Genomic DNA, 69951 nt, shown 5'->3' on the forward strand with positions numbered 1-69951 from the left:
GGAAGCAGTATGGAGTGAGATGGATTCTGTTATGTCTAATGGAACTTGGGAAATAGTTGATCGTCCCTATGGGTGCAAGCCTATAGGTTGCAAATGGGTGTTCAAGAAAAAGTTTAGGCCTGATGATACTATTGAGAGATACAAGGCAAGGCTTGTGACCAATGGTTATACTCAAAAGGAAGGTGAGGATTTTTTTGATACTTATTCACCGGTTGCCCGATTGACCACAATTCGAGTTTTGTTTTCCCTGGTAGCCTCTTATGGTCTTATCGTTCATTAAATGGATGTTAAGATAGCTTTCCTAAATGAAGAGTTGGAGGAGAAGATCTATATGGATCAGCCTGATGGGTTTGTAGCAAATGGTCAAGAAGACAAGGTGTGTAAATTATTAAAATCATTATATAGCCTAAAACAAGCTCCTAAGCAATGGCATGAGAAGGTCGACAGAACTTTAACATCTGCTGGCTTTGTTGTGAATGAAGCTGACAAATGTGTATACTATCGGTATGGTAGGGGTGAAGGAGTCATTTTGTGCTTATATGTTGATGATATACTGATCTTTGGATCCAGTCTCAAAGTGATCGAGAAGGTGAAGAAATTTCTATCTAAAAATTTTGAGATGAAAGATTTAGGAGAGACTGATGTTATTCTTAATATCAAGCTTCTAAGAGAAGGTGATGGTAGGGTAACTCTGTTATAAACCCACTATGTGAAAAATGTGCTGAGTCGCTTTGGGTTCAGTGACTGTGCATCTGCTCCTACACTTTATGACCCTAGCGTGCTATTGAGGAAAAATTAGAGAATAGCAAGGGATCAGTTGAGATATTCCCAGATCATTGGTTTGCTCATGTATCTTGCTAGTGCAACAAGGCCTGATATCTCATTTGCTGTGTGCAAGCTGAGTTGGTTTATGTCAAACCTAGGAGATGATCATTGGCGAGCTCTTGAGAGAGTGATGCGCTATCTAAAAGGGACCATGAGCTATGGTATTTGTTATACCGGACATCCAAAGTGCTGGAAGGCTATTGTGATGCTAACTAGATTTCTGATGCTGATGAGCTTTATGCCACAAGTAGATATGTGTTTCCACTTAGAGGTGGTGCTATTTCTTGGAAGTCTTGCAAGCAGACTATCTTAACGAAATCTACAATGGAAACAGAACTCACAGCATTAGACACTGCTGAATCTGAGGCTGAGTGGCTTCGTGATCTCCTTATGGATTTACCAGTTGTTGAGAAACCCGTACCGACTATTTCTATAAACTACGATAACCAGACTGTAATTACAAAGGTTAACAGTTCTAAGGATAACATGAAGTCCATAAGGCATGTTAAGAGACGACTAACATCTGTCAGAAAATTGAGAAACTCCAGAGTAATAACGTTGGACTATGTCCACACGTCTAACAATCTGGCAGATCAGTTCACTAAGGGTCTATCATGTAATGTGATAGAAAGTGCATCGAGAGAGATGGGTTTAAGATCCACTTAAAATTTACTATAGTGGTAAACTGTTCTATATGATCGGAGATCCCATAAAGTAGGACGATGAAACAAGCTAGTAGTAAATTATGAGGAAAGATCCTTAGTAAGACTCATTTCTGATGCATATCTTTTCTTTCTGTAAGACAGGCTGGTTTTTGCCTTAATGCGTTCCAAGTGGCTTGTCAAAGTAAAGATGTTGTCCTATAGAATATCTTTTGAGGAGCACATCTATATGAGTCAGGCTGCTGATCACAGTCTATGAGATTTGGGTGATCTCTAAATACTCATGAAAGGCACTGAAATATAACTTATGTGCTTCAAATAGAGGGAATGTCTTTTGCTGCCCAGTATCAGCTAAGGACTTTAGTGACATTCACCTCACACAAAACTATCAATTCAAGGCTTAGTCCATTGTTCAGTTGTGACTGAGTGAAACTATTATTCTAGATGGATATTCAACTTAACAGTCTCCATCGAAACAATATATAAAAGAAATGTGGTTCTGAGACTACTTTGTCACAAACCCTAGAGTTTGGTGGGGATTGTTGGATATAATATGGGCTTGGCCCATATAATATTTAATAAATCAAATAAAACTCTATGGTACGTAACATTAAGTGTTGTATAACTTAATACCATACAGGATTTTGACTGAACGCTGACTCAGCTTATATGGTTGGAAATTATTCATCTAAATTGAGAAGCTGAGAAAAGGATAAAGGCGTACCACACGCGCGCGCGCGACACCACCGTCGCCCGGGCCGGGCCGAGCCGTGGGCGTGGCAGGCGGCGAGCGGGCGGGCGTGGCCAGTCTTTTGCTACTTAAATCCACATTATCACGGGAGTTTCTCCCCTTGATGGTGGAGGCGAACTGATGGCGACAATTACCGTCCTTTCTGCTTCTGTTTCTCCGTCTCCGTCTTCTGGGATTCTCCGCTGCCTCTCTCCTACCCGTCGCATCCATATATCCAAGTCCTCTGTCAGTCCAGATCAAGTCCTTCTGGCAACCACCACTCCCGAGAAAACCACAGATCAGCAGTTCCTGGCTTCCCCGTCCCGTAACTCTGCGCGCACGAAATAGTAGGAGAGCAGGTGCCTCTGGAACCCTTGTCTGCCTGTTCGGTTGGCTGGTTCGTATCGTTGCTGGTTCGTGAAGAAGTACTGCTGACTGGTTTGTGTGAGAGAAAAATACTGTTCCGGCTAGAAATTTACGATCGTTTACGACAAGCCACAGCCAAACGAACAGGCTATAGGTTTTTGGGGAGCGATCCGCGACTGCTCGTCCACGTACATATTCTTCCTGGTGATTGCCTGCGGAACGTCAAGGTGTCTTCTTCCTGGTGATCTGTTCTTGGGACTGCACTGTGAATATCTTCCTGCATCGACTGTGGTCCACGACTTCGACCAACGCACTATGTCGACTAATGCGAATGGAGTCTCCGATGCCCTCGGCATGAGACCCTCCGCTGGATACAGTCTAATCTCTATGATTTCTGTACTTTATATTTATACTGTATTTACTAGTATGTCATCTCTGCATGCTATAATGTTCATAAGAAATATATACATGCACATATATGTTGTCACAAATCTGCTGATGTTATTTTTCTGAATTAAACTAATAATAAAATTGCCTAAATTTCTAACGAGAACTCTGAAAACAACCGATGAAATTCTCACGAACGAAGAAGCCAAACGCGATCTCTATCGTGGACGGATTCCCGGGTAAAGACGTACGAGCGAGGAAGAGATTCTGCTCAAATCAATAGAGATGATATGTTGTTGAGCAGTGCAGAAATCGTGGAAGAAAGTCCGCAAAGGAACGAAGCACGTTGCATTCAGACGACGAGGTAGGCAGGAAGCGGCCATGGGAGCGACAGAGACAGCACCGGAGCAGGAGCCCAAGCATCCAAGCGCCGATACGGGCCGCTAGGTCGTGATCCAACGGCCGAGGTTCAGGAAGCATGTGCTTGTCCGCTGGCTTGCGGATTCTTGGTGGTGCCGCAACACGAGTGGGGGTGTAAGGCAAAGAGTGCGATTCCTGGGAAAAATCGTGTTCACGACGTCGCACGTATGCCATGGCTACCAGCAGTCCAGCCTACCATCCAGATTCCAGAACGCCCGATCGGAGCGGATCGGCTGCGCTACGGCAGGTCGGCAGCGGCGCTCACTGTTCGGCACCGCCGTCCGAAGAGAGTCTCACGGAAAATCGCGCGCGTTCTAAAGATCGCATCGTCGTCGCCGGAGAAGACGGCGGTGCTCGAGTTTAATTCCTAGCTTATTCGAAACCGTGAACCACCAGTTCGTTTGATATATCCGATGCATAAACGCCTTTTGATTTCTCAATTGATCAAACTAAGCCATCATATCAAAGGCTTGATTGGTGGTCCGATCCTTACATATATGTACATACTGGATCAAAAATAAAACTTACATAGAGAAGCTGCGAAGACCCACGGCGGTCTAGCTAGTAGTCAAGACTCAAGAACGCCGGTACCAGTGTCCTAGGGCGCATAGCAAGTTGTCGATCGAGGAGACGAAAGGAACGCGAAGCCTGGGTGCACACCTCAGTCAAAGAGACCCAAGCGCATGCAGCGCCGTCGCCTCGGCCCCGGCCCGCAGCACGATCGTGCATATCAGAGGCCGACGGACACCGGCGAGGCGGAGGCGCGGTGGTGTCCGGGGCCCCTGGGCGACGCGGCGGACGACGACGACGCGGCCTTCTTCCAGGACGCGGTGCGCAGCATCTGGCGCATGCCCTCGGCGACGCGGCCCGCGGGCCCGCCGCGGCTCTTGAGCGTCCGGCAGATGGCCATGTGCGCGCGCACGGCCTCCTCCACGTCGGGCGGCGCGGCGCCGGCTCCCAGGGCACACTTGCCGGCCTCGTACTTGACGGCCTCCGAGCACAGCCCGCACAGCCACCTGCCCCCGAAGTAGCCCCGCACGCCGCCGATGTACTCGCCCGTGCACTCCTCCTCCAGGCCGCAGCACTCGCAGCTGACCGCCTCCACCTCCATGGCCACAGCCCACGTATGACGACGTATCGATGTTCTTGCTTGCGAGGTGCGAGGATCAAAGATATCCGAGAACTGAAGATCGAATCGGCAGCAAATTAATTAGAGTCGCTCGATCGAGATGTTCTTGCTTGCGAAGCGGAGCTATGCGCTAGCTGTGGTGCTTCTCCGCTTGGGCTGGCTACCTTGACGTGTTTATATGGTGTTGGCCGGCCTCCCGGGGAAGGAGAAGAGGGAGGGGCGGCTCTGCTACAGCGCCTGACGCCGACGCTTGCATGGCACCCGTCGTTGTCCGGCGACCGGCGCAATTAACCGTATTGTTTTCGCCGGAAAAAGACGGCATTTTTTTTTGGCACATGGAAGGGCGCCATCAGGATCAGGTGATGAAATGCATGGCTGGCCATTTTCTCACTCTCGCAACTATTCTCACGTAGCGTAAGTACTACTGCACGTAGCAGATGAGAGTCATACGCACAGGACAGGCTGCCGGATCGTGCCCTCGACAACAGGGAACAGAGAAACACACCCAGGCCTTGTTCCAAGTTTTTTCACTCTCTCTCCATCACATCAATTTTTAGCCGTTTGCGTGGAGCATTAAATATAGGTAAAAAAAATAACTAATTGCACAGTTTAGTTCGAAATCACGAGATGAATCTTTTGAGCTTAGTTGGTCCACGATTGGACAATATTTATCAAATAAAACGAAAGTGCTACTATTTATCGGGTTGAATTTTTTTTCAATCTAAACATGCCCCAGACTGTTTCGTATAGGAGTAAGAGTACCTGCTGCTAGTAGTATTTAGTCTTCCTATTTTCACTAGCCTTTCACACTGACGGTAGGTTCAGACGCAAGTCGAAATGACTCCGAAACCGCCAGTGCTGAGCTCCGCTGTATGATCATAATCGTGTCATTATGATTCATTGGCCACGCATGCATGGCTATTGTACATGATAGCACTTTGTCAAAGTCGACCTCTAGATAATCACCTTTGGTCAAAGTATGACGGAATTATGTGGTCGCTGCCCTTGTTCGCAGGAAAAGGGCCGGGCCAGCTTCTGGGTGCTGAAATGTTCTCCCATGCATGCCCTTGCTTGCTTGCTTGTCCAAAAGGGTGTGGAATCTAGCTCGTCAAACGTACTACAAACTTTTGAAAAAGTTTGGCCGACATATCTTCAATTGGAATTGATCAAGCATGCATGCATGCAAATTAAATGTCTGCTGCAGCAGCAATGAAGCATCATCGCCGCGCCGGCCGGCTATACACATTCTGAGCTATCAGTATGTACTTCAGTATGGCCAACAAATGCTATACCGAAAAAAAAATGCTATACCGTGTAGCTGGCAATGGCACCTAGCGCTGCAGGGAGGACAGGACAGCACAGACAGCCATGGATATCAGATCAGGTCGTCAGACTCGCGACTCGTAGATGCGACCAAGGTCCGATGCCCTGAACCGGCCGGGCACGACGATGATGAGCAGCGGACCGGCCGGCCGGCGATGGCGAGATGCGGCCACGGGCACCATTTGTCGGCTGACACTTGGCAGCAGATGCTATAGTATAGACAGTACATGTTGGTTGCAACAGTTCACCAAACCCTTTATCCTTGTACTGTTTTTTTTTCGAATTACACTTACCTATCTTTACGAGCCTCTCCGAAATCAGTCTATGTTGAGATTGACGAAGTCATCGTAGACGCCTCACTGACGATGGGTACATTGCCTACCACTGAAAACATAATGCTGTTAAATCCTGTAATAAATTCAGGAAAATACGAGCACCGATGGCAAGTCGATAACTTAAATCCAGATGAGCATCAATCATAAGAAACATAACCAATTGAGCTAGGCTCGGTTCACATCCTCGTACTATTGTTGTTGTTGTACACGACCTTCGCCGTGCCCCATCTTGCGTCCGTAGGGCTAGTTGCTCGATTCATTGTATCGGTCTAGAGACAGAAGAGAGTTATCGAGTTAGGCTGTGTTTAGTTTCTAAAAAGTGCTACAGTAGTCATCACATCGAATCTTGCGATACGTGTATGGAGTATTAAATGTAGATGAAAAAAACTAATTGTACAGTTTGGTTGGAAATCGCGAGACGACCGTTTTGAGCCTAATTAGTCTATAATTAAACACAAATTGCCAAATAAAACGAAAGTGCTACAGTAGCCGAATTTTTCCAGATTTCACAAACTAAACACACCCTTACATCGATGGACTCATCACGTACTCGTCTCACCGAACCCGCGACATGATACTGCAGTGGGCGATGATGTCCACTCTAGTGATGCTGTGTGCAGCAATTAATCGATTTGCTAGGAGAGGAAGAGGAGGATACATCGTATCGTATCTCTCTCTAGTCGGCCTCGCCTCGCCTCGCATGTATCGATCAGGTGACATGGCGCTGCAATGCTGCATCCATATCCATGGACGCGGTGCTCATACGCTTAGCCCATCCTTGAAGCTAGCTAGCGATCGGCATCATCGCCCCTGGCGTCGGGTCGGGACGTCGGGTCTCGTCGCCGATCGGGGACACGGCCAAGTCCAGGTGCCGGGGAGTCACTCACTCACTGTGACAGATGCTTGGCCGAGCGGAGGTAGCCCCCGCACCACCGGAACGGTCGTGCCTGTGTCATGCATTCTCTCATCTCACGTACGCCCGGTAATTGGCAGCATCTGCAGGCCTGCAGCTGTTGATGATCTCCGCCTGTCTCTGGCACGTCACCGGCGCCGGGCGTTCAGTCAGGATGCCTTGGCTGGTCCCGTTTCACTGAAAAAATAAATCGAAATATTATTCCGACTGATTTATTACGAGAGAAAAATAATGTTTCACTGAGCCTAAATGAATAGGGTGCACAGTGGCTGGACGTGACTAGCCGACAGAACTCTGCGATGAGCCGAGGCTGCCTACACGCAGCGCGCCAACAAGTTGTCCGCGTCCGCGTCCGGTCCCTCACTCCCTCGTCGTGAAAGCGCCTGACACCTGACCGGCAGACATGATGTATGGCCGTGGGAAACGCCTTCCCCAGTGGATATCTCGTGTCCTGTTGTCACGTACCCGCGTCCTATCTGTCAGCTTGCACAGTGCAGGAACTTGTGTGCTGTGTCTACATGTATATCGGTTCGGATAGGTTCTGGGATGCAGATTGCGGTTGTGGTTCCCGCAGAAGAGTGACTAACCAAATAACACCGAATTTATCTGCAAAAGTTACATTCAGGTCATCCTGACCCTCTTCTCTGAAGTTCTGCAATTGAAAACATTGCAACAAATTCTTATTCAAAATAAATTCTCTTAAGTGTGGATTTCATACTCAAAATACGCAGGACACGGTCTTGCCACCCAGGCGAGGTTATCTTCTTCGGCCCTGTTCGTTTGTCTTATAATCCGTACTTTCCAGCTTGTTTTTTTAGTCGGAACAATGTTTTTCTCTCACAATAAAGTAGCCGAAACAGTGTTTCGGCTTGTTTCAGCGAAGCGAACGGGGCCTTCATATAGACTCAGCTTCTCATGCTCTCACCCTTCGCATGGCAATCACTGTCCAGTTAGATCTTCCATGCTAGCTGCAGCCTGGGAGCATTTTGAACTCCTTCATGTAAACTGTTCTTGATTTTATTAATACATTGCTAGTTATTTTTTAAAAAAGAAACTCATGGTAACACATGAGATAATTAACCATGTCGAAACGCAAATGCAATTTTCCATATATTGAAATTTAAACTAAAGGTTCAACGTAGACTAAAATTCAAGTCTTCCATTACATGCTAGTCAGTCACATAACCCAACAGAAAGGCCACTGTCTGTTAGCTGCTCTAATCTTCTTCCTGGTCCTGGGGAGGCTAAGCTAGACGGGCCACCAGCTTTTCTTTTTGTTCTCCAAAACCGGCAACTCTGCAGCAACAGATAATAACGAAATCAACCACTCAACAAACATGATTAAAAAAATACTAAATGGTGCTGGATATCTGGAGTTGTAGAGCACCTCAGCCCAAAAACTCAATCATGTAACTGTAACAACAAGACTTTAGATAGCCAAAGCACGCTCACTTCTGCCCATCAACAAAAACAACGATGCAGAAATATGTCCAAGAAAAAAAAACTTTACTAAGGCATACAATACTCAATTTTGATGTGAGGGCAGCCAGCTAAGTTTCACTATTGATAGAATTGTGATTCCTTAGCCTCTTGGGCTAACCCTAGAAGGGTAGCTATATGGGAGTCATACATGGGCCATATGGGCCTTAATACACACATACTCCAACACCCCCCGCAGTCTGAACTACCGGCGCAGCGGAGTTGCAGACTGGACATGAAAAGAAGAACACACACGAGCCCCCCCACAGACGCAACTAGCCACCGGTGATGTTGAGGCTGGAGCGAAACTCGGAGAAGGTGGAGGACGGGAGGCCCTTGGTGAAGATGTTGGCAAACTGGGAGGTGGTCGGGACGTGGAGGACCCGAACATCGCCGATGGCGACCCGATCGCGGACAAAGTGAAGGTCGATCTCCACATGCTTGGTCCGCTGGTGCTGAACAGGGTTGGTGGAGAGGTACACCTCACTGACGTTGTCGCAGTAAACAAGCGTGCTCCGGGAGAGGGGACTGTGGAGCTCGGCAAGAAGCTGGCGGAGCCAGGAGGCCTCCGCCACGCCGTTAGCGACAGCGCGGTACTCCGCCTCGGCACTGGAACGGGAGACCACTGTCTGGCGCTTGGACAACCAGGACACTAGGTTGCCGCCCAGAAAGATAGCGTAGCCGGAAGTGGAGCGCCGAGTGTCTGAACACTCGACCCAGTCGGCGTCAGTGTAGACGACGAGCTCGGTGGAGGGAGACCGGTGGAGTAGCAGGCCGTAGTCGACAGTGCCTCGGAGGTAGCGGAGGAGGCGCTTGAGAGCAGTGAGGTGGGGCTCTCGGGGATCATGCATGTGGAGGCATATCTGCTGAACTGCATAGGTGATGTCTGGCCTGGTGAAGGTGAGGTACTGAAGTGCTCCTGCAAGGCTCCGGTACGCAGTGGGGTCTGGCACTGGGTTGCCCGCTGCCTCTGACAGCTTGGCCTAAGTGTCAACTGGAGTGGAGCAGGGCTTGCAGTCAATCATCCCAGCTCGCTCCAGGATATCAAGAGTGTACTATCGCTGGTGAAGAAGGAGACCGGTGGGACGAGGCTGAACTGTGACCCCGAGGAAGTGATGGAGCACACCAAGATCCTTCATAGCGAACTCCTGTTGAAGAGAGGTGATGATACGCCGGAGGAGTGACAGACTGGAGGTTGTGAGCACAATGTCATTAACATAGAGCAGCAGATAGGCAGTCTCAGCTCCGTGGTGATAGATAAACAGAGAAGTATCTGACTTTGCCTCCACGAATCCCAATGTCAGCAGGTAAGCAGCAAACCGAGAGTACCAAGCCCGAGGGGCCTGCTTGAGGCCGTAGAGGGACTTGTTGAGCCGGCAGACCATATCAGGACAAGAAGAGTCAACGAAGCCCGCAGGCTGGCTGCAGTAGACTGTCTCAGTCAAAGTACCGTGTAGAAAGGCATTCTTGACGTCCAGCTGGTGCACGGGCCAGGAGCGAGAGAGAGCCAGTGAGAGAACCGTGCGGACGGTAGCCGGCTTCACCACTGGACTGAACGTCTCATCGTAGTCGACGCCAGGGCGCTGAGTGAAACCTCGGAGAACCCAGCGAGCCTTGTACCGATCAAGGGAACCATCAGCCCGCCGCTTGTGTGTCCAGATCCACTTGCCGGTAACAACGTTGAAGCTAGGCGGACGGGGCACTAGATCCCATGTCTGGTTGGTGAGGAGCGCCGCGTACTCCTCCTCCATCGTGCGACGCCAGTGAGGATCCGACAAGGCGGCGCGAACGGAAGAGGGTACATGAGAGACCTGCGGCTCACCTGGCATCACTGCGAGAGCCAGGGGCCACAGGGTACCAGCCGCGTGCCGCGTCACCATAGGGTGAACATGACGCGGGTGTCGGTGCAGGAGAGGCGGGTGGTACACCGACTGCGCGACACGAGCAGCCGGGGGCGGAGGTGGCGGCGTAGGTGTCGACGGCGGAGAAGAGGCCACCGGTGGTGACCGAGGCGGTGACGGTGGTGGCGGGGCCGGCTCCGGATGCAGCGGAGCCGGCCGCACTCGGCGGTGGTAGACACGCACCGGCTGTGCGAAACGCGCAGCAGGTGCTGAAGCCGAGGTCTCCGAACCCGCGTAGGGCGTAGGGCCAGGAGCAGCACCGGAGTCCGGCGCCGCCGGACCCGCGCTGGGCGCAGGGTCAGGGGCCACACCGGAGGGCGTCGAGCCGGAGCACGGAGCCGGCGAAGGGCACGGTGGAGCAGTTTCTGTAGGACACAACGTCAATGGTGGCTGGTCCACCGTGTCAGTGGGAAATAGGGAGAAGAGGTCAAGGTTGGGGGTGGAAGGGGGTGGGGAGGTGGTGGAGAAAGGGAAGACAGACTCGTCAAACACCACGTGGCAAGAGATGAGGATCCGACGAGAGGTGAGGTCAAAGCAACGGTACCCCTTGTGATCCGAGGAGTACCCGAGGAAGACACACTGAGTTGAACGGGGAGCCAGCTTGTGGGGAGCAGTGGCAGTGGTGTTAGGGTAACACGCAGACCCGAAGACACGAAGGTGATCGTAACGAGGGGGGGTACCGAAGAGAGCGTGGTGTGGAGTGGGAGCTGGGCAGGCAACGGAAGGTAGGCGGTTAAGGAGGTAGGTGGAGGTGTGCAGACTCTCAGCCCAGAAGTGAGCAGGAAGTGAAGCCTGGAACAGAAGGGTGCGCATGGTGTCGGTCGTGGTGCGAATCATGCGCTCAGCCTTACCGTTCTGGGAGGAGGTATAGGGACACGACATGCGTAACTGCACACCGTGAGAGAGGAAGAAAGCATGAGAGGTGGAGTTATTGAACTCACGCCCATTGTCACACTGAACGGCCTTGATGGTGAGACCGAACTGAGTAGACACCCAGGCGAAAAAGTGGAGAAGCGTGGGGAATGCATCAGACTTAGCACGCAAGGGAAAAGTTCAAGAATAATGAGAGAAATCATCAAGCACGACAAGATAGTATTTATAGCCAGAAATGCTCATAACAGGAGACGTCCATAGGTCGCAATGTACAAGATCAAAAATATGGGTCGCATGGGAAGAGGAGGTAGGGAAAGGAAGACGAACATGACGGCCCAGTTGGCATGCCTGACACAAGTGCTCATCGTGAACCCGAGTATATGGTATGTCGGAACTACGACTAAGCTGGGTCAAAGCATTACGGCCAGGATGCCCAAGACGCCGGTGCCATGTAGTGGATGAAGTGGTGGCGGCAAAAGCAGCTGACGAAGCGGAGGGCGAAGCGGAAGAAGCAGACGCAGGAAACCGAAGGGTGTAAAGGGGCCCCATGTTGTCACATCGGAGAAGAGGACGCCGGGAAGCCAAATCCTTCACAGTAAGACCAGAGGAGTCAAATTCAACAGAACAGGAATTGTCAGCTATAAAACGACGAATAGAAAGGAGGTTGTGAACCATAGAGGGAGCAACAAGGACATCAGAAAGACGAAAAGAGCCATGAGTGTGAGCGGCACCCACGGAAGTGACAAGAAGACACGAACCATTGGCGACCATGATGGACGAAGGGTGGGAGGAAGAAGGAGGATGAACAGAAGAGAGTATACCAGGGTTGGGGGTGGTGTGGAAGGTAGCACCCGAGTCGGCGATCCAGTCTGGGCCGATTGGAGGAGTCAGGGTCATGGTGCCGAAAGAGCGGGCCAAAGCCGTCGGGTCCCAACCGACAGGCCCTAGCGAGGTCCCGATAGGTGGAGCCCACGGCACGAGAACGGGGCGACTGGGATGGCGCCGGTGAGCATGGCCGCCGGTGGACCAGGCTCGCCCCCGGGAGCCTAGAAGGGCCACATGGAGATGTGCCCTGACCAAGGGTTGTTGAAGGAGGGCCAGGGTGTACCCCGTGGAGGCGTCGGAGTGCTCCCACGGCTAGGGCCCGCACCACGCCCCCCCCCACGTCGACGACGGCCGCCACGGCCCCCCACCCCCGCTCGGCCCGGGAGGAGGAGGACCAAGAAGGGACGACGCTGGCGGAGCGGAAGGACGTGGCGGAGGAGTGGCGGCAAGAGCAGTCGAGGAAGACGAGGACCCCGGCGCGGGTAGTGACCCAGGCGGGATGCCCTGAGTGAGCTCCTCCATGACAAGGTCGTCACGGACCTGGAGGAAGGTGGGAAAGGGCCACTGCCGGGTGATCCAGGTGCGGAGGTGGCTGTATCGCTCGTTGAGGCCGCGAAGGACGTTGAGGACCAAGATCCGGTCCTCCACGGCCCAGCCAAGGTCACCGAGGGAGTCTGCCATGGTCTTCATCTTCCGGCAGTACTCGCCAACGGAGAGGTCGCCCTGGACGAAGGTGCGGAAGCTTGCGTCGAGATGCAGGGCCCGGGCTTCGGCGTTGCCCAGGAACTGGCCCTCGAGCGCTAGCTAGGCCCGGCGGGCGGTGCTCTCAGGGGTGCTGCGGACGAGGTCGTGAAGGTCGAGGGAGATAGTCCCCAGGATCCACGAGAGGACGATGCTGTCAAGACACAGCCACGAAGGGGTCCGAGCCGCAGGCAGGGCGTCGGTGAGGACGTGGTCATCTAGGGCGTAGCGGCGGAGGATGAGAAGGACCAGGTCCCGCTAGCGGGCGTAGGAGGGCGACTCAGGGTCGAGGATGACAGGAACCAGGCTCCGGATGTTCTGGACACCACCGGCTTGGTAGTGCAGCTGTGCGACGAGTGGATCAGCCGAGTTGGGCCAGAGAACCACTGTAGGGGACGGACGTGGAGCGGACGAGGTGGCAGTGGTGTCATGGTACACCGGATGGACGAGGAGCTGCTCCGCCTCAGTGATCTGACGGGCCAGAACATCGGCCGCATCGCGCTCCCACTCCCAGGCTTGGGCCGCCGCGCGCAGGCGTGCCTGGCCCTCCGTGGCAGCGGCCCGGGCGGTGACGAGAGCCGCTGCGAGGGCGGAGTCCGGTGGAGGCGCTGCGTGAAACAGCAGAGGAGGCGGGGCGGGAAATGGAGAGCCACCCGCGCCTGGCCCCTGGAATTCCGCGCGCGCGCGTGCGGCGTCGTCGTGGAGGCCCGCAGCCACGCGAGCATCCGCGCCGCCCGCATCCGCGCCACCCGCATCCGCGCCGCCCGCGTCCGCGCCTGGAAGGCCCACGGCGGCGAGAAGAGAAGCGGCGGCGGCGGCTGGGTCTCCGGGGCGCGCGTTGCTCGCGATTTGCGCCCAGGTGGAAGGGAGAGGGGGGAAGCAGTGGAAGTAGGAGGGAGGGGGAGGAGGTGGTGGGCCACCGGCCATGGCGGCAGCGGCTGCCTGCCTGGCGGCTGGGAGAGGGAGGAAAGGGGGAAACCTAATCTGATACCATGATAGAATTGTGATTCCTTAGCCTCTTGGGCTAACCCTAGAAGGGTAGCTATATGGGAGTCATACATGGGCCATATGGGCCTTAATACACACATACTCCAACAACTATGAAGTCCGTAAAATATTTGTTGAATCTAGTATACAAACTCGATAACATTCAATTTGGAAAATAAACACTAACTCTTCTGGATTTCTCAAAAATAGGAAGAATCTCAATGTAACATGTATCTCTGAATGATGTCAGAATGAAAATCTTTACACAGTACTGCAAAAGCCAGTTCAGGCACTTGAGTTTCATATGATATATATACAATCAAAAGGGACCAGTAGGCAGTAGCACACTACGATCCCAGTCCCAGAAAAATAAACAAGACAGACAGACTCCTTTGAAAAGTTTGTTCTCCGATGAAAGAAATTCTAATATACTCCTAGTTCTCATACTAGGCACCAGCCGTGCAATTCTGACAACGTACGACCAATCAGCTTGCAAAAACATAACAGAGACAGCATGCTAGCAGAAGAAACCAAATTGTAAAAGATACTTGAAACAACAGGAACATTGGACAGAAGGATCAACCAATTACATGAGCAGCAACTGTGATGCCATGGTACAGTATTTTTCTTTCGCAACAAATCAGCTTCAGCCGGCTTATTAGCCGCAGCGAACAACACCATGGCTGAAACAAACCTAGTCTTTTCGAAAATATTAACCTGCTTCAGCACTTGTTGCCAAACAAATCTGTGATGTTCAGAAGTGTGGTAAAATTGATCTGACAGCGCTTGAAACTGTTTAAGATACCACACAAAACAAATAGATACTGTGAGATGGCATCATGCAAAAGCCCCACAGGCCCGGCCCTGGGGCAGGGCGTGCGCCAAGTGGTGCAGGCGCCCTGGGCCCTAAACGCTAAGGCGCCCACCGGTATGCGCTATGTATATACATGTATGTATTACTATATATGTATAGCAGCTTAGGCTCTGACAAAAAGTAAACGGGTGGCAGAAGCAGACCACTCGTCTGCTAGCGTTCATGATGCCGATGCTGTCTCACCATTCGCTGGCATTTAGGCCAAGGCGCCGCCCGCCCGCACAAGGACGATCACAATTCTCTTTGTACGCAATGATGACTTTACTCTTCTTCGTTTTTCTCATGCAACTAGCCAAGATGCCGCGACAGATACCTTCTCTGACGGGCCACAACAAACCATATGCCGATAGACGCACGCGGCACATCCCATCGCCAGATCACCCACCGTGCCGGCCATCACTGCTAGAGATTGTACTGTACTGTAATTTATTGTTAGTTTTAGTTACTAATTGTTCAATTCCTATAAATTTCAGCACTATCACGTAATCAAGAAAGTTGTCTCAAGTGAGATTAAATGGTTTGACCTACAAAATTAATTGCAACACAATAAGAGAATAAGTCCAAATTTATGCTCCATTGATGCAGCTGCCAATCAGTGCAAAGAACAGAAGACATACTCGTATTTTGAAGTCCCTGTCAACAGTAGCAATGAACCGCCCATCTGGTGAAAACTTCTGCGATCCCAAGCAAATGATAAAGTATGGTTATACATGACATGAAAGGAGCGACAAATAAAACTGAAGGGTAGCGGACTTTGTGGGTTTGCCAATAGACATATTCACTACTAAAATAAATGTAGGACGTACAAAGCCATAGCACAGGTAATATAGAATTTAGAATTTGTTCAGACCATGCTAGTGATGATACTGCAATAGTGACCAAGAATTGACACAGGTTTGTCATCAACTGAAACCTGCTCTGCACGATCTTCCCGCAAAGTGACAAACCAAACAACACCAAATTTATCTGCAAAAGTTACTTACAGGTCATCGTTGCTAATAGCAACTGCACTGACCCACTTCTCGAAGTTCTGTAATTGAAAACATTGCAACAAATTCTTATTCAAAGTACATTCTCAAAAGTGCGAAATTCATGGACAGAACTATTTAATGAATATGGCTTTTTAGTCAAATAATGTTTGCAATGGAACAGAGTCCAAGAATACAGATACTGCAAACTTAAAGCCCATTGTTTTGGTGCCAATTTTGTTATTCGCAATGAGAAGAGAAGAGCAGAGAGTGGCTTACATAGTCCAGATGCAACGCCACGAATCAGTCTTCCAAACCTTCACGAACAAAGCTCCACTCACACAGAAGCAAATAGCTCTTATAGCTCTTATAGTATCTGAATGAGAACGGTCACCACAATCATCTGACAATGAAACTGAATGACCAGCCCTGGGGGAACAGAGTAAAATTTCCATCAACTGAAATGCAAAGAATAGGTGCTCCACTTCAAAATGGAACATGTGAATTCAGGATTCAACGATATAAAACTAAGCACACAGGACCTGATAATTTCATCAGTAACAATTTACACAACCTGACTCTTCAGCCGCCGTGTCCTCCATTGCAGCGGCAGCGGCAGCCGCAAGATAGGATTCGAATCGAGCGCGACGGAGGAGGCGGGGAGGGACCTGAGCCAAAGAGTTGTTTTTTTAGCTTTTTTGGGGTTCACGGCCAGTTCGCTCGTGGGGCCCAGAGATCAGTGTCATGACTCATGAAAGAGTTGTAGGCTTGCAGCCCAAGGGCAAAGGCCTACTTGGTTTGTTGGTCTTGGGCCTCCACGAACACCATCTCTGTCCGACTGCCCAATCCCACGGAAGGCCGAGATGAACGCAGCACCTTGATGAACGCCTCAGATTCGCCACCCAACACGGCCACACCTATATAAAGTATCCCACACTCCGCTCTCGTCTTCCTCCCCGCCGCCACCACGCGCTCGCCTTCGCTCTCTCTGTCTCCCTTCCTCCATAACAGGCGCAGGCCAGGAACGCCCAAGGCGACCGCATCTCCAAGATGGTACGCTCCCTGTTCCGATCCGCATATTCATTTCGGTTTTGCTGGTTGCTCTTCGATCTAATGATATTACGCATGCTTTCTTGGAAATCGGAGCAGGTGCTGCAGAACGACATCGACTTGCTCAACCCGCCGGCAGACCTTGAGAAGCTAAAGCACAAGAAGAAGCGCCTCGTCCAGTCCCCCAACTCCTTCTTCATGGTATACCTGTTCATGCCCTTTTCTAATTCTGCGTGATGGGGGTGTTGCAAATCATGCCCTAAAGAGACCCAACGAATGTATCATTGGAATTTAGTTTTGGCAAAATAAAAACCTGAACCTAATAGGGTGATTTGGTTTGGAAGAGAGTCCAGAAATTGGATTTAGTATCGATAACTACATCAAAAATTACTTCCAACAAAGCAACAAGACAGCTTAACTGCTCTTGTTTGCCATGTAACATACATGTAGTCAAGCTGGATGCTATAGGTTATGCATAATTCATCATCAAATAAGTTGTGTTTATAAGAGAGCTATAATGTGAAAACAGAAATGAAAATGAATCTTAAAGTTACATGTATCGACTTATATCAATATTAATATTAGTCGTGTCTGCTCTTGTGCCTGATTGGAGACTGACTCTAAACATGTTTTTGTGTGTGCAGGATGTCAAGTGCCAGGGCTGTTTCAGCATGTAGGTGTTCATGATCCTTGCTCCTTTTTTGTTTTTGGTTACTACAAATGCAATTTATATAGACGCTGTGTCATTCCATTTATCCATTGCTGATTGCTGCTGTGATCTCCGAATCTTGTGTTAATGGTTTTCCATTGACAGTTTAGCATGCTCAGTTTACTAGTTGGGTTGTGATTACTACTAGCTAGTTAAAATATGAAAATTCTTGGTTCAGTTATAAGGTTGTATCTTGATTTCTTAAAATTTCATACCCCCTCTGTCCCCAAAAGAATGCAATTCTCACTTCCTGAATACATAGGACAACAAAGTTGTTTATAGATGGAGATGGAAACAGTTAATGTTTGACTCCTGTTTTTGTTTGTTTCTCACCTGACCAGTACGAGTACAATTGTTCTGTTTAAATGTTGGATAATTTAGATTGCACAACGTTACACCTCGCTGCTTTATTTGCTGCAGTTTTGCAAGTGTAGCTGGTTTGATCATGTTGTGTACGAGTTCTAATTTACGTGTGACCACTAAGCTTTACTGCAATTATCTGTGATCTTTAAACCTTATCCTTTGTTGAAAGGTTATTATGGTTGTATAGCTTTTGTGATATCAGCATGCTGAACAAATCAAATGTTTGATGTATCTTACAAAGTTTTTGTGATTGCAGAACCACTGTGTTCAGCCACTCCCAGACTGTGGTTGTGTGCCCAGGCTGCCAAACTGTTCTCTGCCAACCTACTGGTGGGAAGGCCAGGCTCACTGAGGGGTGCTCCTTCCGTCGCAAGGGCGATTAGATCCAGCTGTCTTTTAATGGGAGAGGAGTGAAATTTGCTGTTTTACTACCTTCCCATGATATGTACCTGTTGAGGATTTTGTTGATTATTATGGCTGTTTAGCATGCCCTGGCAATGCTTTTGTAAACGTGCACTTTGCTTGAGCTTAGTGACATCTACTAAGGTGCTGTTTGGTTTTTGCTAACGGAGCGGCAATGGTAGTGAAATCAGTTGTTGGCGTTATTTGTTGGGGTTTAACTGAGTGTCATTTGTTATTTGTTGGGTTTAACTGAGTGTCATTTGTTTAGTTGCCTTGTGCAATGGATCCAATTTAACAACTGCGGTCTCTAGGCGAATGCAGCGTTGACTCTCGTCATATTGGTCTGTAGCAGTTAACGGTCATTTGGATAGGCTAGAGAAAAGACGTAGCATTGTTATCCGGAGTTCCCTGTAGGTTTTTTAAATCAAAACAGCAGCTAAAGAGAAATTTCCTACACTATTCTTATAGTTCATTTAGTGAAGGACGGGCCTGGTACAAGCGGTAGAGTCTTACCGTATGTGACCGGAAGGTTCCAGGTTTGAGTCGCGGTCTCCTCGTATTGTATAGGCGAAGGTAAGGCTTCCACTGACACCTATCCCCAGACTCTACACAGAGCGGGAGCTCTCTGCACTGGGTACGTCCTTTCTATTCTTATAGTTCATTCAGTCCTATGACCCCAATGCCTTAAGATGTGGTAATTTCATTCAGTATTGTCGGTGTTTCGAATCACCGACTAGTAAATTTCTAGTTTGCGCGTCTAACCCGCATGGCTGTGTCATGTCGTCCTGAAGACACGCTGACTGAAATCGAGCTCGCGTCGTCGAGACAACGAGCTTTCCGTCTGTTGCACCGCTGCACGCTCGAGTAGCGTGCGGATCTCGTGGTGAGCCTGACGGTCTTCGGGTGTCGTGGGCTCTGGGAACCTTCGGAGTAGGGCCGCCGCGGCAGCTATGTTCTGACTTGCCCGGGCGAAGTGTGAGAGGCCTCCGTCGTCCTCGACGATCCTCCGATTTACGTCGCGGGCGATGGCGCGTGCACGGCCACCATCCCCGCGACGCTCGATCTCGCGTTCGAGCTCCACGCGCTCCTGCTCTAGCTAGAGTCGTGCATCCTTGAGCTCCTGATGCCACGTCCTTAGCTGTTCCACCGGCATACGGGGAAGGGCCCCCGCATCTTCTTCGACTTCGTCGTCGAAGTCGTTTATTGGGGTAGCTCCTCCCTCATAGACGCTTTTGACGCGTCCCTTAGGGATTTCTACCATAAAACTTTCTCGCGATGGGTGATGGCTGCCCCTACTGGAGTCAGAGTCAGAGATTGACTCTAAATCTCCCGTGAGAAGGTCGTGTAAAGACTCCGCGACGTAATCGACCATTCCCACGAATTCATCATCTGTGAAAGGCGGGTACATGCGTTGTACTGCGAGGTGACCAACGGTCCTTGCGGCATTGCGCAGACCGAACGGGAATGCTATCGGGGCGTCCCAGGTGAGATATTCCGGGGTGAGCGGCTCCCCTCCAGCAAGTTGCTTCATGACATTGGCGAAGGAGAAGGTGAGGTAGCGCACATCCTCCCGGGACGGTCGGGATCCTAGAAAGGCGTCGAGCTGGTGCTCCAACCTCCCATAGTTGAAGCCGAGGAGCTGGTCGCTCCCGGGGACACGGGCCTCCGGTGCGCTCAACTGCAGTTTCTCAAGGGCTTTGATGGTTGCGTCAAGGCTGGTGGAGCGAAGAAGTTGGATGGGGCAGGAGCCCGCGCTAGCTCTCCCTCCACGGTGACGATGAAGTCCAGGCTCCTGAAGCGCATGTGTGCGCCCGGGGCCTAGCTAACGCCGTGGCTAGCCATCTGTGGCCTATTGTGGATGAGGAGACGCGCAAAAGCCCCCTACCTAGCGCGCCAACTATTGGTGTTTTGAATCACCGGCTAGTAAATTTCTAGTTTGCGCATCTGACCCGGATGGCTATGCTCGGAGGACACAAGGATTTATACTAGTTCAGGCGGAACATCCCTATGTCCAGTCTGCTGCTGCTCGTGTTACCGACACTTGGTTTATAGTAGGGGTTACAAACAGACGAGAGAGGGAGAAGGTCCCAAGTCTCTGGTGGAAACAGTGAGTCTGGTTGAGCTCTCTCTCTACAGTCGAGCTCCTAAGCCTTCAGCCGTTTAGACATGTTAGATGTGTGGGAATGCCCCTCCCTCTCATGGGGTGTCCTGCTCCCCCTTTTATAGATGAAGGGGAAGATGTAGGTTACATCAAAGAGAGGGAGAGAAAGAGACGAGGAGAGGAAGGCTTCCAGGATTGCGATGTTTTCCATCTCCTTTACGTGGGTCCCGCTGACCGTGTAGATGACGACGGGGATGGCTCCACGTCATGGCCCTATTCGTCATTGGCGCTGTATGCGGGCATTGTCAGCTGGTCGTGGTGCTCTATTCTGTCCCAACGGACGGTATGGCTAGCTAAAGCCTCCGCTGGAGGCTGTACAAAAAGTAGGTAGCACAACACCGGCACACACGATGCTGTTGGTGATGTGCATCCTCAGACATGGCCCATCATGGCCATGGGTCACGTCAAGACACGCCGGCTCCCCTTTTGGCATCAGAAGTGTGACCCTAGACTCATACTTTTAGCCCCGTAGTGGTTGGGGGCCGTACGGACCTCCATCGGGCAAAGTGGAGCCCGCACCCTTGGGGTCGGGTGAGGCGAAGCCCGTACCCAAGGGGTCGAGCGAGGCAGAGCCGGCGCTCTCAGGGTTGGGCGAGGTAGACCCCTTGCCCTTAGGGTTGGACATGATGGGACTCTCGCCCGTGGGGTCAGCCGAGACGGTGCCCGCACCCTTGAGGTTGGGTGATTCAGATACCGTGTCCTTGAGGTCAAGCGAGGCGTAGCCCATGCCCTCGAGGCCGGGTGAGACCAAGATATGCTCTTGACCATCTGAGGGAGTTATCATTCGCGGCCATTAGCTTCCTTCTTCTGGGTATCCCTGATACTGATACCCAACAATAGCCCTTGAGCCTATAGAGGAGTAGGATACTCCTTCGAATGCATTTTTGGATGGAAGGATTCTGAGGATCTTGATCTCCCTTTGTGGGCCACAAGATGTCTTGGTATGGTTGAGATTCCTTTCCGTCGTGTTTGGACTCCTTGGGAGCATGTAGCTACGGGATTCAGGGAATCAGGAAAGATCTCTCTTGATTCTGATTCCACCCTTAGGATCCGACCAATCCACTATTGGTATGCGACTGCGTATTCGGTCTCCTTATGAGTCCAACTCTTGAGCCCCTACATGTAGCAATGGTCCGGTCGAGGGGTCAGCTCGTCTTATAATCGTCCTCCCTCATGTGTTTTGTTGATAAAATGGAGGGGCTAAGCCATGCCATGTTTTCCTCGATGGACGAATCATGGTGCTTGGTGAGCTGTTAACAGGCTAGTCCGAGTGGGGCCCTGGCTTCCTATTCGTGGGGGTTCGGCATGGGTCAGTTGGTGACCGACTCTAGATTCCTAGCACCAGTCTATATAGTTCTTGGGTCTGTTCGACCGGTCCTAAGGGCTCATTGCCTTTCTTTGAGAAAAAAACCATGGACTGTGACCAGCCAAAACTCGAACATGGGTTGGGATGCCCATGGGGCTCATGCGCCTAGGTACTGGCCACTAGCGGGCCCATCCCTTTCCACCCCTCACTCCAAAGGTGCTTGGAGTTGCTGTGAACCCATTGTTGGACCCCCGTGGGCGTTAATGGGCCGTGGGAGCGTTTTAGCTCCATATCCCTTCTTACCTGTTGCGGTTCTCAGCGCATCAAATGGGGCGAACCGTCATCCAATGCGTCCTTCAAGGGAGCGACTAGAGGTGTGCACGATTTTTAAAGAGGCGAAGTGACAGGACGTGGTGGGCGCGTGGATCGAGGCGGACAGTTCGCCTCTCGCTCCACCTCCTCCTATAAATAGGGACCTTTCCCTTTGTTCCTAATATGTATGACCATAACCTCACCATCTCCACTTCTCCGCTGCCAGTGCTTGGATTTCTTGCCCTCGCTCTTCCACCGCCAGCAATGCTCTCGTTCCTCCACCTTTACTTCCCATGGAGTCATGGTATCGCTCCGACGTCACCCACGCGTGCATGGAGGGCCTCATCAAGCATGACCTTCTTCATGGGAGAACCAACATGGTGGAGTGGCTCATGCTCGGTCATGAGGAGGTGCCAGCACCGCTCGATGGCTACATCGTGTCTTTCGCGCCCTTCCACCAGCGTGGATTCACTATCCCCCCTCACCTATTCTTTCGGGGGCTGCTGCACCACTACCAAATCAAGCCATAGCACCTGAACCCGAATGGGATCTAGCACATCAAGGCCTTCATTGCGCTATGTGAGGGGTAGCTGGCAATCGAGCCCTACTTTGAGTTGTGGAGATATTTCTTCTTTGTCTCCCTGCAAAAGAACAAGAAGAGGGACACGCCAGTGCTAATGGGATGTGTGATCATCCACCTTCGGGGGCACCAATCGGCGGAGTACATGCCCTGCCAACTCTCTAGATCCAACAAGGGGTGGCACACGTTGTGGTTCTATGCGAAGAACGATGTCGCCTCCCCTTTGCCGGAGTTCACTGGGCGCCTCATTAGAGAGGCGCCGTAGGTGTGGTCATAGGGGCCTCTTGAGAAGGAGAAGGGAAGGCTGCATGACCTTGATGCCATCGTGTTCCTCAAGGACCACGACCTTCGTAGGGTTGGTGTCATCATGGCGTACCACGCGAGGAAGGTGGCACCACTGATGGCGCACGTCCTACCACGGTATGGGATGACGTCCGACGCATAGCTCAACGAGACTGCCCTCACACAGGGGCCGCTCTACGATAGCGAGGTCACACAACGCATCAAGGAGGTGACGGATGAGTCCAACGCCGTGTTCCCGATCCCAGGACATCCTGTGATGCGGCTGGAGCCAGGCTTCATTGAGCTACTGGTGGATTTGGGCTTTCGAGCCTCTATCGCGCCGCTGCCAGAGCATGCGGCCATGAGGGCGGCAAACCATTCTATAGATGAGCAGAGGATGAAGGAGAAGGACTACAAGGAGAAGAAACGATGAGGGAAGGAGTGGGTGAAGCTACAGCTAGGGAAGTGGCACCAAGGCTCGTTGGAGGAGAAAGATGAGGAGGAAGAAGAAGAGGAGGAGGGAGGTGACGGCTCTAGGTTGAGCATCTCGTGGGACAATCTAGCCAGCGGGGATGAGGACTCGCCTTTGCCGTAGGCGGGGCCCTTCCCGTGGCATCTCCTAGAGCAAGAGGGGGAGGATTCACCCCCGGAGATGGCAGGAGCGAGTTGCCTTGCTCTGCCTAGGACTTTTACGGTGCCCTCGGAGCTGAGGGGAGCCAGTGGCTCCACCTCGTCTGAGCCTCCCGAGCAATGGGAGGGCTCAAAACGGCAGCATGACTAGGAGTCACAGCCAGGATCGGGCAGGCAGGCCCCAAAACATCAGCGCCCGATGGCGTAAAGGTAAGCTAAGAGTTTTTTCATTCTTTTGTTTTTTGATGATTTTTTTGTCGTGAACTAACCGACATGCCTTCCATAGCATTGGGGGGAGCGAGACCCTCTTGAAGATGGCACCAAAGAAGACTCACCCTTCGATGGGCGTGCCAGGACCTGTTTGGCGCCACGCCGGAGGTTGGTGGGAGCATGGCCAGGGTGACCATAGGGTCGACCGGGGAGGCACAGCCATCGGCCATGTCTATGTGAGGGAATGTAGTGGAAGGCATGGCCTGGCCGAAGCCATCATCCATGCTAGTGGGAATGTTGGTGATGGGGCAGACTGGGGAGGCTGTCCCCAAGGCGTCCTCGGCGATCATGGTGTGGCCAGGCATGGCCATGATGTTGTCGGTGGAGATGACTCAACCAAGGCTATCATCCGTGCAGATGGCAGCACCCATGGTGGGACGGATGGAGGAGGTCATGCCTGGTGTACCCTTGGCCGGTGTGATGGCGAGGCAGGCTTCCTTGTCCACGTCGCCCACCCCCTCTACTACTGGGGTCCCACTCCAAAGGAGTTGCAGTTGTGAGAGGGGTTAGTGCTACCTGGGGTTAGCATAGAGGCATCTTGGCCTCTGGTCTAGGTTGATGGTGACCCTCACACCTAGGGAGGACAATAGATCCGGTGGGCCGATCGTCGGGACCCGAGGGCGATGCTCTTCACCCTCGATGATGCTGTGGAGAAAAAGGAGTGGGGGAGCATCCACACGGAGGTAGGGACCATGGTCTGTGCCCTAACCACCGCAATGAGTTTGCTGCAAGATGTTATCGCTCCGGTTGGCTAGGTATAGTGCATTAGCGTTTCCAACCTTCGTCTTCCCTTTTCTTGCCTTTTAACTCTTAGCCTTTTCGTAGGTTCTCATGGACCGCAGCTAGGAGAAGTCTATGTTCCTTCACCGCGAGAAGGGCATTTGGGATTGCCTTGTGGTGGAGGAGCAGCTACGAGCCATGGGGGAGCGGCTACATGAGGAACTGGCCGCCCAGCTCACTATCGCTCGTTAAGAGGTGGCCAAACTTGCCCACGTTCACTAGGAGTTGGCCGACCTCCGAATCAAGTACACAGAGGCTCATGATGATGCCACAGAGATCAAGCGACTATAGAAGGAGCATGATGACTTTCTCCAAGCCATCGAGGGGTTCTGCACGGAGCGTGACCTAGCTCGTTAGGAGCACGCCGATGCCCAGTAGTGGATCAACCTCCTACAGGGTGAGCTCTAGGGGTAGAATGATCTAAAGGCCATGGTAGAGGTGGTGATCACCACACTCACCGTGGAGGTTAGCTAGCACCAAGAGCAAGCCTAGAACTTAGAGACCGAGGTGGCCCGATGGCATGATGAGGCGCGCAAGCTCTAGGCGGACGTAGACGATAAGCCCCTGGTCTTCCTTTGTTGTCCTTCTCCCTAGGATCCATGATAGGATTTTTGACATGGCTGGTGCATGTTTTGGGTAGGTCTTGATCACAGGCTCAGGGTGGAGGTGATGAAGAGATGCAGCCTAGAGAAGGAGCTCGACGAGGCGAAGGCCACCCTCCTAAAGGAGAGCGATGAGCATGACGCCCTGTGCGTCTGAAAGGTCCTTGTTTGGTTTTGGTAATTAAGTGACAACTTAGGTGGACTAATTGTGTTTATGTGAGATACATAGGTGATTAGTCCACAGGTACATGTGTGTGAGCAACATATGCCATGAAGGTGAAAATGGCTTGGAGATGTTGCAAAGCTCACACATGTGATGATGAAGGAGCTTATTGCACATGAGACATGACATTGAGTCATGTGATCAAGGTGGAGAAGATCAAGACAAGACTTGGCTTGATGGACCAGTTGCAAGCGTGAAGGGCAAGTCGATGGCTTTGGAGTGATGGGCCACGTGGCGGTGAAGCTTGAGCAAGACTTGGCACCGATGGACGATGGCAATAGTGAAGAGCAAGTGAAGTCAAGATCGATGAACCAATATGATCACATGATAATATGAAGTGGATCATATCATTATTGATCGTGTTGGTGCATGTGTTGCATCGACATTAAAGGAGATGGAATGGAATGCGCAAGGCAAAGGTATAACCTAGGGCATTTCATTTCACCGGTCATAGGTGTGTAGAGAAGTTTATGACCGGGTTTAGGATAGATGGCCGTACTATCAAGAGGGGCAAACTTGTTTGCATATCGGTTATCTAGTGCCACTCGAGTGATCTAACTTTGCATTGTCGCTAGGATCGAGTGGCGTGGCAAGTTGAGTGGCTAACATCCTTTGGGAAATGATTGTGAAAATGCTAACACACATACACATGGTGGTGTACACTTGGTGGTGTTGGCACATTTACAAAGGAGGTGGTGTTTGTAGGGGTGAGATGGGTTTGGGTCCCTCCCGCCGAGCTTGCTCGGCAGGATTCGGCGCTTTTGGGTAAATGGAATGCCTATTTTCTATTGCGCCGGATGCAAATTCTTAGTGGTTAGCTCATTGGAGCAAGGGTGAAGAAGTTAGAAGTGAAAACGAGTTGGTCGCAAAGATGCTGGCATCAGTCAACTGACCGGGCACTGGATCTGCATGCACCGGACGCTGGCAGGCTGCGTCCGGTCAGGCTGACGTACGGTGACGCAGAAGCTGGAGTGTGATCGGACGCTGGCTGCGTCCGATCGCGTTCGACCGGACATGTTCGGTCATGCTCGGGAGCTTACTGGAAACGACCCAACGCTGGGGGTTCAGCATCCGGTCAGTTGAAGTTGCTGCGTCCGATCAAGTCAAGTGACCGTTGGAACCGGGACACGTGGTCGTCTACGAGCGACCGGACGCTGAGGTCCAGCATCCGGTCAACACGATCGGAGCGTCCGGTCAGCCCGACCGTTGCCCAATGAAGGGGTAACGACTAGTTTAGCCCTTGGGGCTATAAATAGAAGTGGCCTTCGGCCATGGCTGGTGCTGAGCACCTTGGGGGACTTTGTGTCCATGCTTGAGAGTGCTTAGGAGCCCTCCATCACACATATACTTGATAGTGATCATTCGATTATGTGAGTGAGCGATTCTAGTGCGATTGTATCGTGAGGTTGCATCGAGTGGCACTAGGTGATCGAGTTGCAAGCCAGTGGTGCTTGTTACTCTTGGAGGTTGCCACCTCCTAGACGGCTTGGTGGTGGTCTCCGTCGAAGCGCGCAAGAAGCTTGTGCGACGCTTCAGAGAAGTGCTTGTGAGGGGCATTGTGCTCGCCCCATGGGAGCCGCGAAGAGCAACTCTAGTAAAGCGTGTCATTGAGCTACTCTCACTCAAGGGGTAGGTTCTTGCGGTGCCCGACGTGCGGGCTTAGCGGGTGATGCTAATTAGCCGCCGAACCACCAAGTGAGCGGTCGACACAACGGGGACTAGCGTGTTGGCAAACACGTGAACCTTGAGAGAAAAATCTTCGTGTCAACCTTTGTTCTTCCCATTAGTTTGCATCCATGTTACACAAGCTTGCAATTACTTTCATATACATTGAGCTTGTGTTGTTGCTTTAGTAATTAGTTAGTTTGTGTAGCTTGCTAATTATCTTCTTGCTTGTGTAGCATAGAAGTGGCTCCCTTGCATGGCTAATTTGGTTTTAGTAACCTTGTTAGTCACATTGCTTAGTTTGTGTAGCTAAGTATTTGCGCTCTCTAATTAGGCATTGGTTGCCTTGTTATTGAGCATTGCTAGTGAGCTTTGTTAGCTTTGTGCTTTTGCTTACTAGCATATGTAGGAGCTCCCTTGTTGCTTAAAATACTAGTGGCATAGGTTTGTATAACCTTGCTCCTAGAATTGTTTAGGAGAGCTCTAACTAGCTCGGCACCTTTGTTGCATAATTGTTATCTTTACAAGGTGCTAGTGAACATATATAGAGGGGTGTAGTCTTGGCTAGACCGATAGTTATAATTCCACACTTGTTTCGGTTAGCCGACGCGATTAATTTTAGAAAAGACTATTCACCCCCCTCTAGTCCGCCATCTCAACCCTTCAGCGTCACCATCTAGTTGGTCTACGATGACCTTGAGCTGGCCCCAGCGTAGGAGAGAGCTTGCTCGTGGTCCATGCCATCTAGATCATAGATCGGGCACATGAGATGGTGAGGGACGCACACCACTTTGACGTTCATCAGTCGTTCGCGATCGCTCATTCTCACTATGAGAACATCGATCTAGAGATGATGAGCCAAGGCTTCGCGCTCAGTTACTCCGATGCTGAGCTAGAGGACATCAAGAAGGAGGTGGCCCCTTTGGCGCATGACTTATCTACCAAGATATAGGATGAGATCATCCCCCAAAAAATTAGTTAGTTAGGCCAAATAGTGATCTTGTAATAAATGGATAGATTTTAATTTCTGCTATGGTTGAATGATCTTTTGGTTCTTCATCCTTTTTTATAAAAAAGGTTAATGTATTCCGACATTTTATGTGGTTAAGGATGTAAAGCTCGGGATGCGAGCGAAACAACTCTGATCATGCTGGTGAGCAAAAACACCGTAGCTGCTAGGGCGTAGGTTTCTTTCAGTCTGACCAGTTTTACTCAGGGTTTGTTTCCATAGCCCTTACTTTGAGATCTTAACATAAGGGAGGGTCAGGCACAGAGAATGTCTCTGAGTAGATATACTCTTATCAGCCCCCAAGTGATGCCTAACCCCTGCCGTTGCCAGAGTCGGGTGCCACAAAAGATAGAGGGAATGATAGTGAAACCAATAAGAGAAAATGTTTTTGTATTTCAGAAATATCATTCTTAAGTATATGCATAGGCTAGGGGTAAAAGCGACGTAGTTGCTCGATCTTTCATGCATTGACGAAGACCTTGTTGTCGATGGTCTTGAGCTTGTAGGTGCCTGGTTGGAGCACCTCTGTGATGGCGTACAGTCCCTCCCATGGCGGAGAGAGCTTGTGACGATTTTTGTTGCTCTAGACGAGGTAGAGTACCAGGTCCCCTATGTTGAAGGCTCGACCCTGCACCCAACGGCTATGGTACCAGCGCAGCGCCTGCTGATACTTGGCCGAGCGGAGGAGGGCAACATCACATGCCTCATCGAGCTGATCCATGGTGTCCTCGAGGGACGCCTCGGCTCCCTGCTCGTTATATGCCCTGACCCTCGGTGCCCCATAGTTGAGGTCAGTTGGGAGGATAGCCTCAGAACCATAGAACATAAAGAAGGGTGTATAGCCAGTGGCCTAGCTAGAGGTCGTCCTCAAGCTCTAGAGCACCACGAGAAGCTCTGTGACCCATCACTCACCAAACTTGTTCAACCGGTTGAAAATCCTAGGCTTGAGACCTTGTAGGACCATGTTGTTCATGCGCTCAACCTACCCGTTCATGTGGGGGTGTGCCATGTTGGCCCAATCAACACGGATGTGGTATTTATCATAGAATTGGAGGAACTTCTTCCCGGTGAACTATGTGCCATTGTTCGTGATAATGGAGATCGGGACTCCAAAGCGATGTATGATGTCGATGAAGAATAACATAGCCTGCTCAGACTTGATCATGGAGATTAGCCAAGCCTCTATCCACTTTATAAAGTTGTCTATGGCGACAACCAAGTGCATGTAGCCCTGGGCGCTCTTTTGAGAGGTCTGACCATATCGAGCCCCCATACCATGAACGATCATGTGATGGGGATCGTTTGGAGTGCTTGGACCGGCAAGTGGGTCTACTAAGCATAGTATTGACACCTCTCATAGGTGCACACAATCTATTTAGTGTCAGCCACCACGGTCGGCCAGTAGAAGCCCTATCGAAACACGTTTCTAACTAGGGTTCTGGGTGTGGCATGATGTCCGTAGACCCCACCGTAAATGTCCTTCAGTAGTTGCCTCCCTTGTTCGATGGGAATGCAACGCTGTAGGATCCTAGTGTGGCTTCACTTGTAGAGCTCCTCCCCAACAATGATGAAAGACTTGGCTTGGCATGCGATCTATCGGGCCTCCATCTTGTCCATTGGGAGCACTTTGCGAAGAAGCCAAACATGGTATGAGGTCCTCCAGTCAACTAGAGGGTCGAGCTCTTCCACTGGATCTTCATCAAGCTCCATGACTTCGAGGTCAGATGGAGCGGGTGGTCGGTCAGCCCCCGAGCCTAGGGCAAGCAGCTCATCCTCAGTCTATCCCCATTCCTCGTAGCAGACCAAAGGCTCATGCCGATGGCTAGCGAAGACGCCCATTGGCACCGGCTCTCGGCTAGACTCTACCTTCGCTAGCGTGTCGGCCACCTCGTTGAGCCACCTTAGGATGTGATTGAGTTCAAGGCCATTGAACTTGTCCTCTAGCTGGCGGACTTCTCGATAGTAAGCAGCGATGTTGGTGTCGTGGCAACTTGATTCCTTCATGATTTGATCGATGACTAGCTGTGAGTTGCCTTGGACATCAAGCTATTGGATGCCCAACTCAATGGCGATGTGTAGGCTGTTGATGAGTGCCTCATATTTGGCCACATTGTTGGAGGCGAGGAAGTGAAGGCGAACCACATACTTCATGTGTATCCCAAGGGGCAAAACAAAGACCAGCCTTTCCTCATCAGCGATCTGTTGAAGTACATGGTCCAGTACTCCTAGTCGACAGTTGCTAGTGGCATCTGGACCTCAGTCCATTCTACCATGAAGTGAGCTAGTGCTTGGGACTTGATGGCTGTCCAGGGGGCATACAAAATACCCTGACCCATTAGCTCGAGTGCCCACTTGGTGATTCTCCCTGTGGCATCCTGGTTTTGGACGACCTCACTGAGAGGGAAGGACATCATGACCATCACCGGGTGTGACTCAAAGTACTAACATAACTTCCTCCTAGCGATTAGGACGACATGCAAAAGCTTCTAGATTTGTGGGTAGCAAGTCTTAGAATTAGACAAGACCTCGCTAATGAAGTATATGAGACTCTACACTTTGAGGGTGTGTCCCTCTTCCTCCTACTCTACCACTAGAGGTGGCGCTGACCACTTGTGTGGTGGCCGTGATGTAGAGTAGGAGCGGCTCTCCATCGGTCGGGGGGACCAGGATTAGAGCTTTAGTCATGATTTCCTTAACTTTGTTGAGTGCCTTCTGAGCCTTGAGAGTCCACACAAACAGATCGGTCTTCTTTAGAAGTCAGTACATCGGGAGGCCCATTCACCAAGGCGTGAGATAAAATGGCTAAGCATGGTGAGGCACCCCATGACTCATTGCACCTCCTTTAGGTTCTGGATCGGGCCCATCCTTGTGATGGTTGTGATCTTCTCTGGGTTGGCTTTGATGCCACGCTCAGAGACGACAAACCCAAGCAGCATGCCCCTTGGAACCCCGAAGATGCATTTTTAGGGTTGAGTTTGATGTTGTTTGCTCATAGTTTTGCGAAGGTGTCATATACATAGGCTTCAATAGTTCATCCGATGAGGTCTCTGAAACACTTGAGCATACATCGCTGGTATGTAGCTCCCACGTTTTTAGACCAAAAGGCATTGTGACATAGCAGAACGACCTGAACGGGGTGATGAAAGAAGTCATGAGCTGGTAAACTCTTTCATGGTGATCTGATGGTACCCGGAGTATGCATCAAGAAAGTAGAGGGTTTCACACCCCGAGGTCGAGTCGACTACTTGATCTATATGTGGCAAAGGAAACGGATCCTTTGGACACACCTTATTGAGACTCGTGTAGTCAACACATATTCTCTATTTTCCATTTTTTCATACAAGGATGGGATTGGCTAACCACTCAGGATGATACACTTTCTTAATGAATCTAGCCACCCAAAAGGTTTCTGATCTCTTCATCGATGTCCCTACGCTTCTCCTTGTTGAAGCGGCATAGGCGCTGCTTCACCGGCTTAGAGCCTAGCCTAATCTTCAAGGCATGCTCAGTGACTTCCCTCGGGATGCCTGGCATGTTTGAGGGTTTCCACGCGAAGATATCTCTGCTAGCATGGAGGAAGTCGATGAGCATGCTTTCCTATTTGGAGGAAAGCATGGTGTCGATGTGTACCACTTTGCCCTTGGAGCTACTAGGGTCTATGAGGACCTCCTTGACACCTTTCGTGGGCTCATAGGATCTGGCTGACCACTTGGAGTCAGGTGCCTCATCAGTAGTCCCTTCCTTGATGACTGCAAGCTCCTCAGAGACGATGATTGCCGAAGCATGCTTACAACACTCAACCTCGCACTAGTAAGCACGCTAGAAGGAGGTGCCGAGGGTGATGACCCCATGCGGGCCTAGCATCTTGAGTTTTAGGTAGGTGTAGTTGGAGACGGCCATAAACTTTATGTAGCATGGTTGTCCTAGGATGGCATGGTAGGTCTAGTGGAATCCAACCACCTCGAAGGTGAAAGTCTCCATCCTATAGTTGGTTGGATCCTCGAAGGTGATGGGCAGGTCGATCTACCTAAGCGGTATAGCTTGCTTCCCCAGCACGATACCATGGAAAGGCGCCTCAGTCGGTTGGATGTGTGACCGGTCGATGCCCATGGCATCAAGTGTCTTGGTGAACATGATGTTGAGGCCGCTGCCTCCATCCATCAGCACCTTGGTGAGGCACTTCATGCCAATGATCAGGTCGACTATGAGCGGATACCTCCCCAGCTGTGGGATGCTATCTAGGTGGTTAGATCGGTCGAATGTGATGGCGGACTCCGACCACCAGAGGAAAGACAGCATGGCTGGTTCAGCCACATAGACCTCGTGGTGTGTGATCTTTTGGTGGTGCTTGGAGTCATAGGCCACCGTCCCACCAAAGATCATGAGGTAACCATCTAGGGTCGTAAAGCCACCATCCTTCCCCTTAGCGTCATCTACCGCCGGCTCAGGCTTCTTTCTCTAGTTCCCCTTGTTAGAGCCACCAGACAGGAACCGCTTTATGAGGGTGCAGTCCTTGTACAGGTGCTTGACGGGGAAGGCATGGTTTGGGCATGGCCCCTCGAGTAGCTTCTTGAAGTGGTTGGGAGCATTCTCGGTGGGCGCTCAGCCACCTTTTCGCTCGGCAGTGGCCACGAGTGAGCGCCCATGCTGCTGCTTGTTCTTCTTCTTGTTCGGACGGTTAGAGACGCCCTCACCGACATCCTCATCCCACCTCACTCTGCCTTTAGAGCGATAAAAAATTTATCTGGCCGCCTCCTCGCCTAAGGCATGGCTAGTCGTGATGTCAAGGAGCTCTTTGGTGGTTCGAGGGCGCTTATGTCTCAGCTTGTGGACCAGGGACTCGTAGGTGGTCCTGAACAGGAAGGCTCCGATGACATCGGCATCGGTGACATCAGGCAACACATTGCATTGCTGGGAGAAGCATTGGATGTACTCATGGAGAGTCTCTTCGGACTTCTATTGGCAATTTTTAGATCCTAGGGGTTCCAAGGGTGCATGTAGGTGCCCTGAAAGTTTCTCACAAAGATCTTCTTCAAGTCCACCCAACTTTGAATCTGATTGGGTGGAAGGTGCTCTAGCCATGTTCATGCCGAATCAGTCAGGAACAAGGGGAGGTTGCGGATAATGAAGTAATCACTATTCACACCACTGGCTTGACAAGCAAGCTGGTAGTCCTCGAGCCATAAGCCAGGGTTCATCTCCCCAGAGTACTTTGGGACATTGGTCAGCGGTTGATAACACGGTGGGAAAGCCGCGTTGAGGATGTGTCGGCCAAAAGCCTGGGGCCCCGGTAGGTCGAGGCTCGGGCTCCGGTCTTCACTGCTGTCGTAGCATCCTCCATGATGAGGATGGTAGCCATGGTCGGCCTCCTCTCTCTTGTCACCCCATCTGTGACTGCAGGCATCTAGGGTGTTATGAGCATCATGGTTGGGGCCGAGACGCTCATGCACTAGGACCATGGCAAGTCCCCCACCATCACGTGGCACCTGGTGGACAGATACGTCCTAGCCATGTTGTCCTAAAGTCTCTGGTGAAAAGAGTGAGTCTAGTTGAGCTCTCTCTACTACTATCGAATGCCTAAGCCTTCAGCTGCTCAGACATGTTAGATGTGTGGGAATGCCCACCCTTCCATGGGGCACCTTGCTTCCCTTTCTATTGATGAAGGGGAAGATGCAGGTTACATTAGAGAGAGGGAGAGAGAGACAAGGAGAGGAAGGCTTTCGAGATTGAGACGTCTTCCATCTCCTTTACGTGGGTCCCACCGACTCTATAGATGATGACGGGGATGACTCCATGTCATGGCCTTGTTTGTCACTAGCGCCATATGCGGGCATCGTTAGTTGGTCATGGTGCTCCATTCCGTCCTAGTAGACGGTATGGCCAGCTAAAGCCTCTGCTAGAGGCCGTACAGGAAGTAGGTAGCATAGCACCGGCACATTCGATGCTTTTGGCAACGTGTGTCCTTAAACATGGTCCATCGTGGTCATGGGTCATGTCAAGACGTGCCTTCTCCCCTTCTGGCATTAGAAGTCTGACCCTGGACTTGTACTTTTAGACCCGTAGTGGTTGGGGGCGGTATAGACCTCCGTTAGTCAAGACGGAGCCCGCACCCTCAGGGTCGGGTGAGGCAAAGCCCGTGCCCATAGGGTCGGCCAAGGCAAAGCCCACGCCCTTGGGGTTGAGCGAGGTGAAGCCCACGCCCTCAGGGTCGGGCGAGGAGGACCCCTCGCCCTCGAGATCAGGTGAGGCGGACCCCTCGCCCTTGGGGTCAGACGTGATGGGGCTCTCGCCCGAGGGGTCGGGCGAGATGGAGCCCGCGCCCTTGAGGTCAGATGACTTAGATCCCATGTCCTTGAGGTCGGGTGAGACGGCGCCCGTGCCCTAGGGGCCGGGCAAGACCAAGATACGCTCTTAACCATCCGAGGGAGTTAACGTTCACGGCCATTAACTTCCTTCTTCTGGGTATCCCTAATACTGATACCTGACAAGTATTATATTGATTTATCCTATTCATCCCCCACCCCCCTCCCAATCCTTTCACACTTGATTCCAAGCTTTGTAGTAGTGAAATTGAAAGGCATCTAAACCTACCGGATTTGCCAAAAAGCAATTTAGAAATTTTGTCAGGCTTTCCCAATATTCAATAAGACGGTGAATGAAATTGCCACATCTTGAATTGTAGTCAAGCATAAATCATCACATTCGGTTCTTATTTGGCACAACTCTAAATTTCTATGGCTGCTTGCTATAGTGCGCAAAGGGGCCAGTGTTAGCAATGAAGCAAAAAATAGTGGTTTTATCGGCATTAGTTCATTTTGAGAGGGAAGAAAACAACTCATTGCTACAATACATGGAAGAGCCAAAGCTACTTTAAACTCTACCAAATGAGGCCGATGATGCTGCTCTAAGGTCAAAACTATAACACCCTCGGTGTTATACCCTAAATCATTTACTAAAACATGTCATGAGCATCATACTTGTGTGTTAATGCATGTGGTGAAGTGAGTAGATAATGCATTGCAACTAAAACGGTCAACAAAAATATGAAACGAAAGTTGCTCCACGATTCATAGAGTTAACAAGTAGGAGTGTAAACTAATTTTTATTGAACAAAAATGCTATAGAACATATATGTGACGTGTAAATAAAGTTTGAACTACAAACTTTGTAGATGACAATAAAATACTTGGTATTGAAAAAGAATATTGCTAAGTAATATTTTCAGCAGCTTAGAAATGCAATATGAAATTAAGATTAGCTCAAACGCTTAGAAAATTTCTAAGCTTGTGGACAGCTAGACGCTACTATGTTTAGCAATTTATTTAGAGAGATTGGGTTAAGGAGTGCTGTAGTGCTATGATTCGATTTAGTAGTTCCATATGCCATCTTGAGTGTAGTGAAGCTGGTTTAGGTTTAGGAGCAATGGTTTGGTCATGATCAGCACTTTAAAATTTGGACACGTCATGGCTTTGTGCTGTCTGGCGCAATACACATGGTCACCACGCGTGGCCGACCCACGTTGCCGCGTGGTTGTGCCATGCGCGTGCGTGTGGCCATGCACCGACTGGTCGTGGCCGCCATGGCCTTGCCGTGGCTTGGCCGCTCTGGCCACACCGCTAGGCTACCGGCCCGCTCTGCACCTGACCACCCCTACCACCGCGGCTGCCGCTGGTGCTGCTGCTGCCTCTGCACCCGCACTACGTTGACACCATTGCTACTACCGTCGCATCACCACACTACATGCCCACCGCTGTGCTACGCCATAGGCCCGCCTTGACGCTATGCGCACGAAGCCATGTCGCCGTCGCCTTGCTATTTATGGTACTACGACGTGCGGGTCATGTCGGTAGCAAGTGCATGGCCGTTGGCTAGCGCTTGGCCGTGGGCTGCCTCGGTCGTGCCAATCACGTCCCACCAAGAACGCACATGCTGAGCCTCTGACCGAGTACCCACCACCTCCCATCCGCTCGCTTCTCCCCTGTTCGCCTCTCTGCTGCCGCGCCAGAGCGCCTAGATGCGAGAGGACACCTTCTATTAATTCGATGCGCCCACCGCTCTACCCTCACGTCCCCTCTCTAGCCGTCCCACCTCGCTTTGACTGTGGCTCAACCAAGCCTCAATTTTGGAGCTTCGCCCCACCACCGCGCTGTTAAGACCTGTCACTGCCCGTGCCATGCCAGTCCTCCCTACTTAGTCATGCATCGAATTGGCTGCACCAATAACTCCACCTTGAGCCCCTATATGCCATGCACATGCTAGTCGCAGTTCTAATGCCACCTCCTCGCTGCTGACATAGCCATGCCTTTGTGGTCCACCGTTTACCTCGCAGTGCGCACATGGCCAGCCTTGCTCGGGTCATCTCCGTCCGAGTTGGCACCTCAGTTAGGTCACTGGTGAGTTGTCATTCCTCACCTGCAACCCCTACTGCCTTGTTGTTGCTGCGGCTCACCAAAACATTGTTGCTATAGCCATAGGGTGCCCGCGCGTGGTGGAGAGGTCCTTCTACAACGTTCGGACTCGTGCAACCACCGCCCATCGCCTTGCGTCGATCACTTGGTGAGATTCGGCCTCTTAGCTAGGTTAGCATGGGTCCCAGGTGGCCAGTGTTGTCGCTGGTGCCACTGCTCGCCACGCTGAAGCACGCAGGGGAGGCCAGGGACCATGCCATTATAAAGAGGAGAGAGTGCAAGGGTCTTTTTGCATAGGTGTTGTCTCTAGAAATAGTAACGTGGATTGTGGGTTGTTTTGTTTAGGGTCCAGGGGCGCTTTTGCTAATATGTCAGAGCGCACGCGGGCTCCTCGCCGTGGGTTGCATCCGCGCACGGGCCGCGCCTCGCGTGGGCCGCGTTGGGCCAGATTCGATTATCTTTTTCGTGGAAAATAGAAATAGCTTTTCATTTTTATTTCCGACCTAAACTTTGATAATTAATATAAAATGATATAGAAGTCCAAAAATTGTGAAATAAATTTTATTAGACTCCTAAAATTATTCTCTATTTGTTGGTATATTTATTTTGTGCAAATATATGTTGACTTTAGGAGCCATTAAATTAATTAAGGATGCTTAATATTATTAGTTTAAATATTGTGGGATTTTTTGTGGCAAAATGGTGATAGCTTTAGCTTTAAAAAATTTACAGTAGCTTCATTGTATTACTATGTGTTCCCTGTAATTTTTGTAGCCCTAGAATAGGCTAAGCACTAGGATAGTTAGGTGCTCCTTGTAATATAAGTTAAATCGCTAGTAAGAGTAAGATTACATTTTAGTTGCTAAGTTAATACCTGTTAGATGAATCCATACCTGTTTTGGTGGAGATGATAAGTAGTTAGTATCTTAGCCATTAGATCTAGATTAGTGGCTTAGTAGATGTAGTCTTATTTTAAGAATCGCTGTTGCCTTAATATTAAGGGTTGCATCGTCATGGCATGCATGTAGAGAACGAGTTGGTGGAGTTCGTGACCATCGAAGAGTAGGAGTACGAGGAGGAGGTTCTCGTATAGGAGGAAGCCTCAGATCCACCTGTGACTGACTTAACTGACACCCCGCCTGCCCGAGGCAAGCCCCGGTGCATAACCCTTATTTTGAATAATCAATGGATATATATATATATGTGATGTGCATTTATGTTACATGATTTATATTGAAACTACATGCATAGATAAACCTAACTATGAGTCCTACTAGCATAGGTCGAGTAGCTGCTATGCTTAGGCTATCGGTAGCGTGAGTAACCTGTCGTTACTCATAATAGGTGATTATTATTATTACTCTCATGATAAAATGGTGAAAGGAAATGAAGACTAGGTAGGGATATGGTACGTGTATTGGTGGGTGTAATAGGTTGTGTCCTGCGGCCAATGAGGTATAGCTTGGTTACACTGTTTTCCCTATCCATGTTGATTAAGGACCGTCTGTTGCTATGAATGGTAGTCAGGTCACAGACTTATTATCCTGAGTACATACTTGCTTATGGGAGCAGGAAGGCTCGTTGCTCTCTTGTCGTCGGTTCCAGCTCTTTTCGGACCGATTGATTGGAGGCGAGGATGATAGAGGTCTAAGCACCACACTGAGTCCGGGACTCAGGAGTGGGGGCTTAGAGTCCAAGTTTGGATGGGGACCTAGACCCCTTGATAGGAGAGTGGTGGGTTGGTCTTGCTTGTGTCTAGGGTACAAGCAGGGCATGTGTTTAGGGGTACCTAGCTGAAATATATTGGTTCACGAATCACTGTGTGATACAGTACGACTTGGCTATGGTCTAGCACCGTAGTAAGAACTGGATGATGAAAGGGGATGAATAGATCTAATTGCTCAACTCTTGCTTGAAAGTAGAACAGGTGCTTACATAGAATGGTTAGCTAATGAACTAATTATGACTGCTAATAAAATACATACATAAGGATTCACTACTAGTAATGCTTTCGCAAAAAGAAAACCCAGCAAACCATATAGCTTATCATATCATTTGAAGTCAGGAAATTATTTTCACTAGTCGGGTAAGTCTTGCGAGTACATTATGTACTTAGGGTTTATTTACCCCTGTTGCAGGTGCAGCTTGAGGAGTGGTTGTTGTGTGGAGGATTCTTCTAGTGGGCACAGATGGATTCTTGTATCTGATCGTTAGATGTTTATTTCAATTTTGTTGTTTAAATTTCGCACTTTGAACTTGGTATTGTAATAATGTATTTTTGAGAACTCTTGTTGTATGAAATGGACTAAGTATTGTAAACTCATTTTCATTATTGAATTATGGATGAAAAATGTGGATTGTTCGAGTTCTCCATTGGGGTGTGCTCAACGAAACCGCTTGGTGTAGCTTACTTTCGAGGTACTTAGTGTCTAGTGGAAGACAAGCACCTCTGAAGGTGTGTTATTTTGGACGGTTCTACCATAGAAACATGGCATGAAGTGCGAGTAGATGAAGATGTAGATCAGTCTTGCCATGTTGAGGTCGACACAACAGGTGCTTGCTACTAGGAGTTGTTAAATAGAAATCATTACCACGGTAGAGATGTCAATGGAGAATTCTTCATCGAGAGTTAGGTTCTCCATCCTCGTCCCTGCTAGGATTCGTCCTCACAGAATAAACTTCTCACAAAATCAACGATAGACCAACATCTAGTAGATCAATGAGGCCATCAACTCATCATAATCAAAAGATATCAAATAATCAATAGACCTCCATTTGTCTACTAGCACCATCAGATTGGGTATACATGGAAATAATATATTGGTATAAAGATGTCATTCGTAAAAAATAATATACGATCATATTGGGTAGCCATAAGAGTGAGAGTGCATCATGGGGCAGGTACGCGGGGATGGGGATGAGATATGAGTCCCCATCCATAGGAAAACCGACAAGGACTATTTTCTTCTTGTGGGGACTAAGAGCATCTCTACATATATCGAAGGCAAGGGAAGAAGACAGGATCGTCGGATCCACCTTCGAGGATGGTGAACTTGTAGGCAAGTGAAACCCTAGCCACCATGGGGGGAGAATGAACTAAGAAGACATGGGGGTAGGGGCGATGACCTTATTGATGCCGAGGGGTGCACGAAAGGTGTGCTACGGATGCAAATATACCCTTGCATAGCTAGATACAACCAATTTGAGATAGTGGGATGTAGGTTCAAGCTACTTTGAGGATAGTGCTAAGCCTGCATAAGGCCCTATGCAACTAACCAAATCGTCCCAAACTTGCACAGGTAACCAATCAGACCCTATATTCCAATTTGTCTATATATTATGCATGGTAAGAAACCACCGTTCAAGAGCTTCTCTATATCTTATGGATGGTGAGAAACCAAAAGAAGAAGGGAATTTTTGCCATAGGACATCACAAAAACGCATATTTTGCTACAACACACCACCAACGCCATCGTTTGCTGAGTACCATTATGAATTCGATTATGTTTGCCACAGCACACCGCGACCATTATTTTAATGATTTCCAGAGTTTGGGAGAGAGAAACCACAGTGAGGAGACAATTTTGCCCCTGCGCGTTGCTGGTCTGGTTGGACCAGGTAAAGTTGGCCCGATCGTCTCCCTCCTACCGCCACCTCCCTTTTTCTTCCTCTACTGGCGCCGTCCCATTCCCATATGCAAGAACCCTAGATCCCCATGGCTTCGAGCTCTCAATCCACACCGTTCGGAGCATCGCACTCGGCCTACAGAGACAAACTTTGGATTCCAGAGCTTGAGCCCTATAGAGATGAAGCAGGATTCTTGCCATTGGTACCTTGCTCCAAGTGCGGAACCCTTCTCATCGGTCGTGTTTCACATAAGGAGGGTAGCAAGGGGAAGCGGTTCTACAAGTGTCCACTGTTGGAGCATGTAAGTTGTGGTGGAATTGCATCTCTTTTTTGGATGCGTTTTTTGTTGATTTTTTCATCTCTGGTTTGCAGACCAATTATGCCTATCACACATACTACTTTGAAGAACACTATGTCCCTTTGTTGGTCTCCAAAGGTGTTCTTCCTTGCCATTTCAGTCAGCTTAGAGGTCATGATGGCGTGGGCTGGAGGTGATGAAGGATGGCAAGGACATGTTGAAGGCCTGCTAAGGTGTTGATGCCTGCCAAGAACTGATGGAGAGTGTAGTCATTCATCTCAAAGATTTAGAGACACTGCTTAAGGCATTAGTTGATAGCAATAGCAAATTGATGACAAAGATGGATAAGATTGGAGAGAGACTGCTTGTAGTTGGTGTTGTAAAGGTGTTTATTTTAGTTTTAGTTTTGTTAGTGTTGTTGGTTAAGTGATGCATAACAATAGCTTATCATGTATCGAGCTATCAGCAGCTTATTTCAAAGACTCAATTTGTGAACCTTATCATGTATCAGTATGTAATCATGTATCCAGCATCTTATCTTGCATCTTCTTGCAACAGAATTGTGTCACACTCATTTTTGAACTGGCATAACACATAATTGTATCACACTCAGGAATTAAGATAAATTGGCATAACACATAATAAAGTCAGCATGCCAATAAAGTCTAGCCTTCATAACAAGCTTACATATCAGTGTTCATAACACAGGCTGTGACTTTAAGCGCAAAAGGGAAACATAGTTTGCCAACCCTAGGTTCAGTACACACTAGGTTCATTACACAACAGTTTCATTACATAACAACTAATAAATTTTGTCATCACATGTCTATGATCAACTTCTTCTTGTTGATCCTCTTGTTGGTCATCTCTTCTAAAACAACCACTGTCTTGCTTGTTTCCATACTCTCTGACTTCTTTTTCTTGGTGGTCTTGCTCACTTTGCTTGCCTTGGTTGTCTTCTTGCTTAGGTCCTTCTTCATTCTTTTCCCTTTCTTTTTCTGCCTCATGTCAGCTGTTGGGGGGGAAGTTTCAGCAGCATACTCCAATGCCCTCTTGCGACTGTTAGACACATAAAACAATAGGAATGATAGGAAAAGGTGAGGAAACAAGTGACAATGCTAGGCTATTTCAAGACAGAGATTAAATACCTCCTAGTGTTTGCTGCTAGGCTATTAGTCAGAGCTGGTGGTGCAACACTGATTTCTTGAGACAGAGCTGGTGCACCTTCAATTTGTGATTGTTGGGTGGATACAGTTGTTGCTGCAGCAGTGGTCTTCTTTGTCCTTGGTCTCTTTGCTGGTGGTGGTGCATTAGAGTCATACACAGTCTTATTGCATGTCTTCATCATGTGACCAAACTGACCACACCTCTTGCACTATCTCTGGGAAGTTGACTTTCCACCTTCTTCAACACCTTTGATCCTCCTAGTTCTTGGACGGCCTGTAGCTCTCTTCAACAATGGGGGCCAAAGTTTGAAACCCATATCTACTTCAGGCCATTGATTCCTATCGGTCATGGGCTTGATCACATGTTCATATGCCTTCTTGAACTTATCAACTGAAAAGTAGTCATCCACATAGTCCTCAACACTTCTATTGTGCATTGAATGGATGAGACAGAGAGCATGAGTACATGGCAATCCAGAAATCTACCACCTTTGACAACTGCATGTTCTGCTCTCAAGATCCATAGTATGCCTCCAAGTTTTCAATTCTTTAGTAGTACCTTAAATCTCTGCAGTGTTGTTGGGCCCCCTATGTATGACATACTGCAAGTTTCTACTCATAGCATGAAGTTCTTTGGTGACTTGAGGCAAGATCTTGTCTGTCAACCTCAGTGACAATGCCCTTCTGATATCTTGCTTCTCCATGATCATTTGCCTAATCCTATCCAACAGAGGAACTAAGGCAAGGGACTTTTCATTCCTAATCCAACTGTTGAAAGTCTCTGCTATGTTGTTAGTAACATAGTCACATTTGCATGCATGGGAGAACCTCCATCTACACCACAAGTGCTTGTGGTTGTCCTCTATCCATTGCATTGCTCTTGGTGATGCAGCCTTCATGATGTTGTAATGGCGATCAAAGTGTCTTTGGTTGTAAGCCCTGCTGGCTGGCCACAAGTGCTTCTTGAACACTGCACCTCTATACCTCTTGTTGAAATTCTTCACTAGATGTCTCATGCACTCCCTATGTTCTACTCCATCTGAGAAGACAGAGGCAACTCCCTTATCTATACCTTTCCCTACATCTGTGCAGATCACTAGGCCTAGAGGAGATCCAATGGCAACTTTTAGTTTCTCAAAAAACCACTACCAGTTGTCAGCAGATTCTGACTCAAATACACCATATGCTACTAGAAAAAGCCAGTTGTGTCCATCCATAGCTGAAGCAGAAGCTAGTTGCCCTCTCCATCTCCCAGTTAGGTGGCTTGAGTCCACACCAAGGAAGGGTCTGCATCAATTTAAAAAACCTTGAACACAGCTGTTGAATGCCACAAACATCCTTGTGAACCTCATCTTCTTCCCAACCAGAGCCCACTCAATGTCCACAATGCTTCCTAGATTTGTCCTCTCCACCTCAGCCTTGAATCTGAAAACATCTTCAAAGTTGTCATCCCACTTGCCTTGAAGCTCTTCCAGAGCCATTGCCATTCCATCCCAAACAACATAGTATGAAGTATGATGTTGTACTTTTTCTCCAAATCCTTCTTCATTTGGGAAGCTCTAGCTGTTGGGTCATGCCTCAGGATGTTAATAACCCTGTCCCTCACCCAGTGATTGTTAGCCATGCAGTTTTTTTCTAGATTTGCTGTGGTAGCACAAGTATGTTTCTGATACATCTTCTTTATCTGCCAACAACAAGTAGACATCAATAAGTAAACACCATGATCATCAACAAACATCATCAATAAGTATACATCATTAAACATCATGAATAAGTAAATATTAGCTTTGAAAAATGTATCCTCCACTTGCAATTGAGAATAGACCTGCCAAGTTTTCCCATCCTGCAATTGAGAAGCATGTATCCTCCACTTGCACCTTTTCTTCTTGCTCTTGTATCCTTTGCAGTGCCCTCTATACCTTTTGGCTTCACTATAATGAGCTACAATTTCAAATTCTTTTAGAACAGCATACTGTCTAATAGCCCTCTTAAAGGTATCCCCATCCTCAAATGTGACACCACAAGCTATAGTTGGGTTCTCTAAGTTAGTAACATGCTCAGAAGTCTCACAACTAGCTTTATCATCAACTAACAAATCATCATGAGCAAAAGAGTCAGAGTCAGCAGCTCCTTCTTGGTCATCTTGTTGGTCTGCCATATATTAGTTCTCATCATTGATCCCAACATACTCCTCATCATCTTCTTCCCATGCCACATCATCATCAGCAGGCTTCTTGCCTCTTCCCTTTCTTCCTTGAGCAGGTATGGATTTCTCAGCTGATTCACCAGAGTTAGTTGAGTCAGCAGTGTCTGAATCACTCACTTCCTCGCTGAGAGACTCAACTTCCTGGGAACCTAAACTAGACATGGCTGCATCAATAGACTGGTTGTTCTGCCCACCATCATTACCAAGCAATGGGGGATCAACAGTAGCACATGCCTCATTATCCAAAGACACACTCTGACTAAATGAAACAGGAACTGTATCATAGAAACTCACAAACAAAGGTAGCCTCCTTAGCTCCCAATAGTTCTTAGTAGCATTCATCAAAGTTGAACCAGAGGTTAGACTGGTATAACTTTGCTTGTGCTTGTTAAAAAAACACAAATTGAACCCCTGATTCTTCCTAAGGCACACTCTTTTAGATACATCCGCAGTTAAATCCTTGAGATTAAGAGTGTCCCTATCCCGAATTAGCTGAAAATCTATTGCACTGTGACCAACGTGCCTACCATCATCGCAAACCTCATAGTAAGCTGGGACACGCACCGCTATCCGTATTACAGAACTAATGTCCATCCTAAAACAAGAATTCGTGAAAACCCTAACTAAATCGTCCTCGATTTCATTGCAAGACAAGAACAACAAACAATTGGTGGAAGAGGGGAAAGTGCATACCCGTCAGGAACTCATGACAGATTCACCCCCTTCGACGGTGAATCGATGCTCGGGCGGAGACGCTTCTGTTGCACCGGCGAAGCCATCTTCACGCATCCATGTAATGGCATGGCGGCTACGACGGCGAGGGTGGAGTCGGGGGTGGCGGCGAGGGGCGCGGCGAGGGTAGCAGCTGCGGGTGGCGACAGAGAGTGGCGGTGAGGCCGTGAGGGAGGTGACGGTGGCGAGGGAGAGTGTCTGCGAGGGAGAGTGGTGACGGCGGAAGGGAGAGTGGAGAAGACGAGCTGCGACGACGTTGACCTGGTTTGGCTAGGGTTTGGCTCGACCTAGTCGGGTCCGGCTCAAACCTGGTCTGGCTCCACCAAGTCGGGTCTGGTCGACCAATGCCGGTCCACAGGGGCATCTGATGTCATTTTAGAAGGTTTCTCACTCCCAAACTTTGGAAATCATTAAAATAATGGTCGTGGTGTGCTGTGGCAAACATAATCGAATTCATAATGGTACTCAGCAAACGATGGCGTTGGCGTTGTGTTGCAGCAAAATATGCGTTTTCATGATGTCCTGTGGCAAAAATTCCCAAAGAAGAATTGTCACATTTAGAGACTTAACTGAAGTTGAAGAATACCCCCCCCCCCCCCCCCCCAAGAAGCTGTTTAAGAGTTTCTCTGTATCTGGTGCATGGTTACAAACCAGGACCAATGAATGGTCACATTATGATATCTAATTCAAGTTGTTGAAGGATTTAAGGATATAAAAAGACCTTTTTGAAATTGCTCTAAATCAGGCCTGCCCCATCCCCTAATACGCGAACTCAACTCGGGGATTAGGACCAGTTGCCATCTCTACCCAATGCCACCAAACAAATGGCATGTTAGAACACAACAAATAACGCTAGCAACTGATTTTCATTACCACTGACACTCCATTAGCCAAACCAACAGGCACACTTAGTAGATGTCACTAAGCTCACACAAAGTGCACTTTACATAAGTATTACCAGGGCATGCTAAACCGTCATAATTAACAAAATCCTCAACGAGTACATATCATGGAAAGGTTGCAAAACATCAAAATTTTCTCTTCTCTTAAGCACCAGCAGGATCTAAGCACCCCTCGGTGAGCCTAGCCTTGCCACCAGTAGGTTGGCAGAGAACGGTTTGGCAGCCAGGGCACACAACCACAGTCTGGGAGTGGCTGAACATAGTGGTTCTGCAATCACAAGAACTGAGTAAGATAACAGCAAACATTTCAATTTGGTCAGCATGCTGAAATCCCAAAAGCTATAGAACCCTAGAGATAATTGCTGTCAGGCCTAGTTGTCACATGTAAATTAGAACTCAGTGGAATCAATCATGCACCATACACAATATAATCAAAATAGCTACACTTGCAAAATTGCAGAAATAAAGCAAATAAATGGACAATCTGCTGGAATGATACGGCGTATTGCAATTGTCGTAACCAAAGACAAAAAAAGCAGCAAGGATCAAGAACACTTACATGCTGAAACAGCCCTGGCACTTGACATCCTGCACACAAGGGAGAAAAAAACGAGAAAAAAACATGATTAGAGTCAGTCTCCAATCAGATGGCACAAGAGCAGACACGTCTCCTATATATCAGAGAGATGATTTGCAGGCCAGGGCCATCCCTTTGTGAGTGCAAGCTGTACACTTGCACAGGGCCCCATTAATTCTATCAAGTAATTTTAATCTAATTACCATGTAGTTTCATGAGAATCGGTGTATATTAAACAGACATATCCAATAAAAAGTTTCATGACAAGATTAAGATGACGTTACGATAGTATAATTTGTGTAATTTTGCACTAATTACCATGTAGTAATGTCAATTTTTGATGATTTGAGGAAGTATTGAGAGAACATATTAGTAAACCCTAACCAATTAATACAAGTTAGTAGATAACTTTAAAATTCATTTTCATTTCTGTAGCATCTAACTTAACTTCATGAACAAGTATATAATTGTTACTCCTACTTGGCAAACAAGGGCAGTTAAGTTTTATTGTTACTTTGTTGGAAGTACTTTTTTCTGTAGCATTTGTCACTAAATCGAACTTATGGTACTCTCTTCCAAATCAAATCAATCTGATAGGTTCTTTTTTTTTTCTTTTGCCAAAACTTGGGTCTCTTTAGGGTATAAATTTATTTTCTTGGCATAGGGCCATGATTTGCACCACCCTATCACGCAGAATGAGAAAAGGTCATGAATGAACAGGCATACCATGAAGAAAGAGTTGGGAGACTGGACGAGGCGCTTCTTCTTGTGCTTTAGCTTCTCAAGATCTGCCGGTGGGTTGACCAGGTCGATGTCGTTCTGCAGCACCTGCTCCGATTTCCAAGAATGAACCAAGAACAGCATTAGATCGAAGGCCAATCAACGAAACCGAAATTAAAAAAAGAAATACAAACACGCGGCCGGGTCAGGAAGCGAGAAGTACAAACACGCGGCCGGATCAGGAAGCGTACCATCTCGGAGATGCGGTCGCCTCGGGCGTTCCTCCTCTCCTATGGAGGAAGGGAGAGAGAGAGAGAGGAGAAAGGTGATCGAGCGCGAGGTGGCGACGGGGAGAGAGGCGAGAGAGCGGAGGCTTTTAGGGCGTGTTTGCGCACCTCGCCCAGCATGGCCTAGCCAGCCCAAACGGACCAGGCCGGGGCAGGTCTGCCCCAACTGCTGCAACGCAGCTTGTTTGTGCACCTAGACCGATTCAGTCCGATCCAGACGAGCTGGTGTTTGTGACCCAATACTCAGCCGGGCTCAAACGCCAACCGTTACCAACTGCCAAGCACAGATTGTGTTTGCCAGTTGCTGTGCTCGGCCTAGCCCAAAGAGAAGGAAGAACAACATGATCAATAGAGAAGCAAACACTTTGAATGAAAATATACAAAAGACATAGGCCTCAGACTAATTCCATTTAATCAACACATATATTGCCGGCTACATTGCATAATCAAAGAAGCAAATTAAGAACAGTAGCAGAATTAAGTAGTTTGGCAAGCCGAGAAGGGCAACAAGTTAACAGAAAAGAGAGTACATGAATTAAAGTGACATGTAGCCAGCTAATGCAGTCATCCTATTGTGTCATCATCGGCCTAATTAAAACAACAGCTGTGGCACATGAACAGTTTGAGTGACAGACCAACTACAACCATAAACAAGATCAAGATGACAGCATTTTTGTAATAGCCTTACAGCTCAGGTGAATGAGGATAGATTTCAGAACCTTGACCTGTCACCAGTTCATGGGATGCTGATGCATCTCCATGAGGGGCATGAATTGGTAACAACAAGGGTTCTTGAGGTACCCTTGCATTAAAATCTCTAAGAGCATCATCATAGTTGTTGTACTTCTGATAGATAGCCCCTTCTTCCCTAAGCACTTGCTTAGCACACTCATACCATGTAAAATAAATCTTAGGTTTCTTCCCTTCAAAGACCACATAGCAAGGAGGCATTCTCTGAAACCAACCAAATGTAGAATATGTAAGTGGTCTGAATGACATGTCTCAGTCGACCATTCAGTTTGAATGATGATGAACATCATCGGCAACTTGATAAAAAAATTAGTCTCAGCTGTTATTTTCCTTGTTTAGTCATTGGTGGCTACCAAGAATTGTAAGAACCAAATAAAGAGGCAAATAAACAACAGTTGCACTCACTGCCATTAGCCATCACAAGAGGATGTTGTTGCTGTGGAGTACAACTGAGCAAATAAAGAAGAAAGCACAACACTGTAAACCATCAAAACAAGAATAAGGTAGCCACCTCAAGTTTGTTTTATGCATCATAGGCCTTTAAATCCCATCATTACCACCAGAGGCATAAACAACAAAAAAGAAAATTAGTTATCAAATAAAAAGTAGTCAACAGAGGCTACAAATAAGTTTCTTACAATACCAAGTTCAGCCCAACAGCCAAGGGCTCAAATGTTTCCAAATCCTTGCCTATTGTTAGCCACCCTCCTAGGCAAACTACACCATCAAGGTCAAGTGTCAAAAGAACAAGCAGACTGCACAAAAGGTCCTGTTGTCAAAAGAAGGGAGAGTGGGTGAGGAGGGGTGGAGGAACTATACATCTCTACAGTCAACCTCCTCCTGGCCTTCTAGCCCTTCATGTGTAGTGGAACTACACATAGTAGTTTTTGGCCAGGAAGGTCCTAAGCCAAAGGGTCCTGTGGGCATCACTCATGTTCACAAAGCTCCTGTTTTGGGCCTTGTTGTCCAGGAGGAAGGTGTAGGCAACAATAAGTGCCTCCTCACTAAAGCCAGGCATCTCCATCACAGCAAGGTACAGATTGGCATCAACATGGGCAGGTCTAGTCTCCCTAAGAGCATTGGCCACATTGTTCACAGCATCTGACATGTTAGTCAACATGAGCATCTCCTCCTCAGAGAAGTTCCCTCTCTTCCTCTTTGGGCCAGCAGCTGAGGAGGTAGGAAGCAGTTCAGTGGCCTTGCTATCCCCTCTCTGTTCACTAGGAACTGTGGTGTGGGTCAAAGGAGGACCATCAGTCTTGGCACCAACACTGTCAGCCTGGTTCTGCCCTAAGGCTTCACCAGACCCAAGTGCAAACTTGCCTATGGCCATGGCATTAGCAAAGATAGCCTCCATCTCAGTGTAGAACCTAATAGGGCAGTTAAGAAACTCTACATCTTTAGGATGGTCCTGTAAAGTTAGGCAAATGTAGTTTAAGAAAGGCAAATGTAGGTAGTCAAGGCAAAGACGAGATCAAACTGCTACCTTGCAGTGGCCAAGGTAGTGCTCTTGCTCAAGCATAATAGCATGAGCCTGGTCATCCCAAAGAGCAGCACTAAGGTCCTTCAACTTGCTCACCCTAGCCCATTTCCGCCTCCACTTCCTCAAGTGGTTGTACACTTGAGTTGGGCTAACAACCTCCCCACAGAACTGCTTGAGGACTTTGGCCACAGAATTCACATCTTTGTCCTTGAAAACCTTCTCAGGCCTGCTACCATCACTAACAAGGGCAGCCATCCTCCTTAGCACAAAGCCAGAGATGGTGTTGGTCCACCTCATTGCCCTCACAGCCCCATTCCCAGCTACAGGAACAGCAACATCAATAGGGTTTGCTGCACCTGGAGCAGCACCAGCACCAGCACCAGCTGCAACAGGGGCAGCAGCACTAGCACTAGCACCAGCTACAATAGGGGCAGAACCACCATTGATGAGCTGCTCCATCACTGAAGTACCAGCAACAAACCCACCCTCAAATGCACCTGAATCCATCCTAAGACTGGCATGTAATGAAATCAACAACAGAATTAGTCAAGAACAGGCTGACAACAATATTAACAGTTGTATGAACTAACCACAGACTAACAGATCATGAAGAACAGAATGTTTCAAGAACAGAATGAATGAGGCATAAAATTGGTCTCAGCTTTGTCCACCAAATTATTACATCAGCATGACACACATGAGTTCCATAGCAGGGTACAGAAACTAAAATCAAGAACATATTACATCAACTAGTGTTTGTTCCCTTCCCTTCCCACATAGCATTGCAAATGGCATCCCTTATTTCAGCCATGTCAATAGAGTCTTGGTCCAGATGGGCTGGGGGCAGGTTGGTTGGATCAGCAGAAGTAGTGAAACCTTCCTCATCAGGAACTATTTCATCAATGCCAAAACCTAGGATCCAGTTATGCAAAATGGCACAGGCAACTACAAGCTTCACTTATGTCCTATACTTATGGAAGGGTTTGTTGTCCAAGATCCTAAACCTGCCCTTCAGTGCACCTATAGCCCTATCCACAGTCACTCTAAGTGATGAGTGCCTAAGGTTGTAGAGCTCCCTTGCATTGGTGGGCCTGTTCCTTGGGCCATACTCAGACAAATGGTACCTAACCCCCCTGTAGGGAGGTAGGAAACCATTTTTGCATGCATACCCAGCATCTACCAAGAACATTTTACCTACACAAGACATCTACTGTGAGAGTGTGTGTTAATAGGCCATGGAATATGTAATTAGTGTTGGTGTGCAATTACCTTCTGGCAAACTCAAGCCATCTTCCCTGGCTACAGCATCTGCCAAAACAGTTGCATCATGGGCAGAGCCCTCCCAGCCAGCCAGGACATAAGTGAATTTCAGATCACAATTCACAACTACCATCACATTTTGGGTGGGATCCTTTTTCCTACCCCTAAAAGCTTGTTGCATATGCCTAGGAACCCTTGCTAGGAAATGAGTGCCATTTATAAAGCCAATGACATCCTAAAAAGCATGGGTCAGTCATTGCAATAGGTCTAATGTAACTAATGAACCCAGGGTATACAATTACCTTAAAATATGGATTCCATGTATGGCTTCCAAGAATCTTTGGGTGAGTGGTAGTGCTAGCTGGCTTTATCATTTCATTCCTAAGCTCACCCACAACATACAACACCTGATGGAAGTGCTTGTGGACAGTTTGGATGGATCTCCTAAAGAACTGGTGGACAACCCTAAATCTTTGGTTGTGCCCTACATGTAAAAACATGGCAACCTGCTCTTCTACTGACACCCCCTCCCTATCAGTGACAAGACTCCTCTCTCTAAAAGTTCTCACTAACTTAAAAAAAGCAACTCTCTTCATCCTAATCATAAAAATACACTCTGAATCAGTGGAATTGTATATCATTCTCAGTGTTCTCTGTCTATGCTGTTCATTTTCATCCCTAATCAGGGCCAGTGCTATAGGATCAGGCAGTGGGGTTTCAGGTTTAGAGGTTTTCCTTTTCAGCCTAGTAGATACAAAGGTAACCATAACAACAGTCAAGGCAGCTGCCTTCCTACACAGCATGTCATGGCTCAAAGACAGATCCATCTACAAGCATGTAAAAATGTAACACGATTTCAGTTAATGAGCCCTGCTAGGCATCAACATGACTGTGAAATGAATGCATGCCAACAAAAGCACGGCTGCATCTTTATGTGATGCCTCCCAGTACTATGTGGACAACATCATCGACCAATGATGGAACAAAAAACTTAGATCAAGAACAGCAAGGTACAAGTAACACTAACAACTGCATCAAACAGTTATGAACAGCAAGGTACAATACAAATCTGAAACAGATCAACAACCCTAATAGATCACGAGCCCAACAGATCAAGAACAGCAAGGTACAAGTAACCCTAATAGGAGCATGAAGCAGTTATAACAAGTATGAAACCCTAACAGATCATGAACAACAACGAACAAGAAACCCTAATAGGTTCGAGAAGCACCACAAAAAAGAAGATTAGGGGTCGATTTCACCTTGGCTCGGGGTCCAAACAACGGAGAGGAGGCAGATCTGGAAGTAGAGGATGCAGATCGGGAAAAAGACGAAGCAGATGCGGACGGAGAAGAAGAGGAACACCGCTGCCACGGAGTCCCAGCAGCAGCCGAAGTGGGGAAGCGACGAAGAAACTCGGCGCCGGTGACCTAACCCACAACCAGCCGGAGGTCGTCGCCGCCGCCGCCACGCACCACAACTCACCGCCGGTCTCTCACGAGGGAGGTGGAAGAGCAAGCACCGAGTGGAAGAAGGAGAGAGTGGAGAGTGGGAACCCATATATAAAGGCCGGCGAAATCACCGCCATTTCGCTTCGCGCGCGGCGGCCAGAGCGAGAGCGGAGAGCGGGGACGCGCGCGAAGACGTTTCCCCTTCCCGCCAGAGCCCGCGCGAGCCACCCCGCCGCCGCCCAAAATCGCCCGCGTGCGTCGCAGACGAGCGTGGCTCGGAAGAAACGAGGGTTTCGCTCGTTTCCAGAGAGCCAGGCGGAGAGGTCGAGTGTTGCTCTACGAAGCCAGGCTCCCTTGTGGGCCATCGACGACAAACATGACAACTTGCAGCCCACGGGCGCAGCCGGGCCTCCGGGCCAGGGTCGCAAACGCGCCCTTACATGCCATTAAAAAAAGTTTCCACAAGTGTTACTATTCTGGACTCTTTTATCTCTCGTACCATTCCGTCAATCTTCCATTTATTTTTTACCGTTTGCTGCCCGGGCAGCAAAGATGTCCAAACTACCCCTATCTCCCAATCACTGTGTCCTCGGGCCGCTTCTGCCTTCCTTTTGCGCACGCCTCAGCGTTTGCTGCCACCCTCCCTCGTGCTGAGCTCGCCCATGCCGCTCGTGATGGCCTGGCCAGAGCTCGTGCGTGCGCCATTCGTGGTGGCTGGGGCGTGGCTGGGACGGAGCTCGCCTCCTTGCATCGTGTCTGGCCATGGAGGATCGTCTACGGCAGCTCCGTCGGCCATGGCAGATAGGGTAGCAGCACCGCAGGCCAAGGCAGCTACGCCTGCGATCAGGGTAGGCGTGCCCCCAGCCAGGCCACCCGCAACCGCGGCTAGGGGGCTGCGCCCCGAGACACGAGGTCGGCCATGGCAGCTGCACCTCCCCTGATTTGCTCACGAACCATGATTTGTTTACGTACCCTGTACCCTCCATCCCCAATCTCATTCCCTTGATTTGCTCACGAACCATGATTTGTTTACGTACCCTGTACCCTCCATCACCAATCTCATTTTGAGAGTCAATAACAGCCAAGATTGATTCTAAGCCAAATTAGGTTTCTCTCAAGCTAGCGGCAAAACGCGTCCTTTCTCCAGCTCGCGTCCCTTCTCCAACTCCTTCATCTTCCGTCTCGAGGGGTTCTGGAAGCAGATCGGGGCGAGTGGGGCTGGCGGCGCTACCCATGGATGCTGTACCACGCTGGGCGAGCAGCCGCCGCGACGCGACGCTGGCCTTGGGCATGCAGTACCGCAGGTTGAGTGGTTGGCGGCGGCGCTGCCCCCTGGACGCCGTATCGAGCGGGGAGAGTAGCCAGCGGCGGCGACGGGATGAGAGTCGAGAGAGACTTGGAGTTGGAGAAGTAAATTCATGCGCTCGAGCGACCCTTCAAGGACCGCAACGTAATCCTCGACATCTGCGGCCGCGACTTCCTCATCATCGGTTGTGGGCGGCATCTGGCACGGGATTCACGGTTGGGTGCGTCTGGTGGACTGCTCGTTGGCGGCGACGCAGGGTTCACGGTGGCCTGCTAGTTGGCAGTGTGTCGAGGTGCTGGAGCGCCTGCTCACGGTGGCTAGGGTGTTGCGTGTTAATTCGGCCACTGGGATGGCATCCCCCACGCAGGGGCGACAGACGGTGGCCGCGCCGTCCGCGCCTCCGCAGGCGGTGCCCAGGGTGCCGACTGCGGGTCACTCGGCGGCTTCGCTCGGCAGGGAAGAGAAGAGAGAGAGGAAAGTTTGGGTGGCTGACAAACGAGTCCCACTGTAAGGCAAAGTGGTCATTTCATCTATCTGTTTGACACCGTTGGAGATAAAACTAGACGAAATGGCTTCGGGGACAAAAGAGTTCAGAGCAGTGACATCTATAAGATGTTAACTTTTTTAATAACTTGTAGGTAATTAACAATTTTTTTAATGGCACCTAGGTAAAAGCCTGGATACTTTATAGGTGTGGGGTGACGAATCTCAGGCGTTCATCGAGGTGCTCCGTTCATCTGCTCCGTGGAGGCCCAAGACCAACAAATCAAGGCCTTTGTCCTCGGGCTGCAAGCCTGCAAGCTGCAGCTCCTTCACGAGTCATGACACTGGTCTCTGGTTTGCTAAAAAAAACTAGTCTCTGGGCCCCACGTGCGAACTACCCGTTAACCCGAATTATCCCTGAATCCTTCCCGCCTCCTCCCTATCTTGCCGCTGCAATGGAGGACACGGCGGCTGAAGAGACCGAGGTGAGCGGCGCGGCGGAGTTTGAATCTATCTACTTATTGTTAGTTGTATTCTCTCAAAGCATCTCCAAGAGTGCCATATATCCCTTCTCTATCTTTTTTTTGGGAAAAAGGTGAAAAAACTCATCTCCAAGAGTTCTCCATATCTCTTCCCCATCTTTCCGCACTTGGCAAACCACCGTTGTGGCCTAGGAGCGCGCATCCGGAGTTTCCCCGCTCGCCTTCTCCTCCCTGCGCGCCGCAGTCCTTCCCGCGTGACATCTCCTTCACGTCATAGCCTAGGTTCCGTCCAGGGGAGACAATCTTTGACGCCGCCATTGATGTACTCGTCCTCTCCACGTCGATTAGGGTTTTCGGTTGCTGGGGTTTCGGTAGCCGCCGCCTGGAGGCCACGGCAGCAGCAGGCACAACCGTCGCTAGCATGCCTCTGCGCCACCTCTTGCCGCCGTCGTGGCCCTTCCGACCGGGATCGGCCGCTCGCTCTTGTCGGCGCGTTGTGTGTTGCAAGTATGAGAAGAAGGGAGTAGGAAAAGAAAAGGAGGAAAGACAAGGTTCCAGGTGATAAAAGCGCAAGAGAGAAAGATCTAGTGGAAGGGCTTAAACGCGTACAGAAACAAATTTAGGGTTCCTGATGCAAAACATGAGACCAGTTCGTGGGAAAAAAGTGCCGAGAAAAAAACTTTTAGGATAAATATATAGGAAACTTTTGGAGATAACCTCTCTTTTTTCTCCCCAAACTAATTTAGGAGTTGGTAAACACCATGTTTTGGGGAACAAAATATGGGGAACTCTCGGAGATGCTCTTATGACTTACTTTCGTGTGGAGAGGAATGGGATTTTTTCTTTAAGAAAACAATGGAAGTCGTCAGGTTGTGTATCAAAATTATCAGGTCCTGGGTGCTTAGTTTTACATTGTTGAATCCTGAATTCACCTGTTCCAGTGAGAAGTGGAGCACCTTTTCTTTGCATTTCAGTTGATGGAATTTTACTCTGTTCCTCCAGGGCTGGTCATTCGGTTTCATTGTCAGATGATTGTGGTCACCGTTCTCATTCAGATACTATAAGAGCTATTTGCTTCAGTGTGAGTGGAGCTTTGTTTGCATCCGCTGGTGATGACAAACTTGTGAAGGTTTGGAAGACTGATTCGTGGCGTTGCATCCAGACTTATGTAAGCCACACTCTGCTCTTCTGTTCTCATTGCGAATAACAAAATTGGCACCAAAACGATGGGCTATAAGTTTGCAAGTATCTGTATTCTTGGACTCTGTTCCATTGCAAACATTATTTAACTGAAAGTCCATATTCATTAAATAGTTCTGTCCATGAATTTCACACTTTTGATAATGTAAATTGAATATGTTGCAATGTTTTCAATTACAGAACTACCGAGAAGAGGGTCAGTGCAGTTGCTACAGATCTTTCTGACGCTGAGACCCATCGTCGCCTTCAGATAGAGACTGTACTCCCGCCATTTGGTGTACCAGCTAATAGTCAGTTGTTAAATGGAATCCACTACCCAAGGCAACTAAACAAATGACACTTTCAGTTAAACCTCAACAAATAACGTCAGCAACTGATTTCACTACCATTTGACACTTTCAGTTAAACCTCAACAAATAACGTCAGCAACTGATTTCACTACCATTGCCACTCCCTTGGCAAAACCAAACAGCACCTTAGTAGATGTCACTAAGCTCAAGCAAAGTGCACGTTTAAAAGCATTGCCAGGGCAAGCTAAACAGCCATAATAATTAACAAAATCCTCAAAGAGTGGGTAAGGTAGTAAAACAGCAAATTTCTCTCTTCTCCCATTAAAAGACAGCAGGATCTAATCGCCCTTGCGACGGAAGGAGCACCCCTCGGTGAGCCTGGCCTTCCCACCAGTAGGTTGGCAGAGAACAGTTTGGCAGCCTGGGCACACAACCACAGTCTGGGAGTGGCTGAACACAGTGGTTCTGCAATCACAAAAACTTTGTAAGATACAGCAAACATTTGATTTGTTCAGCATGCTGATATCACAGAAGCTATACAACCATAATAACCTTTCAACAAAGGATAACGTTTAAAGATCACAGATAATTGCAGTAAAGCTTAGTGGTCACACGTAAATTAGAACTCGTACACAACATGATCAAATAAAGCAGCGAGGTGTAACGTTGTGCAATTATCAAAAGAAATGCAAGCGCGATCTAAATTAACCCACATTTAAACAGAACAATTGTACTTGTACTGGTCAGGTGAGAAACAAACAAAAACAGGAGTCAAAACATTAACAGTTTCCATCTCCATCTATAAACAATTTTGTTGTCCTACGTATTCAGGAAGTGAGAATTGCATTCTTCTGGCGACAGAGGGGATATAAAATTTTACAAAATCAAGATACAACCTTATAACTAAACCAAGAATTTTCATATTTTAACTAGCTAGTAGTAATCGCAACCCTACTAGTAAACTGAGCATGCCAAACTGTCAATGGAAAACCAGTAACACAAGATTAGTAGATCACAACAGCAATCAGCAATGGATAAATGGAATGACACAGCGTCTATATCAATTGCAATTATAGTAACTAAAAACAAAAAAGGAGCAAGGATCATGAACACTTACATGCTGAAACAGCCCTGGCACTTGACATCCTGCACACAAAGGAGAAGAAAAACGAAAAAAAAAAAACATGATTAGAGTCAGTCTCCAATCAGGCACAAGAGCAGACACGACTAATATTAATATTAATATGAATATAAGTCGATACATGTAACTTTAAGATTCATTTTCATTTCTGTTTTCACATTTTAGCTCTCTTATAAACACAACTTATTTGATGATGAATTATGCATAACCTATAGCATCCAGCTTGACTACATGTATGTTACATGGCAAACAAGAGCAGTTAAGCTGTCTTGTTGCTTGTTGGAAGTAATTTTTTATGTAGTTATCGATACTAAATCCATTTTCTGTACTCTCTTCCAAACCAAATCACCCTATTAGGTTCAGGTTTTTATTTTGCCAAACTAAATTCCAATGATACATTCGTTGGGTCTCTTTAGGGCATGATTCGCAACACCCCATCACGCAGAATTAGAAAAGGGCATGAACAGGTATACCATGAAGAAGGAGTTGGGGGACTGGACAAGGCGCTTCTTCTTGTGCTTTAGCTTCTCAAGATCTGCCGGCGGGTTGAGCAAGTCGATGTCGTTCTGCAGCACCTGCTCCGATTTCCAAGAAAGCATGCGTAATATCATTAGATCGAAGAGCAACCAACAAAACCGAAATGAATATGGGGATCGGAACAGGGAGCGTACCATCTTGGAGCCGCGGTCGCCTTGGGCGTTCCTGGCCTGCGCCTGCTATGGAGAGAGCAAAGGCGAGCGCGTGGTGGCGGCTAGGAGGAAGACGATAGCGGAGGGTGGATACGTTATATAGGTGCGGCCGTGTGGGGTGGACAATCTGAGGCGTTCATCGAGGTGCTGCGTCCATGAGTCCATCTCGGCCTTCCGTCTGGTGTTCGTGGAGGCCCAAGACCAACAAACCAAAGGCCTTTGCTCTTTGGGCTGCAAGCCCGCAAGCTATCCGGGCTCTTCTTCGTGACACTGTTCTCTGGGCCCCACGTGCGAACTGCCTGTAAACCCTAATCCCTGAATCCCTCCACCGCCTCCTCCGTCTCGCGCTCGATTCGAATCCTAGCTCCCTATCTTGCGGCTGCTGCTCCCGCCTCCCGCTGCAAGCCTGCAATGGAGGACACAGCGGTCGAAGAGCCCGAGGTGAGCGGCGCCGCGGAGTTCGCGCCGGCGCTCGTCGCCGCCCACCCACACGGCAACTCCGTCGCCGTCGCCATTGGGCCCGAGCTCCGCGCGTTCGATCTCAGGTTTCGAAATTAGAATACCCTCTTCCCTTCCATCGCCGCTTCCTAATTTGCAGAAAGTGCCCGTGTTGGATCACACGGTTGGTAGATTTTGACGGAGGCTGTAGTGAACAGAATCTATCTGCTTATCGTTAGTTGCATATTCTCTTATAACTTCGAAAAAAAAAAGTTTCGTGTGGAGAGTATTGGAAAATTTTCTTTAAGAAAACAATGGAATTCTTGTGAGTCAGGTTGTGTAAATTGTTTCTGTCCTGGGTGCTTAGCTTTATATTACTGAATCCTGAATTCGCATGTTCCAGTGAGAAGTGGAGCGCCTTTTCTCTGCATCTCACTTGATGGAATGTGCAAGTAAATATTTACTCTGGCTCTGTTCCTCCAGGGCTGGTCTGCCAGTTTCATTGTCAGATGAGTGTGGTGGCCGTTCTCATTCAGACGCTATAAGAGCTATTTGCTTCAGTGTGAGTGGAGCTTTGTTTGCATCCGCTGGTGACGATAAACTTGTGAAGGTTTGGAAGACTGATTCGTGGCGTTGCATCCGGACTATGTAAGCCACACTCTGCTCTTCTGTTCTCATTGCGAATAACAAAATTGGCACCAAAACATTGGGCTTTAAGTTTGCAGTATCTGTATTCTTGGACTCTGTTCCATTGCAATAATTCCGTTTTTCAAAGAAAATCCATATTCATTATATAGGTTGTGTTTAGTTGGGAGAAATTTGGGAATTTGGCTACTGTAGTACTTTCGTTTTTATTTGGCAATTAGTGTTCAATCATGGACTAATTAGGCTCAAAACGTTCGTCTCGTGATTTCCAACCAAACTGTGCAATTAGTTTTTTTTTCGTCTACGTTTAATGCTCCATGCACGTATCGCAAGATTCGATGTGATGGCTATTGTAGCACTTTTTGGGAATTTGGATGGGAACTAAACGTGGCCATAGTTCAGTTCATGAATTTCACACTTTTGATAATGTAATTTGAATAAGAATCTGTTTCAATGTTTTCAATTGCAGAACTTCCGAGAAGAGGGTCAGTGCAGTTGCTATTAGCAACGATGACCTGTATGTAACTTTTGCAGATAAATTTGGTGTTGTTTGGTTAGTCACTTTGTGGGAAGATAGTGCAGAGCAGGTTTCAGTTGATAACAAACCTGTGTCAATTCTTGGTCACTATTGCAGTATCATCACTAGCATGGTATGAACAAGTTCTAAATTCTATATTACCTGTGCTATGGATCTGTATGTTCTACATTTTATTTAGCAGCGAATGTGTCTATTGGCAAACCCACAAAGTCTGCTACACGTCAGTTTGATTTGTTACTCCTTTCGTGTCATGTATAACCATGCTTTGTCATTTACCTGGGATTGCAGAAGTTTTCGCCAGATGGGCGGTTCATTGCTACTGCTGACAGGGACTTCAAAATACGAGTATGTCTTCTGTTCTTTGCACTGATTGCTGTATCAATGGAGCATATTGGACTTATTCTCTTATTGTGATGCAATTAATTTTGTAGGTCACATTATTCCCAAAGAATCCTCTAAAAGGGGCCCATGAAATACAGGGCTTTTGCCTTGGGCATACAGAGTACGTTTGGTGTACAGTTTTTATTCTGTTTTTAGGTTATTTTAATATATATATATACAGAGCTTTTATTCTGTTTTTGGTATATATTACAGTTTATATATATATATATATATATATATATATATATATATATATATATATATATATATAAACAATTTGGGTTATTGGTTACATTGTGATCATAGGAGTTTCAGAGCTTAGTCTATGATTGATAATCGGTTGTGACTCTTCTTGCAGCTTTGTGTCATGCATCACCTTCACTAGCATATCTGAAAACCAGAGCTTTCTTATATCAGGAGGAGGTGATTCCACTGTGGGTACATAGTCTTTTAAGTGTATTGACATGTACTTTTTTCTCTATAAGCTTCTCCTAACATTGTTTCATCTGTTAAGGTTCGCCTGTGGGACTATGTAAATGGATGTCTCCTTGATACATTTCAAGTCAGAGATAAGGTAGCATCTTGAAGATATCTCTTTCCATCTTTTGTTGAAAGAACACTAATATACAACTTTTCTGTTCTCAGTTTTCAACATTTCCCAAATCATTTTGGTATATATTACAGTTCTTAGAACTACTTGCAGATGGGAGAACTCTTAGGACCAAATGAAACAGATGATAGCAGTCTAGCCATTGCAGATATATGTCCGAGTAATGATGGCTCATTGGTAGCTGTAGCTATTCAAAGGTAAGCTTGACTTGTGGGGCAATATATCTCCAAGAAAGTGATAGTATTTATTGTGTTCTAACATTGTCCTGCCTTTTCACTCTGCAGTTTCAGTGGTGTAATGCTTTTAGCATGTGATTTAGCAGGAAAGAAGTTGTCTTTCCTAAAGGTATGCCTATTTCGTAGACAATTTGGTGGCCTGAGATAACTTACACAACCTAAGGTCTTGTTTATAAGCAAGGGTTACCATTAATTTATTTATTTTGGGTCAGTGCTGATGGCCAGTGCTTTCTAGACCAGAAAGTTTTTCCATGCTAGGTTTAACCTGGTTTTATTGAATTGGTTTACTAACCAAGAATCCTATCATGTAGCTTATGCTGTTTATACCATTATAACGACTTGGCTGGTATGCAAATACGTCAGTCTTACTAGCTAGCCTGTCTTATAATATGATAACTAATCATAAAACTGAGATGAACATTTGAATATTTGTGGGGCTCAATCGAAGTATAAGTTAAAACTCAGTAAATTTAAAAATATCTGTGGGGCTCAATCGTGGTATGTCTTTCATGTCTCAGTTGTTCAACAACATTTACTCTACCCCCGCTGATGAGCCGATACACATTATCTAATTGCAGGTGATTACAATGGAAAAGAGCTATATTCCTACTAGCTTAGCATCCAGCTTGTCCTCAGAACTCCTATGGACTGTCATGGGCGCATCAAACATGCCCAACCAGGCTTCCTCCCATTTATTAACCCGTGTAAGGATCATTACCAGTTTTCAAAAGGACAGATTATCTTCTGATGATGCTGGTCCTGCAACCCTTGAAGACAGTGACGTACAACACGGCGAGAAGCTCCTTTTGGCACTGCAAGGAAGCCTCGACGTCACAAAGCAAGAGGAGGTGTTAGCTTCAGTGCTGGCTGCGCTGAAGGTCTCAATGCACAAGATGCTGGTGAAGAAGCACTACTCAGAAGAGAGGAGGGAGCAGAGGAAAAGAGGTAGGAACGACAAGAAGATCAAGAACTAGCTCAGCATGCGGTTTCAAGTTCAAGACAGTATAACGGTTCTTTTTTTTTTTTGCCTTGCTGTACCATTTAGTTTGAGCAAAACACAGATATTACTGTAGTATCAGCAGCCGTAAGAGTAATAAATTTGCCAGGTTTTTTCTTAGTCCAAGCATATTATAACAGTAATTCATGCTAATTACTCCAGTAAAATTGCTGCAGCTTTGCGTCTCCTTGTCCTCATGTGTTGTGATCCGTGGTTTGAACGTTAGAGCAAGTATAATAGCAGGCTGTAAGCCGATTAAATGCTGAGGTGGAGGAGAGAGGGGAGGAGAGAGAGAAGAAGCGAGCTGTAAGCTTACAGCCAGCTTGAGCACAAAAACCAAGAAAGTCTGTGAGAGAGACAAGTGGGCCATGTATTAACTGTAAAGAGCTAACTATTATATGATAGGGCTGAGAGAAGGCTACAAGAAACCTTACAACAAGCCGACTGTATTATTAGCCTTGCTCTTACCACCAGGGAATAATTGCACGAATTATTACGTGATCCCAGGAGATCGTTCCTGCAAGGAATCAAATTGCGGCTGATTGAAAACTGCGCCGAGTGACTGATTGCCTCTCTGTTTGTCGCGATCTCAGCAGACTGATGCCCCCGGAATGAGCCAATGGGAAGCACGGAGGTTATTCCGGCCACGTTGTCGTCTCTTTCCTGAGTCCTGGCGCACGACATGGTCGCCCGACGTGACGCCGGTGAGGACAAGGGTTTCTGTTTCCTTTTTTTTGCCTTTGCGAAAGCTTCCGTGACGTGTCTGATGGTCTCGCCGAGCTGGAACGAACGGCCACCGCACATGCAATGTTTGCCGTGACAAGAGGAATAAGATATTATAGTATTATGTTTATATGTGTATGTATTTCCAGCACCGCCCCCCCCCCCCCCCCCACCCCCCCCCCCCCCCCCCCCACCACACACACAACCCCAACCCCCAACGGCCTGTTTGTCGCCTCTACCTAGGGTTGAATTCAAGAGCCTAGGCCTTGCGTGTATTTCGAGAGCATTTTTGTATCAGAAAACACGACTAATTCAGTTCTGAATGTTTCGAAAAAGGCCTTTCATGTATTTCCAGAGAATTTTGCGTCAAATGGCGTGACAACGATAGATCTTTCATGTATTTCCAGAGGATTTTGCGTCAGAAAAACACGACTAGTTCAGTTCTGGATGTTTCAAAAAAAGGACTTTCATGTATTTGTAGAGAATTTTGCATCAAACGACGCGATAACGATAGGTCTTTCATGTATTTCCAGAGGATGATTTTGCATCAGAAAACATTACTATTTCAGATCTGGATGTTTCAAAATATGGTTCCTTTCCTTTTTGTGGGATGTGAACAATTGTTCGTTTCATCCATGGACGAAACATGAACACAATGAGGTGACTCGATTACAGTACATTATTAGGAATCGAATTCTGGACGACGCGGATGAAAAGGGCTGAACAAGGCAAGTTTGGGAACATATTCTTGACCTAAAAAGTAAAAACTCTATCCACTGAAGACGAGAGATGCAAAGCAAAGGCAGGCACGAAATATGGTCAGATAGATTAGAGTTCTTCACAAGAAAGTTAAGTTCCCCCGGTCAACAGCATGATGGCTGCCTTTTTCCGTTCTTCTCTTCATCCATGCAAATACTCTTCTGGCGAAACATGGAACTCGCCCATCCGTTAACTTCCCAAAGGCGTCTCTAAACAATGTTATCTTATCTAGCTCTGTTTGTTCAGTCGATGGTCATTCATGCCGTGATGGAGCCACTCAGCCACTGGCCGAATTGCCGTGGTGATTAGAGCAGCTACGTGCCAGGTTTTCCATGGCTGCCAACCTTCTGATGGGCTCTTCAACCATATGACAAAGTGCAGCTTGGATGTGAACTCCTCCGTGTACTTTGTGGATGACAAGGGAAGTTCAGTCCAAACCGGATTAGAACAAACACGAAACATCTGATGAACAGTGCTGCCCAAGATCTCGAATGTCCATACATCGAGTACATGACATGACAAAGCATCAAAGTTGAATTCACCGTCACCTTTTTGACGATCCGGCGACCTGCGATTGAACGCCTTGCACAGGCGCCGGATTGCCTTTTTTTTATATTGGTCACCCGACAGCTCCACACGAAGCTTCCATTCCATGGCCATGGTCTCTTCTCCGCGGCGTAAAATTGGCCTCTCCTCCGCTCTGAGCTGGTGCTTTCTCCTTTCTGTTGTTTTCTCCGCATTTCGCTGAAGGCGAAAGGGAGGCAAGCGCGCGTGCTGGTTTTGTTTCACTGACCCCCCGTGACAACAACTGCATCTTCTTTTACCTTCTAGGCTTCTAGTACCACAGGACACGATGTCAATTGTCAAGGCCACACAAAGTCAGAAACAGCAACAGGTTTTACAAAAAGGGCCATGGAAGGCTTTGCCTGGTTTGCTTTCTTCACGGCTATGTGCACAAGCATATGGAGGCCTGCTGTCCAGTCACTGCACTGTTGCAGCATGTGCAGTTGCAACGGCAAGCCATCATGATATGATGAGTCTGGTATTTCTAGCCTCCATCAGGCCATCACTGGGTTGAGAAATCAGAAATGCATCTGTTTTCAGAGAAAAAACGGTTTTGAATTGCAAGTCAGGAGGGCATGCAGGTTAGCTGGTTAGGTATCCCTCCCTTTCACCCTCTGTGCAATGTCAATGGAGAAGAAATAAAGGCACACACCTGGATTGCCCTCTGAAATCCTAGAGAAGGGGAAGAAAAAAGCTTCTCATCTCAGAGAGAAAGAGAGAGATGTTTAACTGTTTCTGCAATGATGAAGGGCGTTCATGTGGGATGATGGCATGGGGTTGGTTGGTTTGTCAATTTGGAGCAAGTGCCAAAGGAGAGGCGGGCAGTTCTTTTTCTTTACACCTGCCGTCCTCTCCCCCTTCCAATGTGCCATTCCATCGCCGCCCACAAGCTCCTGCCTGCGTGACGGCTGTATCAGGACAAGTGCTGAAATTTTTTACTGCCTGCCATTGACCTTGGCAGCAGCTTCCCTCGTGCACCCATGGCTATCTTGTTCATCACGTGCAACAATTCGTGACGGCTGTCTGGTAGTAATAGTATAGTAGTCTAGTAGAAACACATTAAAAGAAGTCAGATGTTATGATGCATCAGATGACTTTTTTTTTGTTGTTGTCAAGTGTCAATCCTGATACATACAGAAAAAAAAACCCAATGTTTATAAGCACAGAAAAACATTGAGCCAGAGTCAGCTGGTACGTACTCCGTGCTGCTACTGAATCCTGATATGATCATACGTAGGCTGATCCCTTTCTGCTCGATCACAAGTATGTCGCCGTGCGAGACAAATACTCCAAAAAAAATGCGGTGAAAATCCCAGCTGATGCTTCAAGTCATCCAATCACTCAGTTGTCAAACATGCAAAACAAATGCCCAGACAAAAAGAACTGTACAAATAATCACGGAGCACTGTTCTGCTGATGTTATTTCGGCTGATTTCAGCTGATTAATAGTATTTTTATGAGAAATAATAAACTGAAATAAGAACAAGCCAACTGAAGAGTAGATGAGGAGAACATATATTTTTAGTGTCAGCTCCAATGATCGGCTACGGCGAGCACAGTCTGTGAGATCCGTGCAGCGAAGGCATGGGGGTGAGCAGCGTGCAGCATGGAACAATCATCTATGGTGGCAGGGCATGGAGAAAAATTAATTGACACCGTGTGAGGATTTGAATTTTCAATCCTTCAAAAAAATGTTTTTTTGAAATTAACAACATAGATGCCCACAACATTTATGCTACTTTTTTACATAGGAGGAATGGTTTCACTTGAAGGAATTAGGGGTGAACTTAGATTTGATACTCTCGTGCATTGTGAGCTCTGTTTTGCCTCTACCAAGGTCTTGTTTAAATCCAGAGTGTAAAGTTTTAGGGTGTCACATTGGATGTCATATGGGGTGTTCGGATACTAATAAAAAAAATAAATTACAGAATCCGTCAGTAATCCGCGAGACAAATTTATTAAGCATAATTAATCCGTCATTAGCACATGTGTTACTATAGCACCATATTGTCAAATCATGGACTAATTAGGCTTAAAAGATTCATCTCATAAATTAGTCGCAAACTGTGCAATTAGTTATTTTTTAGTCTATATTTAATACTCCATGTATGTGTTCAAATATTCGATAGGATAGTGAGTAAACTTTAAGGGAGGAACTAAACCAGGTCTAAATACAATTTTTTTATTCAACGTTGTTTTCTCCAAAGCCCCTTGAAAAGAACGTAACACTCGTCCGGCATCATGCAAAATAGTAAATCCATAGCCACATGTCCTCACCATATTTTTGCTAATAGTAATTTGCACTAAAATCATTGGATCACTGTGCAACCCTCCCCTTTTTTAGAGCAATTTTCAATAGTTTGAGCCGGGGCCCATCAGATCTTATTGAATTGGACCTAGAGTTATCTACACAGAATATGATGCTATCACGAAGAAATATTCCCCGGATTTATTTAATCTACGCCGATTAGGTCCTCTTCCAGTTTTTTTTAGATTATGAGGCCCTCTTGGCTCTTCCCGGTTACTATCTTACTCCCTCCGTTCCATAAAGAATGCAATTCTAGTATAATGTTACGTTTTAATACCTTGAGTTTGACCAATTATAGATGAAAAAGTATTAATATTTATGATGCTAAATAAATATCATTAGATTAATTATAAAATATATTTTCATAATAAATTAATTTAGAGTCATAAATGCGAATATAATTTGCTAAAAACTTGGTCAAATGTGACCTATAGTTGCATTCTTTTTTAATGGAGGTAGTATCTTTTTGCAGCGCCATTAGCACCCAAATTGGGTAGGGTCAGCTGCCTCATGATGCTGCCATTTCTGTCCTTGTAATGGGAGACGTGCAGGTGAACACTGGCGAAGCCTGCCGCAGCACGCATTTGCATTATGTGGGCGCTGTGCTGCCTGTGTGAGCACTGAGCAGCGCGATGCAGAAAGGAGATGCAGACGAACGCAGCGCAGCGTCGTACGCACGTCTCGTTGTCTTGTCTCCAGTGGTGGAGAAACGGGCCAAAGAACCATTAGTATGTTTGTATAGTATATTGGATTTATATAGTTACTCCCCATGATAAATACATTTCTAGAGTTCATTTTTTTTTCCAAAATAAGTGTACCTTTACATACAAGACAAACCAATTTCATTTGTCTTTTTCTACTTTCACTCTTCCAAGATGCAATGATTGCACTTTTATAGGGGTATATATGTAATTTCTCATTAACCTTGAGCTCTTCACATAAACTCTAGAAATACATTTATTTTGGAACAGAGAGAGTATATAAATAATATATTGTGTGAGAAAATAGTGGTCAACGTCTAACTTTGAAAACCCTTTTCAAAGTTGAACACAGAAGCGGAGGGAATTTTTTCCCCAATCCGATGATGTTCTAGTTCATTGTGAGAAAATTGAATGGATGGAGTGTATGAGAGATTTGTTTTGTAATAGTTGGGTTTTGTTACGGTACTCTCAAATATCTATGGACTCTGGATGAGTACTCCCAAATACTATAGACTGTTGATCTGGATGTTAATTATTACATATTACTTCCTTGGTGGTAGTAGAAAAATAGGAAAACTATCTTTCTATCAGATCTAATATACATGCATAACCTAACTTTCCTATTTAATGTAACATGACATGCCGATAAAATCTAAGTGTATTTTCTCAAACATATTTATTTTGTGATAAAAGAATCTAAAGTTGTAGCATTTTTTTTTGAAAAACTAACGTGATCCCGAACATTTTTTCCACTTTTCCTACTTCTCAGTCGCCTGACTGCTCAGCGACCTGCTTTATCCATGAAATTGGGTTTCTAACTTGGTACTTTCGCCACGACATTATATAACAAAGGTTAAATGTCCACCCTTCTAAGTTGCTTGAAGTTAGGAGGCTGTCCCAGGTACTTGCAAGGGATCTACTTGTAAGGGAATGATAAGATCGGGCAAGCAACATCTAAAAGAATGTTGTCCAAATATCCAATCGAAACTCACTACAAAAGATCGGATAGAACTCGCCCTTTTGCGAGGTTGGTCACTAGTCTAGAGGCTCCCCCAAATGCATCTAGTAGGGACAAAGCAGCAAACACTTCTTCTCTTACCAGATTTAGAAAAATCACGGCGCCAATGAGACTCACCCTGGGCTTAGCCGATCTGTGTTGGATGGGATTGAGCAATCCTTGTTGTGGTCAAATCAAACCATCTCTAAAGCATATTAACTATAAGTGAAAGAGTGTAATTAGGGAATACTCAATGTATTACTCAGGCAAGATCAGTGTACATATATAGGCTAGGTGGGGAGTCATGGTAGACAGGCCCACGAGCCCAATTACAATCCAACACTCCCCCACAGTCGGAACTGGGAGCAACGCGAACATTAAGACTGGACCTAAACTCCGTGAAGACTGACGTCGGCAGGCCTTTGGTGAAGATGTCGGCGTACTGCGATGTAGTAGGGACATGCAGAACACGGACTTCACCGAGGGCGACTCGCTCTCTGACGAAGTGCAGATCAATCTCAATATGCTTGGTTCGCTGATGCTGAACCGGGTTGGTGGAGAGGTAGACGGCACTGACGTTATCACAATAGACCACGGTGGCGTGGCGAAGAGGATGGTGAAGCTCTTGCAGAAGTTGTCGCAACCAGCAAGCCTCAGCAACACCATTTGCCACAGCCCGATACTCCGCCTCAGAACTGGACCTGGACACTGTAGGCTGACGTTTAGACGACCAAGAGATGAGATTGTCCCCGAGAAACACCGCATAGCCAGACGTAGACTTGCGCGTGTCAGGACATCCCGCCCAATCAGCATCTGTGTAGACAGTCAGATCAGCTGGCGAGGTCCGGTGAAGATGGAGACCGAGGTTCAAAGTACCCTGAAGGTAGCGCAGAATGCGCTTCATAGCGCTCAGATGTGGCTCCCGAGGGTCATGCATGTAGAGGCAGACCTGCTGAACAGCATATGTAATATCCGGACGAGTGAAAGTGAGATACTGAAGAGCACCAGCAATACTGCGATAGTGTGAGGGGTCGGCGACTGTGACACCATCAGCAGAGAGCTTGGCATGAGTATCCACAGGGGTGCTGCACGGCTTGCAGTTGAGCATACCAGCACGTTCCAGGATATCCAACATATACTGACGCTGCGAGAGAAACAAGCTGTCATTCTGGCGCTGCACACTGACTCCAAGGAAGTGATGGAGGGCTCCCATGTCTGTCATGGAGAATTCTTGGCGGAGGGCAGTGATGATCCGCTGAAGAAGACACTGAGGAAGCAGTCAGAACAATATCATCAACATATAGAAGCAGGAACGCCATATCAGAGCCTTGGCAATAAATAAACAGTGAACTGTCAGACTTGGCCTCAATAAAACCAAGAGAGGTGATATGAGAGGCAAAGCGATGATGCCAGGCCCGTGGAGCTTGCTTCAACCCATAGAGAGACTTGTTCAGACGGCACACGAAGTCTGGGCTGGAGGAGTCAACAAATCCAGTCGGCTGAGCACAATACACTGTCTCAGTTAAGGTGCCATGTAGAAATGCATTCTTCACATCAAGTTGATGGATAGGCCATGAACGAGAGAGTGCTAAAGTAAGAACTGCCCGAATGGTTGCTGGCTTGACCACAGGACTGAAAGTTTCATCATAGTCAATGCCTAGACGCTGTGTGAAACCGCGAAGCACCCACAGAGCTTTGTAGCGGTCAAGAGAGCCATCAGACTTGAACTTATGACGAAACACCCATTTGCCGGTAACAAGATTGACGTCAGGTGGTCGGGGCACCAAAGTCCAGGTGTTGTTGGCCTGCAAAGCATCAAACTCCTCCTGCATGGCATTGCGCCAGGCAGGGTCAGCTAGGGCAGTGCGGACGGACGTGGGCACCGGAGAAAGTGTCGCCGCGTGGAGGTTCAGACGGTCGACGGGGTGGCGGACGCCATCCTTCCCACGCGTGCGCATGCCATGCGCATTGACGACGGGCGTGGTTGGCTGGGGCGCTGTGGTGGTGGTGCGGCCGGTGGGACGTCCGGCGCTGCTGGCAGCAACCTGGGACGAAGGGTCCACAGGGGCAGCAGCACCGGAAGGTCCTGGAGCGCCGGTCGCGTGGCTGCCCGTGGCCAGGCGGTGAGACGGGCTGGGGTTGGCAGTGCCGCCAGCAGTGCCGCCTGCGTCGGTCACGTGGCCGCCCGTGGCCAGGCGGTCAGCAGTGCCACCCGTGGCGGGGCCGGCAGTGCCACCTGGGCTGTGGCCGGCAGTGCCGCCCAGGCCGGTTGGACCGGGGCCGCCATTGCTTCCCGGGGCGGCATCCATGCCGCCGGGAAGTCGTGTACCTGCAAGCACAGCTCTTGACTCGACGGGTAAAGAGGAATCATCAGCAGCATCCAAAAAATCAAGTGCGGTGTGATCCTGGGGCGAAGTAGACATATCGGCGAAGGGGAACACCGTCTCGTCGAATGTGACATGACGAGAGACGATGATACGGTTAGAATGGAGGTCAAGACACCGATAGCCCTTG

The 69951-nt window shown here is 48.1% G+C and overlaps 5 protein-coding genes and 1 long non-coding RNA gene across 6 annotated transcripts; 2 read left to right on the top strand and 4 right to left on the bottom strand.

Annotated features, from left to right (window-relative positions):
* Positions 1–3804: 3804 nt before the first annotated feature.
* On the bottom strand, positions 3805–4684 carry LOC136518411 (uncharacterized). Its single transcript, XM_066512072.1, has one exon. The coding sequence runs from the start codon at positions 4499–4501 to the stop codon at positions 4121–4123; it is 381 nt and encodes a 126-aa protein (XP_066368169.1). The 5' UTR covers positions 4502–4684; the 3' UTR covers positions 3805–4120.
* Positions 4685–8334: 3650 nt separating this feature from the next.
* Positions 8335–16158, bottom strand: LOC136518421 (uncharacterized). The gene is made up of 3 exons (XR_010774488.1): positions 16018–16158; positions 15388–15444; positions 8335–8386 (listed from the first exon to the last, which is right to left on the bottom strand). It is a non-coding gene; the product is annotated as an uncharacterized lncRNA (long non-coding RNA).
* Positions 16159–16668: 510 nt separating this feature from the next.
* On the top strand, positions 16669–18465 carry LOC136538047 (small ribosomal subunit protein eS27-like). Its single transcript, XM_066530033.1, has 4 exons — positions 16669–16791; positions 16888–16989; positions 17433–17461; positions 18117–18465. The coding sequence occupies exons 1-4, from the start codon at positions 16789–16791 to the stop codon at positions 18241–18243; spliced, it is 261 nt and encodes an 86-aa protein (XP_066386130.1). The 5' UTR covers positions 16669–16788; the 3' UTR covers positions 18244–18465.
* Positions 18466–45366: 26901 nt separating this feature from the next.
* LOC136538048 (small ribosomal subunit protein eS27-like) lies at positions 45367–47126 on the bottom strand. Its single transcript, XM_066530034.1, has 4 exons — positions 46970–47126; positions 46725–46826; positions 45981–46009; positions 45367–45689 (listed from the first exon to the last, which is right to left on the bottom strand). The coding sequence occupies exons 1-4, from the start codon at positions 46970–46972 to the stop codon at positions 45566–45568; spliced, it is 258 nt and encodes an 85-aa protein (XP_066386131.1). The 5' UTR covers positions 46973–47126; the 3' UTR covers positions 45367–45565.
* Positions 47127–55822: 8696 nt separating this feature from the next.
* On the bottom strand, positions 55823–57650 carry LOC136538049 (small ribosomal subunit protein eS27-like). The gene is made up of 4 exons (XM_066530035.1): positions 57523–57650; positions 57325–57426; positions 56828–56856; positions 55823–56175 (listed from the first exon to the last, which is right to left on the bottom strand). Exons 1-4 carry the CDS (start codon positions 57523–57525, stop codon positions 56049–56051), a joined length of 261 nt encoding a protein of 86 aa, XP_066386132.1. The 5' UTR covers positions 57526–57650; the 3' UTR covers positions 55823–56048.
* Positions 57651–57788: 138 nt separating this feature from the next.
* On the top strand, positions 57789–61542 carry LOC136538050 (uncharacterized). The gene is made up of 10 exons (XM_066530036.1): positions 57789–58085; positions 58462–58626; positions 59093–59273; positions 59450–59506; positions 59593–59663; positions 59901–59976; positions 60057–60116; positions 60246–60349; positions 60437–60497; positions 60967–61542. The coding sequence occupies exons 1-10, from the start codon at positions 57952–57954 to the stop codon at positions 61360–61362; spliced, it is 1305 nt and encodes a 434-aa protein (XP_066386133.1). The 5' UTR covers positions 57789–57951; the 3' UTR covers positions 61363–61542.
* The last annotated feature ends 8409 nt before the right edge of the window (positions 61543–69951 follow it).

Source organism: Miscanthus floridulus, chromosome 2, assembly GCF_019320115.1.
Source record: "Miscanthus floridulus cultivar M001 chromosome 2, ASM1932011v1, whole genome shotgun sequence".
In the NCBI taxonomy this organism is placed as follows: domain Eukaryota; kingdom Viridiplantae; phylum Streptophyta; class Magnoliopsida; order Poales; family Poaceae; genus Miscanthus; species Miscanthus floridulus.

Coding starts and splice junctions, on each gene's coding strand:
- LOC136518411 (XM_066512072.1), bottom strand. CDS start 4,501: ATGGAGGTGGAGGCGGTCAGCTGCGAGTGCTGCGGCCTGGAGGAGGAG.
- LOC136538047 (XM_066530033.1), top strand. Junction 16,990..17,432: donor CCCCCAACTCCTTCTTCATG/GTATACCTGTTC, acceptor TTGTGTGTGCAG/GATGTCAAGTGCCAGGGCTG. Junction 17,462..18,116: donor TGCCAGGGCTGTTTCAGCAT/GTAGGTGTTCAT, acceptor TTGTGATTGCAG/AACCACTGTGTTCAGCCACT.
- LOC136538048 (XM_066530034.1), bottom strand. Junction 46,010..46,724: donor CTCCCAACTCTTTCTTCATG/GTATGCCTGTTC, acceptor CCTTGTGTGCAG/GATGTCAAGTGCCAGGGCTG. Junction 45,690..45,980: donor TGCCAGGGCTGTTTCAGCAT/GTAAGTGTTCTT, acceptor TTGTGATTGCAG/AACCACTATGTTCAGCCACT.
- LOC136538049 (XM_066530035.1), bottom strand. Junction 56,857..57,324: donor CCCCCAACTCCTTCTTCATG/GTATACCTGTTC, acceptor CTTTGTGTGCAG/GATGTCAAGTGCCAGGGCTG. Junction 56,176..56,827: donor TGCCAGGGCTGTTTCAGCAT/GTAAGTGTTCAT, acceptor TTGTGATTGCAG/AACCACTGTGTTCAGCCACT.
- LOC136538050 (XM_066530036.1), top strand. CDS start 57,952: ATGGAGGACACAGCGGTCGAAGAGCCCGAGGTGAGCGGCGCCGCGGAG. Junction 60,350..60,436: donor GTAGCTGTAGCTATTCAAAG/GTAAGCTTGACT, acceptor TTCACTCTGCAG/TTTCAGTGGTGTAATGCTTT. Junction 60,498..60,966: donor AGAAGTTGTCTTTCCTAAAG/GTATGCCTATTT, acceptor ATCTAATTGCAG/GTGATTACAATGGAAAAGAG.